The sequence below is a fragment of the Stegodyphus dumicola genome, chromosome X1, assembly GCF_044657685.1.
Source record: "Stegodyphus dumicola isolate Sdum_Otavi_A_Nest chromosome X1, ASM4465768v1".
NCBI lineage: Eukaryota > Metazoa > Arthropoda > Arachnida > Araneae > Eresidae > Stegodyphus > Stegodyphus dumicola.
In genome coordinates this window covers 52,488,972-52,561,060 of record NC_140780.1, presented here as the reverse complement: position 1 = coordinate 52,561,060, position 72,089 = coordinate 52,488,972, and the positions used below count along the sequence as shown (strand labels likewise).

At 32.6% G+C, this 72,089-nt stretch overlaps 1 protein-coding gene and 1 non-coding gene across 2 annotated transcripts; both read left to right on the top strand.

Annotated features, from left to right (window-relative positions):
- The first annotated feature begins 25,062 nt into the window (after positions 1-25,062).
- On the top strand, positions 25,063-25,136 carry TRNAA-GGC (transfer RNA alanine (anticodon GGC)). Its single transcript has one exon. It is a non-coding gene; the product is annotated as a tRNA-Ala (tRNA).
- Positions 25,137-25,629: 493 nt separating this feature from the next.
- Positions 25,630-71,874, top strand: LOC118193756 (paired box protein Pax-7-like). Its single transcript, XM_035364887.2, has 9 exons — positions 25,630-25,803; positions 28,777-28,917; positions 33,243-33,396; positions 48,774-48,973; positions 55,254-55,413; positions 64,392-64,546; positions 66,878-67,077; positions 70,869-70,984; positions 71,570-71,874. The coding sequence occupies exons 1-9, from the start codon at positions 25,714-25,716 to the stop codon at positions 71,671-71,673; spliced, it is 1,320 nt and encodes a 439-aa protein (XP_035220778.2). The 5' UTR covers positions 25,630-25,713; the 3' UTR covers positions 71,674-71,874.
- The last annotated feature ends 215 nt before the right edge of the window (positions 71,875-72,089 follow it).

Below are 72,089 nucleotides of genomic sequence, written 5' to 3'. Positions count from 1 at the left end.
TCGATTTTTACTTCGGTTAACGAAGAACTATGAAAAAAAAAAAAAAAAAATGACAGTATTACGTCCGAATGGGCAATTGTTTGCGTAATTGTTTCAAAAATCAGAGACACATGTTAGTCGATAAAAACACACAAAGTTGGATCTAAACATTATAAAATTACAACTGTAAATTGCCGCATAGAATAGAGTTTAAAAGAGTTAAATTTCTTTCCCTATGAGAAAAAGATGAAAACAAAATTCAAAATACGACAGTTTTAAGAATACATTTATATATTACTGGTAATATCATTATTGTTTCTGAAGATGAATTCTGTATGAGAAAAAGTTTTACTTCGACTCAATTGAGTAAGTTCTTCGTACAAGTAATGTAATGCAATGTAACATAGGAGTGCGCTGCAACTCTCCTGGCCGATAATATTCGACCTCATGGGTTAACGCAGCGTACCCAACGTAGACAAACAAAAATACAGTTAAAATATTAAAACAAAAGATTCTTCTTACAAGTTCAAGGGAAATAATTACAAGCCCTTATTTTAGAGAAGCCTTTTAATAAATCACAATATTTTGATGCATTAGAAAGTATAAAACGTGACTGCGCTCACCAGCCAGCCGAGCGGATAACGCGATACTAGTAGTTCGGCTTGTATTCGAATGCCGGCAAAGTAGTTTGGCTGCATGGATATTTCCTTAGTTTTCTCCACGTGTAAAATAATTATGAACCAGTCTGGTTGGAAAGTTAGTCAGGAAGGCAGACATTTACTGTGTAATTTGCTGTATTAAGAAGACCAGAGCTAATTTTTGTTCGATTGTAAAATTATTATTATAAAAGCGGTTGATTTTTATAACGGTTGTCTATCATCACCGAAACAAGGTGGTACAATTTCTCTTCCCATCTAATATCTACCTCATTTGAAGAAAGTATCACTTAGGAATCCATAATCGTCAGACCTCACAGGGGATCATCTATGGAAATAAGAAGAGAAGGAAAACCATTCACCTGCTGCAAACCAGTATACAACCAAAGTATCAAAGTAACGGTTGTCTTTTTCGAAAATACTTTCGTACTGAATAGTTTCAGTCACGTTTTTTAGGCTCTCGTATGCTAATTAATTTATTCCACCAGCTCTAATCCTAAATTAATTCCTAAGCTAATTAAAAATAAATTAAAGATCAAGTCAAAGTATTAAATTTTAGTAAATTGAATTTAATTTTATTACGACTTTTCTTTAAAAACTTGTTCATTCAATCTTCAGGAACACAGTTTATCACGTCCTGAAACACTAAATTTCTGAAATATCTAACAATATATATTGGGAATCTAAGTGCATGCATGATTTTAAATCGCTTCATGCAGATTTCTAAATTTGAATTTCAAATATTATATTTAATGCATCAGTTTTCCTAGTACAGAAAAGTCATCCAAACACTGGTATTTTAATGCAAAATATTGCATCTGCACTCATTCAAAGACCTATTTGTGCATAAAACAACCAATTTTTCTCTACATGAAAACAGGAAGTGAGTACAAATCTTAAATCGGTAGTGCCTTCCTAGAAAGCTAAAAGTTATTTAACTGATTAGACAAAATTCAGTTTTTAAAAGGAAAAAAATAATAAATTACTTATCTCAAGCATCTCATAAACTGCTTTTATCTTCCCCAAAATGATAAATTTTAATACTTTAAAAAAGCACTTTTCTGATGATTCTAGAGTAGAATTAAGCAAGTGATTTTATACCGAAATACGTATCACATGGCATTAGGAACATTTCTAATTAATCATCATAATTATGTAATTGTTCATAAAATTATCATTTGGTTATTGTTTACTAAATGTGTTTTAAATCATATTAATTAAATATATTATTCTAAAAATAAAATAAAGATTTAAATTGTTAAGGAATGCATTTATTGCTTTTAAATCTCCATGTTTGTTAAATAATACTATTAAAATTTGAAAGGTAAATTGAATGTCTTATATCACTTCTAATGGGCGGATTCTGATAATAGGCTATGCATGAGACCATTTGGAATATAAAGAAATTTTGTTCGGCCCTACAGTAATTTTCGTCCAAATCATGTGGATGATAAATATATAGTAGCATAAAGAAACATAATGCTGAAAAGTTCATTAAAGAAATTCTTCCCTTCATAATATATATTCAATGTGGAAATAAGGAAACAAAGGCGGTTGAAAGTACACATAAATCCGGTTGTTCCAATTTTTTAAATGCAAGCGTTTGTGCGAAGCATTGAGGCATCTTAGATCAGTCTAAATTAGAATCTGTAAGTTAAAGAAATCAAGCTGATTATACGCAATTTAAGGATTCAATAAAAATATAATGTTGACATGGGCGTTGTTAACAATGCTTTGCTTGTCTACAAGATATGCAAAGAACTAATTTATAATAGTTTTGACTTGGAGCCATCTTGCTGTATTCCTAATATGGGTATATTGTGAGAAGCTCACATATTTTCAGAGTTAATCCAATCGATAAATAATTCTTAAACTAGTTGGATTCTGCAGGTAATCAATGATAGGAAGCGCATATTTTCTGGGGCAGTTTGTCGCGTCAGATACTGATATAATTGTTTTCGAGTTGTTTATGTTGCCAGGAACTCTCTCAAAGATATATGTTCAATTACTTATAAGCGCTTGCAAATTAAGCAGTTACGAATGTTACAAATTAATTCAGGTAGTTGTGTATTTATATCTTTATTTGATTACTTTTAAGCTCACGTTAAAAGTCATTCAAATTATTTGAAAGTAAAATTTTTCTGTTGTTATATTTTAAATATAATATTTTGAAGCGACGTTGATAAGGATAAATAAAACCGTTTATTTCTTTGATGTTACTTCATTTCTGCCCGACTTCCGCAAAATTTAATGCATAAAACATCCTTTAAAAAAAAAAAACATGTTTTGACTCATTTTGTAATTTCGTTGTTAGCTGCGAATTGTTTCAAAGTATCTACTAAAATATTTTGGGTTTCTTCCTAATGAACTTGAATAATATTATACTTCCTAACGCAGCTGTCATAAAATATGCATTGATGAAAAGCATATTTTTTTTCTTCGTGAAATATAGAACCCAAATCAGTTAACTTTCCTTTATTCCATACTTTTAGCAGGAAATTTAGTTAATTCTTAAATGAGAATTTCATACATTTTTTAATCATTCCAAAATAAAATAAAAGACACTAAATATGAAAATCTGTAGTACATTTGTATTGTAAAAACTTTATTTAATTTTTTTAACTACCAAAATATATTACACCTATGCACTGAGTCATTCTTTCTGCACTTTTGTACCTTTTACCGTATCATATTCATTATATGCAACTAATTCTAAAATTAGTGCAAGTTAATGAATAAAAGCAGAGCATATTTTATTATTTAAAAAAATTCTGCGCTAACGGTATTAGAAATGTTTAGAATAATAACTATACCGTCCATCAGAAATTTGTAAAAAGCCTAAAAATTACTTCTTGTTTAAATAAAGTTTTGAATTCTTTCGGTTGTTTAAGCCCTTTTATTATTGCTTCACTAACGCTTCAATTTTGTTTAAATTATTGTTTTATTTCTCCATTCTTTTTATGCTTTACATGATAACATGCTTCATTAACTTAATGTACTTTGTATTTAAACTAAGAGTAACAACACCGTATACTACTATAAATATTTTAATTTAAATTTAATGAATTTACATAATGACAAATTATATACATGTCTTCTAATGATTATGAATATTTAAAAAAAGCTGCGTATTGTTTCACAGTTTATTTGATTTAGAACGGCTAGTATAATGTATAATTACAGCTTCGAATTCCATTTAAACTAGATATTGAAACTAGATATTGATATTACTAAACTAGATATTGAAGTCTAAGAGGGCAGAGTCGGGAAAGGAGGATTTTGCATTATAGCGATTCCTAGATGTTCGTCGTCTCAATCAGAAACGTGCGTAGGAAAACCAGAGCCTTCACTAATATTGAAATTTTGTGCTATGTCAATGCTTCAGTTTGTATAACCTCCCTGTTTGGCTGCAGGCCTTACACTTGGTGATGCAAAGACTTTTCACATTTCGCTACTTTTTTGTGATTATGTTTATTGTACATAAGTATTTTTTGTGATGTAAAATTGGCATAGGGTAGAATATCGTTGTACATTAAGACACATTTTTGAAAAAAAGTGAACGAGAGAGAAAGAGAGAGAGTGAGAGGGAAAAAGGGAAAAGTTTACTTCTTTTCTCAACTACAGTCATTTCGAAATTTTTGCATAGGCATCGAATACTGAATCTTCTTCAGACCTTAGCATATCAATCCCTTTAAATTCCTCACATTTTTAGCTTAATTAATGCATAAGCATCCGATTAATATTTCAATAATCAAAGAATTCCGATTGGTTTCCCGAGCTTTAAATTAGATTTGCATAATTACTGTCACTCAAGTCCTTCAAGTCAATTATTATTAAGTTCGGAAAAGGTACACTTATTTTGTTGCAACCGAACATGCAGAATGAGGCCTTTCTCTCGCTTCTCAATATTACGTCAGGCATACTCGGAACCCCCACGTAGTTACGATCTTAAGATGAAGTGATAAGCATCTTTAAGATCACAGTCTAGCTTGCTCACAGGAAGTAACAAATAGATGGAATTTCTGCAATTTTTACTCCCTTCGCAGCCCTAACGAAAACCAAAGTAGTTGGTTTCGAATTCATCTGCAGATAAGATCGCAGAAATGATATCTGTTCCTACATCCCTACTTGGCAATGCATTTTATAAGAAAGCGGGGAATATTATTTTTATACTTTGTCAATAAATGGAAATGTGATCTTCGTTATTACTAGTGGTAAATATTTCCATCATATCCTGCAATGTATATACTGAAGGAAAGGTAGTAAGGAGTTTAGAAAAATGTTCTAATGAAATTAATTGGCTTTAAATATAGCTAAACAAATTAAGGATAAATTTGCTTTGTTCGTTAGAAATTTCATAAAGGAATTTTATAGAATTATTGACAATGAATATTCCCTGTATTCATTTGAATATTACTCGGAAAATTCCCTAATCGTCCATGTTTTTAAAGCAAACTTGAGGTAAATATATTTTACCAGTAAATTGTGAGGTAGATTTATTTTACATTTTTTATCTAGGCGTAGTTTTTGCGTTAAAATGCATATTAGTAATATATATATACATATATATGTACCCATAAGTTAATAAGAATGTTCTTTCCCTGATGAGCTGATAAAAGATTTCAATAAGCATTCTCGCCCTCCAAGGATTTGGTGATTAGCAGAAGCTGTCTCCGTAACCCCTGCTTTCGTGTTCGAATCCCGGAAGAATTATAGTGTTTTTAAGGGCAGTGCTTTTGCTAATTATGAGTGCACTTAAAATCCATCGATCTGAAAGTCCTCTCAAGAAGATAGTGACAGGGGAAGAGGGATACGAGATTCTTTGTTTTCATATCAACAGAAGCTCCCGATCAAAATCAGGACGGAGCTTAGATAGGTAGCCCACGTATGCTATACTTTAGTGACAGAAGGGGAAAGATTTCTTCGTGGATGACTTTCAGAAAGAGACTAGTTCGTTGTTCTGGTTAAATAGAGAGAAGAAAACTACGAAACTCCTATACATCTAGGCCGTTCCCCGAGATTTAAACTCAGTTCGAATTGTATATGTTCAGCTTATTTAGCCGATCTGCAACTGAAGAGCTCTTTGAATAACCAAATATTGTCCTAAAGGATATTATGGACCTAACCAAATATGGTCCCTATTTAAAGAAATTTCCTTAAATTTTTGTGTAAAAGTTTTGAAAATATATTTCAGAATCTCTTCAGAAATTATGAGTACACACCTCTTAGCACACATGTCCTCTCCCACTTAACATGCCTTAGAAATAAAATTACCGTCAAAACTGAAAATCAACGAAATGCGAAGATAATAATTTTTTAATATGCAAATCAAAAGAAATTGTAAATAACACTATGTATCGCTTGCAAGGGAATCAGAGAGCTAAATATAAAAAATGCGCTAAAATTAATAAAAGATTATCTTCACTGAAAAGAACGTTTTTTTATAGCTATCAACTACAGAAGTGAACAAAAATTACATTTAACCGCATAAAATTAGGTTTGCGTTTATTCATCTTACTATGCAGTTATTTCTGTAAAGAATGGTAATAACTTATTTAATCAAAAGATAATTTAAAAGTGTATTTCTTCTTTTCTACTCGTTTAGCAATCGTACAAAATTTTTCAATTACTTTTGGGCTACTTAAAGATATTTCATTAATTTCCTGAATGAGTAATATTCGTATTATTATCAGTTACCAAGTTTTCCGAGGACATGACAAATAAAATGTCAGTTAATTTAGAAAACTTTTGGGGAAGTAATGGATAAAATCTATAATTTCTATCCATTTTCGACATTAAAAACTAAAACTCTCCATTCGTTTTCCAAATCTGCAAGAAACTGCTCAGCTGCGTATGATTTCCGTCATATTTTATCTATTGTAATAGATAAAACTTGTTATCTTAGAAAGCCGTTTAAGAAAGATAAATTTTCTCGAGGCTAATGTATAGTCATGCTTGCTGTAGTTTGGATAAAATTAGATTTTTCAAAATTATTTTTAAATTTTTGATTTATTATAATTAATCTTTGCTTCGTATCATGTATATATATATTTTCAAGTATTAAAGGTGTATTTAAATTTAAAGTTTGAAAATTTAGCATAGTTATATATATATATATATATATGTTCAAGTATTAAAGGTGTATTTAAATTTAAAGTTTGAAAATTTAGCATAGTTATTAATTTTTTGTTTTCCGCCACAAGTTACATCTTAATTTATATACTTATGTAAGCATATTAAGTAATATTCAATTTATATTAATTCGCTTCAGATTTTGTGAAACCTATTTTAGCAGCACATTAAGCGCTAGTAATTTATTAGCTTAAAGAACAGCATAATCTATGAACACATGAGCAATTCACAGTTAGTTTCGTTGTCCAATGCCCCATTCCAAAATATACTTTTCGCATTCTAAATTAATCACACATGTTAATTAAGAAACATTATCGCAGCAAGCTTTTGAAAGGCAGGAAGCGAAAAAGACTGTTTTATTAATTTTATCAATTTTTTTAATTTGGGGATGTTAAATTTAACAAAAGGAAAAATCATTTCTTAAAAACAAGTGCAAAAATATATTTATTGCTCTTATTTTTCAGTTTTTAACTATGGACATTAAATGTAAAAAAGTTACATTTAAGAAAGGCCGAAATTGCTTCTTTACACGAATGCAAAAGCACTTGGAAAATTGGAACGAGGAGGAAGGTGATTTATGAAATAAGTTTTATGTCCCTAAAATGTTCCCTCCTCATTTGTGCGGGGCTTGAAAATTTTTCAACAAAGATGGGAAATTTATTTTCAAATAATGTTTAATTTCAGTTCTCTGTTAAAATTGGTCAAACTAAGTATCACAGAAACATCTTCAAATAAATTGTAAGACCACAGAGTAGGATAAAATTAAACTTTTATTTTTAGGGAAGGCGTTTCCCCTTTTGAATCATTAACTAAATTGAAAGTGGAAATTTATCCGTTATTTCCTTCTTCCTGAGTAGAGTTGAATAAAAAAGATTCACCTTCAAGAAAGGAACAGAATAAAAATAAAGTCTTTGGTTATGGTTACTGGAATATACCAAAGCTCACGAAGACTATCTGCCTGAGGGAATGAATGCCTTCTTGGAGGACTTTCTAAGGGAACTGGTTCGTATTCATGTTAATATTAACATGGGAAAAACCACGAAAGCCAACCAAGCAGCCACCCCGCTTGTCTGGGACCTAAACACTGCACGAACTCTGAGTATTTTATCGGTCTTAACCAGTCGATCTTTAGTGGGTTTTTATGAAGAAGTCTTTGAATTCAACTGAAAAATCTCCGCCACAAGAAAGACAGGCTCAGTATTTGAAGCCTTTAAAACTTCTTTTATTTTCATGATATAAATATTTCTTTTGTGCAGGATTTGAATGCTTTAGCTACATGCTAGTTTCATTTTTGTAATTTCATGCCTGTAAAGCTAAATCATTTTCATTTGCTTTTCTGTTATTCCCTTCTAACGCATTTTTTTCCCTTCGGAGATATAATATCATAAAGAAATGTTATTTATGAAGAAATTAAACACAATTTTGTGTATTTAAATTGATAAATGCATATTGCTTCCTAAAATTAATGCGACATTAAATGATAAAACTGTAAAATTAAAGTTGAAATTGTAAAACAGTAAGCATACTGAATAACAATCTTACTCATTTATCTAATGGCTTCAGAGTGAGACTCTTAAAAAAAGATGAGTTTTAGGTTTACAGGTTTACGGAGCATATAGATTGGCAGTTGCACTGAGGTTTACAGAGCATATATATTGGTAACTGCTATGGAAAAAAATTAGTTTAACAGATATGCATGACACTGATCAAGTTTCACTCTTTAGAGATTTAGCCATCTAATTTTTCTTAATTCTTCCATTTTCCCCATATACCTTTACTCTCACATTACGCATTCTATCATCTGGTACTAGCTCTTGCCATATGAATCAAACTATTCCATCGCAGATGTAAACAAATAAATCAATAAAATAAATAAAGGGAAAAAAACGAATATTTTAGTTATAAGGTATTTCCCCACTTTCCTAGCGTGGCTTCGTGGTGTAGTGGTTCTGCACGCTGGGCCGGTATCCAGAGGTCCGTGGTTCGATTCCCGGCGAAGGCGATTGCTATTTTTCATCTTTCCTGCTTCCAAAAATATACCTAGTGTTTCTACAGTGGCGCCCGAACTAAAAAGGTGTTGGATGAGGTTTCTCCACACCCAGGATTTGGTGATTGGGTCCCCTGAAAACCCCAGTCGCCCTTTAAAAAGGGGAGTATATAAGGTATTTCTCCCATTTTCCTAGCATGCCTTCGTGGTGTAGTGGTTCTGCACGCTGGGCCGGTATTCAGAGGTCCGTGGTTCGATTCCCGGCGAAGGCAGTTGCTATTTTTCATCTTTCTTGCTTCCAAAAATATACCTAATGTCTCTAAATAGTAATCTTAATTCGCAAGATAAGAGACAATTATCATTGCCTCTTATCTTACGAAGATTCAGATTTTTGATATTAAAGTCGCATCGATTTTCCCATCGCGTCTCAAGTCAGACTATAGCTAAATATGAAATACGTCTGAGGAACTGAAATATCTCAGTTGTCTTATAGAGCAATTTAGAATTCCTTTGAAGCTGGAAAACATGAGAAACCAACGATGCCCTCACCGAGATTCGAACACCGGATACTTCAATTGGCTAGCCAGTAACACCACGAGGGTACGCGGTAATATAAGAAGAAAACTGCTTACAAACTGTCTTACGCAATGATGTGTACGCAAGTAAGTGCTTAAAAGTTCGACTAATACATTCCCTCTCTTTTATTAATAATATTGCTGCCTTTGACTTAAATTTCGTCAATAAAATTTCTTAGCTTCACATTTTTAACTTAGTAATCCCACATCTTCTTAGCTTCGCATTTTTAGCTTAGTAAGGAAACCTCATGCCGTTCATGACTGTTTTTGTTATTATTATTATTATTATTATTATTATTATTATTATTATTATTATTATTATTATTATTATGGACTATGTTTCTAGAAATGTCCTTTTCCATGGCAATTTAAAAAAATTGGGGAGGGGAAGCAATTTTGAAATAACTTAATTTTTATCTCGGTTAAATAACAAATTTTGTTCTTCTGCCTTTTAAATTGCTGCAAATGATGTTTCTTACAATACTTATTCCATGGAAATTATAAATAAATTCAATAATTGTTTAAACAATGATTTATAATACGAGGTAAATAGATAACGATCAATAAAAGTTTTTCCTCAAACCGATTTTCAGAAAATGAATGATATAAATGAAATTTCTCAGTGTGTAAATCTCTAAATATCAAACTAGATAATTAAATATATTTACATTTTTCAGCTTTTCCTTCCTCTCTTTTAATTTATGGAAGTTTATTTCAATATCTGTAGCGTTCTTACAAAATAATCATTTCAGAAATTTAAATATTAAAATAATTATGTTTTAAAGTAAGTATTTCTTTGGCGTAACAAAGTATTACTAACTGTAAATAAACTTCAGAAAAATGAGAAATAAATAACCCATTCTAATTCAGTTGTGTTTAGATGCAGTGCAAGCGAAAGTGAATATGTGCATTATTCACGTAAATGTGAAAGCATATTATCTATGATACACACAATATTTGAAAAGTCATGTAGTAGATACGTTTATTAAAAAAAATATCACATTATTAAATCTTTTATTTTCCATCACTGGAAAAAAATTCTGCAAGGCTGCTAAAGAAATTTAGTGCAACTGGAATATCCCGAACTGTTTAAATAATAATAATATACACATTTTTAGATGCTACATTGAAACAAATAAATAAAAACTTAGATTAGTTAACGGAATAAACATGTTACATGCTTGCACATGCGCTTGATATGTGGTATTTAGAAAATGTAATCAAACTAATCATAACTATTATTTTTAATAGGTACGGAAAAACTCTTTTTATTGAGAATACAGTTATTTGTTAGTAATATAACTAAGAAAATTTACGAATAAGGAATAGCTTAATCATATGTAAAACAAAGTATATTCCTGTAGATGTTCTGGTGGTAATGCTACTGAAAATTATGTAAGTAGAAAATACGCGTTGTATTTTATATCAGCCTTCCAGACGAGATAGTAGTTAGGGGAGGCTATACGGTACCGAAGGCCCGAGTTCGAACAACGGAGAAGGCACATTTGTAACTGTCCGTCCCTTTATAGCAGGCACCGGTAGCCGCCGATTAGGTGCTTCCACAGTAGAATGGCCACCACTTGTGGCTTTAGTAGTGGCCATTTCAAAAGACAAAACTCATGACTTAAAGTTCAGAAAATATTATATGTTATAAAGTCTTTTTATTACATAATTGTAAAAAGCCTAATGCATGAAAATGAATCATATAGGTTAAAATTTACTGAGATTTATATAATCATTCATCGACAGTGGCATTGCTTCAAATACCTAAAAAGGCTTGGTTGTTAACATTTTTAATTAATATTTCATGCACTTACGTATGATATTGTATTTTCTAAGAAAACTGTAATTTTTCAGTGAAACTGTATGGTACACTGGTTACACCTCTATGATTATAAGAGAAGTTTTGATAACATTAGGGGGGGAGTGTAAAAAATCTTTTTAAATCATCATTAATTAAAAAGAAGGTTGGCAATCCTTTCTTTAGAATTATATTGTTATATATTAACTTTAAGTGTTTCCCTTTAAAAGCTAATATTATTAAACGATTCTGTCGTTTAAAAAAAAATGCTGTTCTTACTGAAATATTATTTGATATAAAAGTATTTTCACTATTTTATAAGAAATTGCAGGATTTCAAAAGGTATGCTGATTATTTTCTGTTGAAAAGCACTTCTCTAAAAACAGATCGCGATTACGTGTTGCTTGAATAATTGTGCTTCTAAAGTAACTTATTTTTCATTTAAAGGTAGCGAGCAACACAGAAAATTCTTTTTATTGCAAAAGTTAAGTCATTGTTTACGAAATGTGAGATTTTAATTCAATCAATTGCTTGTAAAGGCGTGTCTCCAGGAAGGGTGCCTGGGCATCCCCTTCATCGCCGAATTATATAAATATATAGCAATTTTCGAAATTTCTAAATTCAAAAAGTTTACCATTTCTTTAAAATCAGAGACAGTTTTTTAATTTTGGTCCAAATCAGAGAAAAGATTTCAGTTTTTTAATTCGACTGATTAGCAAGGATTTTCTGCAAAGTTGAACGGTTTTCTTCTTAACTGTAAAATCTTAAATGGGAACTAAGAACAAGTAAAGGCAAACAAAGCGTAAATTCTACGCGGTCAGAAAATCTGGCCTTGGAGGGGGGAATGGAAGAATATACTTTTCTTAATCAACGACGTTTAGGATCATAGAAAATGTAATTAACTTCACAATTCTTAGGGGTCCCAGAACTCTATTTTCTCCGCTCACTATTTTGAAAATTTCGCGTTAGGAAATTTATTTCGATCTTTCGCGTTTAAAAGAAAATTTTAGACGTTAGAGGGTAAATCATATTTGGCCTAAATTCCGGATGGTTGCTTTTGGTTTCATTAAACCAACTTTCGATTTCAGTTGTATCAATAAACCTAACAAACGTATAAAATGTTGCTTTTCGATTAAGCAATATAAGTTTTAATTGTTTGAGTACCCTAAATTTTATTTTGCAAATCATATTCTTAAAATATTTATCTTTATTTTCTTTACCTTCTTTTAAACTTTTTAAAATTTAATTTAAGTCTAATTTTTTGAAACTTTAGAAATTCATTCAAACATCTGTCTTTACAGATATTTAAAAGATGAGATACATTTTTGCTTATATTGGTTAAGAGGTCTCTCACGAGAAGGGTTATAAAGTTAAAACTTCATCTGAACTCAAGCGTGTTTCATTTTTAGCATTTTATACTAAACATTAATTAACAGTAGCAACAGATTTCAATTCATAGTTCAACGGTGCGAAAAGAAAGGAAATATTTATTTATATATTCTGATGCGTAACATTTAAGTCTCAAGTAGTTATGATAAATTATCTCTGTTGTGCATGGTTTCTTGTCTTAGAAGTCAAAAAGATTAATTTCTATTCAAAAATTGTCTTGATATTGAGGATAACTATGAGCGCCTTATTTTTCGTAAATATCACCGTCATTCATGCATATAACTGAAATTTAATATTAAGTATTATTATACATTTCCTGCTCTTTTTGGCAGAACTAATGAAACCTTCATAATCCAAACAAGAGCTAAAATATCATTCGCTCATCTGTATAAGAAAGAATTTTTAATATCACGGAAAACTAGCAAAAAATATTCATATAAAATCTGTATGTGAATTTGTACCAAATATCGGCATCATAACATTTTAGCAAAGTGATCATGGGCAGCCTCTAAACTTCATTAGGAAATAATTAATGCAGTAAAAAACACATCAGCTTTGAAATTATCCAAATTTTTACTTTAAACGGGTAGTCATTTTAAAGAAATTTTCTTTGCGTTTCGAACGAATCTGACAAAAAGTGCCCCCCCCCTAATCATAAGCTACACTTTTTTTTTTTTTTTTTTTTTGGTAAACTGCATATTAAACCTGAGTACATCTATAAAATTAAAATTTAGTAAATTACAGCCACAGAATAACAAAAATCTTGAGTAAATTATGTGTAAAGCCGGGTCTCGAATCTCCTTTTTTTAGGCAGTCCAGTAGCTGAATGGCTAAAGCCGAGAAGCAATGGTAGTTCGACTTTAATTCCATTCTTGGTGAATGATATGTGTTACTATGTGAGTCTTTCAGGACGTTCTTCATGTGCAACCTGCATGAATATGGTTTTTTTTTTTTTTTTTTTTTTTTGTCTAATTTTAAATTAATGCAATTACGATGGAAACAAAGTCTTTGTATTTTTTTACTTGGTAATAACTCTTCCTCCCTTCAGTGCTATAAAACTCGTATCATTATACGCAAGAATCGTTAAATAAAGCTCGTAAAAAATTATGCATAAATCTCTAAGCTGTATGTGTAAACTTCTAAAATTAGGATTTCACTTTTCCTGTAGTAATTTTCGCAAGGCAGCAACGACTCTTATAATTGTTCAGTTTATGATTTTTGAAGCAAAAGAAAGAAAATGCTAACAAAAAGATCACGCTTGTTTTATGAGTTACATAATGCTCAAGTGTAATCAATACTTATGAAATAATAAATCTGAAGTTATTCGGTAGTGATAGTTCTGTGGAGCTGTGCTGGCTTGCATTAATGATATACAAATCAACAGTTTCTTTGCGTATTTTCCTTCTATTTCAAATAAATCTACCTAACTCTTTACCGAAATAGTATTTCATTTTTTCAAGTAACATTAAATTTTTATAATTTTTAAAATGCGAGGGAGAAAATGCTAACATTGGTTTTGCTTGCTTTCGGAATTCAACACTCTCATTATTTATTCCCTTAATATTTTCTGTAATAAGAAATTCGTCTCCTAGAGATATAAATCTTTCATAATTATATGAATCATTTCCACTTCACGCCTTTCCCAAAAATTATCCTACTGCACTGATGATTATCTAACACAGCTAAATGACTAAGTCAAACAATCGAATCTTACTTCATATTTACCTTTTTAATGAACATGATTAATTTAGAAATGACAGGGACTATAATAGCAGCAGATCAATTTCTGATAATATTTGCATCAAGTTGCATTAAGTGTTGCTTAGTATAGTGAATGTGAAGTTTTTTTCTAATTTTTTCGCCAGATTTATGAAATAGAAAACATATAATTAAAAATTTCTAATAGCATATTTAAAATTTTGTTTCGATTTTCAGCGCTTCTAACTAGGAAAATTTAACAACATGTAATAAAAGTTGAATACTATAACTTCATATCAGGAAGAAAAGAATCCTAATTTTAAATTATTAAAACATTAGTAGAAGTCAATTACTACGTACTACCACTTCACTTTACTACATATTTCTGTTTCACACTGTAAAACTTTTCAAGGAATGACATAAAAACCAAAACTACAAATAATACTCCTAATTCGTATTTTCGCAGACAAAAAGCTCTCAGCAAACCGGTATATTAATAAAATCTCAGATTTAGGTACTGAAAAATAGAAGATAAAATAAAAGTATTGCTTGATAAAATTTTAATTCATCATCACTTCTTTAAAAAAGCAATAATCAAAACTCAGCTTTGTGATCCTAATAGCAAATCCATGGATGTATGTAAAATGGAAAGACATATAAAAATAGATTACTTTTATGTGTTACAATGCATTAAAACATGGATTAAAATATTTTAATTAATTAGATTAGATTAATTTTATTTAATTAACATTAGTTTGAAAATTTTTTTAAATGCTAATTTTACTGCAAAGGTTTGAATTTATATCAAGTATTCACCTATTTAAGAAATAGATGGTTTGGAAAAATTTCGTTTCAACGAATGAGAACCCCGCCCTCATATTTAGTGCTGGCTACGCCTCTGCTGTAATATCATTACAACAGTTTAAAACTTAATTATCGTTGTTTTCGAAAGCAGAATTGCAAGAATGCAACTAACATAGGACATAGGACTGCAATTTTAACTAACATAGGACATATCACTTGTTGAATTATCTTTATATAGTCATATTCATGTTTTACTAATTCCTTTGCAGAATTACTAATTAAGAGTGTAAAGAAATGTGAAATACAAAAAATGTGGTATTCATTTTCCTATGTCATCACTTAATTCATGGTACCTAAGAACAAAAATATGTATTCAAATATGACACGTAAAGCAGTTCATTGTTCTGGTTCTTCTTCATCCACATTTTTAGTGTGGAGACGGAAAAGGAGAACTGAAGGTTGAAATTTTAAATAACTAGTTAATGCAAAATAATAGTATTGGTACTCATTGATCAACTTTCTATTCTAACTTTATCTGATAAATAAATAAGAGCTTTTTATCAACCTTTTTTTTAAATTTAAAATCAAAATATTAAGAGTAAGATGTATTTCATTTTTATTCAATGATTTCATTGTTATTCATTTATCAGATTATTTTTGTATTATTAATATTTAATTTCTATTTAATTTTCTAGAATCATAATAGTAGGGTAGGAATTTTTTGGTCGCTTTTTTTTTAGCTCGAAAAAGATTTTTTTTTTTTTTTTTTTTGTCATTTATATTTCAGCGTAGATAATAGTTTTTTAAATGAAAGATCACTTTCTTATGGAATTGCATACACACAAAATAATCTTCGCTAAGTTTTGTATGGAAAAAGCTTATTTAAAGATGAATGTCTTTTCAAAACCTTAGCTGTGAATGTGTTTTCTAATTAGACTAGAAGATATAACTTTTATATGCAAAAATCCTGATTTTATTATTTATTTCAGTCAGTTTTTTTATTTCTTTTAAACATTACTTTAATTCTTACAAACGGCGTGAAGAAACTAAAGGTGAGGTTTGAATCAATATCCATGACGACAACAATTTTTAATGTTAAAATTAAAAAATGAAGACTGTTAAATGCAGTTATGCAGATCTAATTTAAATAATGTAAATAACTTTACGTTAGGTACTTAAGACAGAATTTCTTCTTTCCATGTTCTATATTCATTTCTACAATAAAGTTTGCTTGATGTTTGCATAACAACTCGTGAATGTACTTAAGAATACCACGTCTGTGACATAACAAAAAAAAGGAGAAAAGGCATTTCTACTTAAAAAAGTATTTCATAGCATTATAATTCATGACAAATCAATCCGTAGTTTAATAATCAGACAATAATTCATAATATTAATAAGCAGATTGATAAAGTCAAATATTGTTACTTAAAATGCAATTCATAGCCATCTAATGATTTCGAAATATTGCTTAATTAGTAAAACAAAGAGCTATAAAGTCAGTAACACGACCAACTACCAGATATTTATGAACATAGAGAAAGAAAATTTATTAAACAAATGTTGGAAACGTTTAATATATTTCACAATAGCAAAAAGGATTGGATAGGCTCTTTATAAATAATACTAGTTTGTCTGCGTGAAATGCCGTAACCGTACTGAATACTATCTCCCGTCTTTCAAATTCCTCACGAAAATACTGAAAAAAGTCTATCTTCGTGGAGTAATACTATTTTTCTGATTTTTGCGAAGAGATAGCAAACATTCTTGATGCTGTTTGGTTCTAGATGATTTCTCACGAACAGGCAAGATAGCTAGTTCTTTATCTTCATTCTCGATATTAATTGAACAATGGAAAAAAATTAATTTAATTCTTCAGCTAATCTATAATGCTTTACTGTCTTAGGCGAAAAACGTATGTCGCATTAGAGACACAATGGTAATTTCTTATTTATGGGTACTGTTATAAAAGGTTTAGTGGCACTTCCGCAATCACATATCCACACGATGGAAATAAGAAACATTTCCGCTCAAAAATGTTCATTGATGGACGGGTAATCGTAAATTGTATAATTCAGTGGCACTTCTGCACAAAACCACACTCCTTGATTGATTACCTTTCAATAAATTTTGGAATAGTGACGCATTCTTTAGCAAAATTTTAGGCTAACTGGAATGTATAAATATAGATTTTAAGAATATATTCATATTACGTATTGTTAAAGTCTGTTTGCGTAAATAATGATAAATACCAATTATCTGTTTTAAAAGCATTTGTAATTCTCTTCATGCTTAATCTAGGATTCGGACTGGCAGCAAAATGCTAACGTATTTAAAAATTATCAATGGATTTATGTTTCCATTATTGAAATAAATATTTAAGCTCTTTTTTTATTCAATTATGAGATGATAAGTCTCTTGTTAGATGATGAGATGATACGTTCAAATTATCGTTTATCATCTTCAATTTTTGATTGCATGTTTCTAGCTATATTCCATTTTTAAGACAAATGCTAGAAACTTGTGCCTAAATTAATTAAGGTACTTCCTATATTCTTGTCCACCTAAATGCATTCTTTTGCTGTAAATTCAAATCGTCACATTTTATTTGGTAGTAATTGTACTTTAAACTTCCTCTGAGTGTTTTAATGATCTGTCTGAACTTCAGGCATTGCATAAACTTCCTTTGCTCCGTTTATGATTCCCCTTTTCCACCTTTATAATATTGTTCGTTCTAAGATTCTCTTATTACAGTTTTACATTTCCACAGGAACACTTTCGTTATCTAGTTGCTTCATGAAAAATATATCAATGAATTTTTTTCGCTCATGTTCCTCTGGGCAGTCTTCTATTATTAACCAGCCTTCATCTGCTGAGACTGTTCAGAACTTTTTTCGAGGAGAGGGAGGTAATGTAAAAGCACACGAAAGTTATCTGCCTAAGGGAAAGGATGCCTTCGAGCAGAAATTTTTAAGGACAATGGATTCGCATTTATGTTACTCATGGGAAAAGTACGAAAACTCCCATGAAACTTTCTCGTTCCTCAGGATTTGGCCCCGGGTTGAACTATCAAAGTTCAGCAATTTTATCATTTATCTTTTATGGGCCAAGTAGCCGTTCCAACCATTCTAAGACTTAGTCGAATTTCTTCGTTTTCTCAAGGCGAATTTACTATACTAATGTCTTGTTCACATCACAAATGTTCTAGTGTAAATTGGGTGTTACGTTCTTTGACGGTTCTATTGGGAAATAAGTCTGTGGACACTAATGACTTATAATAGCTTCATGTACACCCCATGAAGCTATTATGATGTGTTTCGAATTCCAATTAGCTTTTTCATTTAAATATTGAAAAATTTTGTTATAAAGCTCCATCTTTCTCTCAAACTTCAGAACATATGCTACGGCCATCGTTTATTGTTCATCCACTGAGCTACCCAAATTTGCGCGCAAGATATAACTCAGGAAATCACTTGCAGCTATTTTGAATGTTCCGTGCAGGAAATAATTTGTCTTCTTTTTCTAACAACCTGTCTTCCCCTTTTCTGAACTAAAAATGGCATTTATACCTATATCTTTGTTATCGTATAATGTAAAACTATTAAAATCGTTAGGAACAATTAAATCATCGATGCTATCTGAATCCAGTGTGGGATCTTAGAGCTTTTCACCGTATCTATGAAGAGATAACTTGAAATTTCCAGTCAATGGCACACTGACTTCAAAATCGTAATCCCTGTGAAAGAACCCATTCAAATCTCCATTAAAAATGTTTATCATCAAGGCATCTTTCCTTATTCGTTTATATGCATTCGACAGCTGAAATTTCGTTATCAATTTCAGCTACGTTAGACTTATGATGTACTATAACTTTCAATTTTTTTTCATTTTGCGTAGTCATCTACTCTTTGCATGTTTTAATTTTGATTTTATTACATATCCACGCAGTACTATAAAATTTGCGTTAACATGAAATTGCCGATGTCGATAGTAATTGTAGACTATATAGTTTCCTTTCAGATGTTGCTGTAAGGGTGAAATTCATTTTGCACTAAGTCCGCGAACTCCGAAAAATAAAAACCACTAACACTTGACTTCAGCCATCACAGCAGGAATAGACATAATAAATAATCATATGATTGATCATGGGCTGATTGATTATAAGCTGTGGGGAAAAAAATTACTCGTTGTTCCTAATTACTTACTTCTTTTAAAGGATTTCATGTACTCTCACTTTGGATGTATGGAAATATCATACGCGATAGTATCACTTCATTGAAATTTCATTTAAAATTTTCTGTGAGATAGTATAAACACTTATTTAATAGTGTACTTATTTCAGGAAAAATAAATAAATATATATCTAAATTAAAATTCCTTATGTCATTATAAATGCCCGTTTAAAAAAAAGGGGTCAATTTTTGAAATTTTTTACTTCTGCATACTCTTACCCATTGTGCCACCAAAGGGTAGGTACTACAAAATATTAGGTAACAACGCCGCATATCAACTTTCAAGCTTCTCTGGAAAGTATTAATAGTCTAATTACACTCGGCAATGTATCTGTGCATTCCACAACATACAGTTCTAGATTATTATAAAATAATGGTATGTCAATATGCAAAGATTTCCTAAGATAGTGCATATATAATCAAATTGAATTTAAGTTAGTCATTGCCTAAAAACATTTTTAAATAAAGGCCTTTGTTTTTCTAACGACATGAACTGTGGGTTTCTTCATTTTCTTCTTACGTATGAAGCCTCCGCCACTTCAGATGTTTCTCTCAAAACGTTGTACAGTTTGTTATCAAATGAATTACTTAAGTTTTTATCAAAGCAACTAAAACTTGCAAAAGTTCCTATTTTAATATTCCATTTTCATATTGGTTATTACATTTTAAAGATGCATTTGTTTGGGAGCTCTGTCTGTTCACCAGTCTAAAGGAAACTCTTTTCTTTTCTCTAAAAGCAGTTGTAGTGAATGCTCTAGTGACTGATTTTTTAACCAATTAATTTTACCTTTTTATTTATTTGAAAAAAAAATTACACACTATGAGAAAAGCATATAAGGTATTTCTGCCGCCTTCCTAGCGTGCCTTCGTGGTGTAGTGGTTCGGCACACTGGGCCGGTATTCCAGAGGTCCGTGGTTCGATTCCCGGCAAAGGCGATTGCTCATTTTTCATCTTGCCTGCTGCCAAAAAAGTACTTAATGTCTCTGCAGTGGCCCCCGAACTAAAAGGGTGGTGAATGATGATTTCTCCCCACCCAGGATTTCGCGATTGGGTCTCCTAAAACCCCAGTCGCCCTTTAATAGGGGAAGTATATAAGGTATTTCTCCCACCTTCTTGGCGTGCCTTCGTGGTGTGGTGGTCTGCACACTGGGTCGGTATTCCAGAGGTCCACGGTTCGATTTCCGGCGAAGGCGTTGTTAATTTTTCATCTTTCCTCTTCCAAAAATGCCTAATGTCTCTACAAGCATATTGGCAACATCATGTATCAGTGCAGTAAATGAAAGATCGACCAGCTCGTGTAATAATCGTGAAAATGTAAATAGACAATTTGACAGAAGTAGAGATAACTGCATAAATATGTCGCTGAATATCCCCTGTCATGTATCAGATTAGGTTCACGGAATTCATTGAGGCCAAGAGTGAGAAAGTACTACCTATCGTTACCCTAGGGCTTAGGCACTTGTAGCTGACAGCACGGCTTTTGACACAACTCCATTTCAAATTTCAGCGAGAAGAGGGTGGGCTTCCAAAGGTCTCTCATTGTTCTTCCCCTACCATCAGCCTTTCAAGGAGTCTTGGACTTGATTTCAAATGCCCTCATGTAGTAAAAACATTAATCACAAGCATCCATGCCTTCTCCGGGATCCGAATATGGAACTAAAGCTATGGGGACTACCTTTATTAGTCACTATGCTGACCACACCGAATTCAGAATATATGGGTAAATGTAATGGGAATGCGGTACAGAACCGACACTTCATAAAACTGGCTGCCTGTCTACCGGCATAGGCTAGACAAAGGCAGCTCAAAATTCGGCTTCGGATCTATGCCGGTGTCGGTACTACGACGGTATTGGTCCTATGCCTGTATCGATCTAATCAAAGAAACAACAGCTTAATCAAATTCTTTCCTGCTTGATTATGAGCTGTTTGAATTAGAAACCTTTGCTATATTACGCAATGCCCATTGCATGCTAATATAAGTTCCTACATCGTCGACCCTACGCAGAGTCGATAGTATGCCTGTAACTACTCTGTGAAGGGGGCAAAAGTGCATTAATTCCTTTGCTCATTATTACAGCATTATCGAAGTTTCTCTTTTTTCGTTTCGATCGCATGCTCGTAACTACTAGTGTCATATACCAGTGTGGTTCTACGCAGTGTCGATTCTTTGAGTATAACCAGATCGAATCTAACATTTCCACTTGCAGAACTATCTGCTTTTCTTTGAATGAGCTATGCCTTATTTACTGTTTTATTAAAATAGTTCATAAATCTGAAAGCATAATCGTTGCTAATAAGAGCCGAATCTTTTAACATAATTGTTTTACACACTAGTAGGAAAGGAAAAGCAAATAAATTGAAGCTTAGTAATTCATACCAATATAAAGCACAAGGTATACTTGCCAAGGGAAAAATTTTTAAAACTTAGGAAGAATATGATCGTATTCATGCAAATTATTAATTATACTATTAAATATTAATAAAATTAATTAAATATTAATTTTAATTAATAATTAATAATTTTGATTAATAATTAATAATTTTATTTAATAATTACTATTAATATTTATATAAATAGCTTAACACAGTTTTCTCTTTCATGATAGAAATGAAAAATAACTCCAGAGTACAATGATTTTTAAAAATTTCCCTCAGAGCCTCATATCATTCGTTGAAGGGATGTAAGCCAATGAGAAAGTAAATGAAATTTGAACCAATAAAGATAAATTAAATCCGTTCTTGAGAAAATGAAGCGTAAAAGCCGAAACAATGGTGAATGAAGAACTGATTTATTTTAAACATTTGTTGTTGTTATTTGAGAGCTCCTGCAATAAAATGTTCAGCATTCCACTAAAGTTTTTTAATAATAAAAGCACTAGATGGTACCAGGAAATCAAGCCAAAGCCTTCTGAAACTCATAACAAATACATTCAGTATTTCTTCATTCATTTAAATCCCGATCCAAGTTTTTCCTTACAGCGCTTTACCTATTGGTTGGCAAAAGACTGCAACTTAGATGAATTTGTATTATCAGAATAAATTTCCGCGTGTTTTATTTGTTAATTTAATTACCTGTTTCTAAGCAAACTTGCGTGTGGAAGTAAAGAAGAAACACTACATTAGTTGTCGACAGATGGCAGCACTAGAAATAAAGCAAAAGCGGTTAAGCTTAAGCAATTAAAATATCGTTTTATTTGATTATCTTTATTTTTCAACACGGGGAACGCCTAAATATAAGTACTATTTAGCGAAATCAAAGTATCTTTCTCATTTCAAATTTTTCTGATATTCACAATGGTGAAGACTCACAAAGAAACTTGAAATAATTCATTCCAGTTGGTCTCTGCTCTAGAATCTTAGGATGATAGATGGGATCTGAATGGAAGTTAAGAAGAGAAAACTTCTGTGGAGATAATTTAAAAACTAAGAATCTTTCTGATACTTTTCGTAACTACGTATAATCATGAAATATTGAATTAATATGGTACTTTTCTAATGTTTTTTATTCTTATACAGAATTTAAGCCTTAAGAATAAAAGAATAACGGAATGTTATAGAATGTTCTCTATTAACATTCCTGCTGAATGTTTGGAAGAATTTACCAATTAAATAATAAATAAATAAGAATGTTTTTAAGATAATCGAAAAAGGGAGAAAATGATGAAAATGCGTTGAGAAAATCGAAGGGGTTAAATGTAACTATTGGAATGTATTTTCAATTTTATTAGAAAGAAGCTCACAGTTTATCTGCCCTTATTATTATTATAATTACTATTATTATTATTTTATTTTTATAAGCAGTTGGTTAAAAGTATGTAGCCATATTACACACGACGTCGTGTAATAAAAGACTTGGAAGTTTATGCAGCTAGCTCGGGTCAGCTAACTGATTTAAAACAAAATACGCCTAAGAATTGCTTCAACTCAGGGATGCCATATAAAGAACATTTTAAAAAGAAAGCAGCTCGTACTCACATAAGGACAAACCATGTCATTTGTTCATGGAAAAAAGCCATGTAGTTAACCCATTCGTTGAGATTTGAGTCGGAGGAGCCATACTAGCAATGGACAGCGTCCTTATCCACTGGGCCGATAATGGTCAGCAGCAAGCTCACAACAAGCTTGTTATATGTTATTTTGATATGAGGCTAAATTATTTGTCTTTAAATGCATTAGTTTAATATTCCCATTTTTAAAATTATATAAAAATTTGAATTTTTTCCTCTAATAAAAATTAATTTTTCTGTGATTTCTAAAGTCTTGATTTTAGGTAGATAGAAAAGAAGAAGAAATTTTGGAAGATAGAAATACTTTTAAATTGTTGCATATAGTGCTGATAAAAGTTAGTTGCTTTAAATATGTTCTAAAACAAGTATTTCTGATGTGTTTCACAGATGGAAGTTAACAATCATAGTTTCTTTTTTAAAATGCATTTCTAATTTTTCATAGCTAATTTGGCCCGACCTATAATTTTTCACCTGAGGCAAGCGCTTCTTGTCCCTTCTCTGATGGGTCAAAGCAGAGAATGCAGATTAATGGTTAAGTCATGCAAAAACTGCCATCCGTCTAAAAGTGCTAAATTAGTCACACTTTTCTGCAATTATTCCGTAAAAACTAAGGGTGAACTACACTTCCGTTTTTCACTGTACTTCACAGATGCAAAATACCCCTCTGAATACTAACAAATAAAGTTTACTTTTAAATCAAAAGAGGTATCAATGTGGGTTTTTCATGTGAGTGAAATTTTATGCTCGGAAATATCTGCATGCATCATCATTATGAGTACAAATAGCTTATCGTATTGGCATTTTATTGTATTTCAGCATTGCTTTACTTTATTGAGCAACTGTACCATTGTACTATGTGTTTCAAATATTACAAAACTATAGTTCGCATGTTGTACGTGAGACATATTACTTGTGCCCTAAAATTAACAAATGTCTCTTATTACTGTAATATGGAATATTATTTTCTAAAAAAAAAAAGGTTGTAATGTATATGCACCGTACAACTGTAAAGGGTTACACAAATTTATATATTTAATAAAGAGACATCAACACTGAATAAATATCTTAATCGTAACTATTATTACTGATCATCTACTTTTCCGTTTCATCAAACAAATGAATATACTATAACTAGATAACTGCGCAAGTACGTATTAAAAGTTTTATAAATATTTTTTTTAAATTCCAATGACAATGTTCAAACTTCTACAGTTTACCACGGTAAAGACTGTTTACTACGGTTGCAGTTAACTATGTTTTCATAAAAAAAGATAATCGATTAATCAGTGCTAAAGAATTTTAAAAAAGGGGAGAAGAAAACTCGTATTGGAAAGAGCAAATTGGCGTGCACTTAAGCAACAGCATACTGCCATATTAACTGAAAGCAGCAATACAGTCTAAACTCCTAATCTACTGAGACAATGGAGTTCATTTGTGGCTGTCGGTTGAAATTGCGTTCTAAACCAAGGAGGCAAATGTTTATGCTTATAGCAATGAAAGGAGAGTTTTCTTTCTCTTCGAGTGGCAAGAAATGTGACTCTCCTTGGTAGAGGTGAAATTCTCACTCAAAGGATTTAAGCGGGTACTAATTGAAATTCCCTTTGTAGATGGCTTGAATGAAAATTTAAATTCCTTATACTTTCGCTAAATATCACATAAATCAAACTATTATAATAGTGCACAATACCACTTTATTTGAATTATTAGAATTAAATTTGAATTTTTTCTTAAATTAGAACTACGGATCTACGACTTACTGTTTGAGAGGTTATAAGGTATTTCTCCCGCCTTTCTAGCGTGCCTTCGTGGTGTAGTGGTTCTGCATGCTGGACCGGCATTCTAGAGATCCGTGGTTCGATTCCCGGCGAAGGCGATTGCTCATTTTTCATCTCTCTTGCTTTTCCAATTAACCTAATGTCTCTACAAGGTTTTAATGCTCATGGTATTTTCAGAACTCAGTACCGGTGCATAGCTTCTTTTCCAAATTTTGGTTGCTTTTTAAATAAGACATATGACATAAACAGATTAGTAAAAATACATTGTATAAAATTAATATAAATTAAATGAATATAGCAAAAGAAGAGTTAGTGATCAAGGCACGAATTCTTCTACATGCTACAAGAGCTGCAGTTTAAAACGATAAACCGAAGATTCGACATAACTAGCTGTTTATGTAACGCTGTGTAACTTTAATATTCTTAAATAAATGCTTGTTTCTGATGTGTTAGTGTTGTGAATAAGATATGGTAAAGAGTTTTAATAAACTGATTCATAAAATTCTGAAAAGTATTACCTCTATTTCAGTTAATTAATGTTTCATTTTCTAATATCATAATACAATAATGAAATTTTTCCATTTCTCTCCAGGTCAGGGCCGAGTAAATCAATTAGGAGGAGTTTTCATCAACGGTAGGCCGTTGCCTAATCATATTCGTTTGAAAATTGTAGAAATGGCAGCAGCTGGCGTTCGTCCGTGCGTCATCAGCCGTCAGCTCAGAGTGTCACATGGATGTGTGTCGAAAATTCTAAACAGATATCAAGTGAGTCTTTTCCCAAATAGGATATTAAAGGTGCTATGTAAATTCTCGCGAAATTCACTGAAAGTACGTAAAGTCACATCCAAATACTTTCGAAATTTATTAAAAATATATTAACTTGCCTCTCACCTTATTCTCCAGAAGCACTCTCAAAATACTCCCTATCAGAATGTACGGACACACCACAGGGCCCTTCTCACAATGAGTAGGTTTCATGGAAGTCACTTGTTATTAGAAAGTAGCAACACCACCTGCAATGCTTCTGTCTTGTATTAATAGAGTTAAATCTTCTTCCTTTCTAATAAATTTGTTGTTGCTGAGTGGATAAGCTCACTGAACACTTGTTCAATCCGGGTTCGAGTCCTGACGTATGGGCTAGCTGAACAGTTTTCGTGGTTCCTCTCATGAATACGACCCTTCGGCTTAGAAAACTCTTCAAAATACATTCCTGTCCTTAGACAGACATCCCATACTATAATCGTTTATCCTGCTCATTCAGTTTATTCATTAAATATCGGCTCTTGGAAGAAAGCATTCATTAAGCGGTTTCCTAGTTAATATATCCTCGGGCGGACAGTATGATGAACGATTAGATTTTGGCCATTCTACCTCCTGTCCTTCGGAACCTGAGAATCCTGGGAGCAGTTAAGGCTGGCAAGATTCAAGGTAGAGTTTCACAAAGTCCCTAAGATGGGGCTCACGTTTATCGAACTCCTAAATCCGCCTATAATGCAGAGTTGAGAAAAGAAGAGTGCGACCACTTAATTGCTTTCACAGAAGCGTGTCTACAACTTATTATTATAATTTAAGGAAGATAGCCCTAGTATGCTTTGCCGTATATAAACAAAAGCCAGACAAATTTTTCACTTTTGAGAAAAGAAAAATCTCAGAAAGGTAAATGTGCTAACTAAAAAAGGTAAACGACAACTGCCATTTTAGTGCACACAAAGAGTGCTGCACAACTGATGGTCTTTCAGCGCACGTAACATACTGATGAAAGACTCATTTTCTATTATGATATTTTCTAGGATTAGCTTTTAGCCGCCTCAGAATGCCCCAACTTGGCATTTCTATATTGAACATAAGAAAAAAAAAAGTTTCTTGTATGCTATTTTCTCATTATCGGAGGAACTGGCTGGTACAATAAAATAAGCATCAAGTCTGTCATGGACTTTCTGTTCCCTTTATAGTAGCACCAAATCGATGATAGACTTGATGCTTCGTTTATAGTAACATCGATTCGACGATAACACCTACAGAAATGAGGGTTTAACTGTGGAATATCAGCGCGTGACACACTAAGTGAAGCTGCATGCAGCGCTATCTAGAATAATACTAGCAAAGTGTAATCTTCTAGGTGTATTCGTACAGTTTCGTTATATTTTGAGTATCACCTCGTATTTTCAGCATATATTATTATATAAATTAAAAATTTGTGTACGTACACATTGCCTAAATTAATCAGCTCTACGTCTTCATTTGAATAAATAAAAGAAATAAGGTATTTCTCCCGCCTTCTTAGCGAGCGTTCGTGGTGTAGTGGTCTGCACGCTCAGCGCGTAATTGAGAGGTCCGCGGTTCGATTCCCGGCGAAGGCGTTGCTAATTTTTCAATCATCTTGCCTGCTTCCAAAATTACCTAATGTCCATACAGTGACGCCTGAATTAAAATGTTGAATGATGATTCTCCTCCCCCAGTATTTGGCAACTGGGTCCCCTTAAAACCCCAGTCGACCTTTAAAAGGGGGAGTATATAAGGTATTTCTCCCACCTTCTTAGCGAGCCTTCGTGGTGTTGAATTTTTCTGCACGCTCAGCGCGTAATTGAGAGGTCCACGGTTCGATTCCCGGCAAAGGCGTTGCTAATTTTTCATCTCTCCGGCCTCCAGGAAAATCCTAATGCCTCTACAGTATAACTCGCTCCCTTCACTTTTTTTTTTCTCTGCCTGATTCTATAACACAAGATAGACTCGTGGCCTGAATATAACTCTACATGATTTGGGCAGAGAATTTGCATTTAAATTAAATCAGTACTGTCGTAAGCCCATGCTTAATTTTTATTCTTTTACTTTGAACTGGCCATCTAAATTGCCACTAATTCTTCTCTCTAATAGAATGCGAATCCTCCGCTTCGGCTACTTTTCTTGAAAGGCAAAAACACTTCCATCAATATATAATTCATATTCCAGTATCAATTTAGAGCTATTACTTTTTATTCTCATTTTTCATGACTTTTAATGCCAGTTTTATACTATCTGATACATCTTGATAAGTATTAATTTGTAAAGCAATGTCTACAAACAATTATTTTCTCAAATCCACAAACATGTCTATCACAGTGTTATAGCCTTTATATGCTGCTATCATATTTTCTCTTATAACACACTGTGACTGATATTTTTACAAAAATAATTGTATCTAAGTCATAAATGTCCGCAGATATGTTTAACTTAAAAAAACGCGTCAGTAAATCAATAAAGTTGCATTAACAGAGATCCCATAATCCTCCAGAAAATGCTTATCGAATCTAAGGTAACATAAGTAGTATGCATTGTTTAAATTAACTAAAATTGTTTCTATCCATTGCGTTTCTTTTAAACAGTAAAATCTAAATGATTTAACTGTCATTGCAGTCAGTTAATGTATTTTAAATTAAAAACTAAGATTTTCTATGGATGGATGAGACGCTAAGGCTTTATAAAAGACAAGAGCTAGGACTTAAGAGCTAAGAAGTCGTTTAAAAATTCAAATTACTCTGTAAGATTGTCTGCAATTATCTAATATAAACGTTGGTCAATTAATCACATGAAAATAGGGTTTTTATGTAAATAAAAGTAGCTTTGAATAAATAGCAACTGAGTAAAACCAATTCTTATGAACAAATGGTTGAATTTGATATTTTCCAATTCACTTCTAAAGATTTCCTTATATATACATATATATTTGATTTCTAAAGAAGTTTCCATCATGTTTTATAGGAAACAGGAAGCATTCGACCTGGTGTAATAGGTGGAAGTAAACCCAGAGTGGCTACTCCGGAAGTCGAGAAGAAAATTGAGGAATACAAAAGTGATAATCCAGGAATTTTCTCTTGGGAAATCAGAGACAGACTTATAAAAGTAAATTTCATTTATAAATTGTTCTTCTTTAATTTAAGATTCATTATGCACTTTCTTTATTATGTAAGTAATATTTTATTTAATTCTAAGAAGAATAATTGTATTATTACTTTAGTAATAAATATTTGTTTCATCATATATCATTGCGTGTATACTTGTATTGGGGTTACTGTACTACAGTAGACTTTGAAGCAGATCGAAAATTTATCAAAGAATAAAGTAGGAAATCCTATGCTTTCGTTCTTTCGTTCGCTAAAAATAAAAAAACTGGAGTACATACTTCAACTAACTTGATTTTACTGCTATTATTAATGAAAATAATTAAGTGTTCTATTACTTTAGGCTATATAGTTTTATGATTTAACTTATGAGAATAAGCATTATGCGCATTGAAAGTAAAATTACCATTTGCTGCTATCTTTACAAATAAAATCCAAGAACTCCCCTCTCTATAATATGTAAACGCGAACTTTTCCTGGTAAATATTCCGTTTCCTTTCAAATTGTGAATTGCTTCTGCTGTTTATTGTAAACAAAATATTATTGAACTTGTATTATTTGAATAGCGAAAAGATAATGAAAAAATATAAATTCTATTAGCTTTAATAAAAGATTTTTTATTTTTATTTGAATAAATATGACTTTTGACTGCCTGTGCTTTTTCTAGTAAGTGTATCTGGAAGAATGTTTTTCTTTTATTCCTTGCTGCTATGCCTCAGCCGCTTTAAAATATGCCTACGTCCCCCCTCTTTTATTATGCGTCTTTCCGCTGCTTGAAGATGCAAGTTTTATTCTTATCGTCATTTTAAAAAAATTCTGTCATTACCCTAATTTTATAGGCAATTTTTTCAAGTACACTTTTTCCCCAATGATTATAATTGCAGTTCCATTTGAATACTATATTTTGCTGGATTATATTTTATTCTTGACATATATTAAAAATTTCCATAGTTTTTTATTTCCATGTTTTGTTAACTTCACGTTACGTTAAGGTACCGTTTCATTTATCCTCCACGTGATCTGGCAAGTTTTGCCATTCTGTGAAACATAATAGGTTTCATTCATTAACCATGAGGCCGGGAAAATTTTCAATTTCTAGAGGTATTGCTATTGCATAATCCATAAGATTTATCTTTTCGACATTTATCTGTCAGATTAAAACAAGTCATTACTTATTGATCGATTTAAAAGCAGTAAGAGAAAATCTTGATAATTTATACCCCCCTTTTTTTTTTTTTTTTTTTTTTTTTTTTTTTTTTTTTCATTTTCTAATAGTAACCTTAATTGACATAATTTATAGCATGTTTAATTTATGTGACTTATAATATATCTAACTAATAATTTTTATAAATTTTTGTACCGTTATCGTAAATAATAAAAAAAGTTTCTAACTACATTACAACGTAACTTGCCTTAAAATAATCGTTTATGCGCCATATACAGAGGGTGTTTGCACATTTTTTAGAACGATTTTGATAAAGAATTAAAAAAATAGCAAATGTTTTACAATAACGATTTCTGGTAACAGCTTATTATTTAATATAAGAAATATTTTAAAATATAATCTTCTATTTCTGTTATTTTAAAATTTATTCTCCTTTCTTTCAAAATCTCGCATGGAAACAAGCTGAGGATTAAAGGACATGTTTTTACATTTTCCAAAGAGAAATATTCCTATTCCATAATTCAAAACATTGTAAAATGCTAGATATTAAAATTTCAAGAGCAAAGTAGGTAACATTTTTTAATCGGAAAGGAAAAGGCAGTCAATCATTACTTCTACATGGAATGAAGACTCCAAATGAATACCTGAAAAAGGTACGTATTGTTTCTAATGTTTCTAAAGCTAGTCATTGATAACAGAAATCAATTTCAAATCCTTTAAATACATCTATAGCAACAGTAAATAAAATAATAAACCAAGATTTACATCTTAAAAAAGCTAAAAATTATAATGATTACAAGCTTTTGCTGCGGCATATAAACCAACACAGAAAAAAGGTTTATTTATTATTTAAACAGAAGAGAAAAAATTTGCAATCCTCGTTCCTTCAATGTCAGTCAGGAATTTATGACTGCCACAGGATTCTCTTACAATGGAAAATTAAAAATAAGAAGAGTGGGAAAATATATTAAAATCAACTCAACGTACTATCAACAGAAAGTTTTACGTTCGATACTTGCAGATGAAATTCCATTTCTTTATCCTAATGTCTTTCAAAGAGTGAAACTTAATCAAGACAAAACAATAAGACATACTTCAGAAAGTACCGCTATATTCCTTGAAAAAAATGAATTCTGACACAGGCATTGCATACATATCTTTTCAAAGTATTCCTGCGAAGGCCCTGACGTTTCACCTATGGACTATTGTGCTTTCGGTCTGTTGAAAAGAGCTCTTTCTAAGCACAAACCCTGCACGATTAATGGATTTTCGAAAGTAGTGAAAGAGGAATGGGAATCAATATCCCTGGAAATTTTGCGAAAGCGAAACACACGATGCTGACTTTTGCCAAGAAAAAAAGTCTATCAGATCGAACATTTAAAAAAGTACTCTTTACATTTTAAATATTAATTAAACAGCCCGAAATCGTTCTAAAAGTGTGTAAACACCGTCTGTAACAATCACTTGTTTTTTTAGATCTTTTAGGTTGCTATGTGACTCTCCTTCTCCTTCGATACACATGCAAATTTGTATTCCGAAAGCAATGGGATTGACAGTAACTTGCCTTGCATAAACACAATTATTAAACTATTAAAAATTTCATAAATTGATGCCTATAGTCATAATACTTCAACTCTGTAACTTTAAAACAAATTACTTCATAACTAATCATTTCTATTGCCACAAATAACTATTCATATCCTAAAACTCTAAAATCGTATTACTTGAATAATTACGAAAAAAAGGAATTGATTACTTTCAAATCAATGCACTTTCGAAAATGAGGGTTTTTTTCCTGCTGTATGAAAAAGAACGTATGTAAATAAATTAATGTAAAAGTAGAAAATTTTTACCTGTTCGAGTAAAGTTATAAGGTATTTCTCCCACTTCCCTAGCGTCCTTCGTGGTATAACGGTAGCACGCTGGGCCGGTATTCCAGAGGTCCGTGGTTCGATTCCCGGCGAAGGCGATTGCTAATTTTTCATCTTGTCTGCTTTAAAAAAAAATACCTAATGTCTCTACAGTGGCGCCCGAACTAAAAAAGGGTTGTGGATGATGATTCTGCGCACCCAGGATTTGGCGACTAGGTCCCCTAAAACCCTAGTCGCCCTTTAAAAAGGGGAGTATATAAGGTATTTCTCCCACTTCCCCTGCGTCCTTCGTGGTGTAACGGTAGCACGCTGGGCCGGTATTCCAGAGGTCCGTGGTTCGATTCCAGGTGAAGGCGATTGCTGATTTTTCATCTTCTCTGCTTTCAAAAAAATACCTAATGTCTCTACAAAGTAAGATATGTAAATAATATGTTATGGAAAAGGTGTTATTTAAGCGAAGCCACTTAATTTTTGGTTAACTTTAGCCGCATGACATTCACTTTGACAATATTGTGTAATAATGTTCTAACAGTTTTTTTCCTGGCACATCATTTTATGTATTTAGTTGCATAGAAATAATGAAAGTTAAATTATGTATCTTTTCTATTTTTAAGTACTACCCTTGTAAAGTTAACCCCAAGCTATATCTTAATTGCTCTTAATTTAACTTCCTGTGCTAAAAACTACTTATTGTCCTCCGAATTAAACTTTGAGTCTAAAATCATAAGAAATACAGTCAAGAGGTAAAACTAAGCTAATTTTTTTTTTTTTTTTTTTTTTTTTTTTTTTTACACTACAACATGTATGCACATTAAAAATGTAGGTATGAAAATTACTGAGCATTCTTTGCGGTACCTCGGAATACAGAAAGCTTGTATGTACGTAATAATTAATAGATTTTTAATATCTGCTAACCCGGCTCCAAATGATTTGCGATTGCTTTAGCTAACAGTTAGCTATTATCAGAAACGATCACCGAAACTAGTACAGTTAGCAAGTGGGCAGTTCACGGAAGAGGCAGCTTCGCTAATATGTTACCAAACTCTCTGGCAAACTCTAAATTTATCCCTTAAATGTTAGTTAAATCACACCTAATTTATATTCCTATGAGGCTGACTGAGAAAATAGAAGTAACAGGAAAGAGTTAACATAAAAATGAGGTGAAAATTAAAAAAAAAAAAAAAAAAAAAAGGAAAGAAAAGAAAAGAAAGTAAAGAAAGAAAGAAACTTAATAACCTAAACGCGATACTTAGAAATTGCCAAGTTATTTAATTTGGTGTTTTTCTGTAGGATGGCATATGTGACAAGAGTTCGGCGCCCAGTGTGAGCTCCATCAGTCGAGTTCTTCGGGGTTCTCGTCACGGTTCTCGTTCTACCGATTCTGGCAGTGACTCCTGCGACGGCAGTAAAAAAGCGGATCATAGCATCGATGGTATTCTAGGAGGTAAGTACTCATTAATATTGTGGTTGAAAGAAGGGGAGACTGCAACTCATTTACGGGTGTGTGGTTATTATGTAAAAGAGTCTAATTGCTTTAAATAATTGATTTCTCTTTTTTATAACCACTTATCTTTTTAATACAGTTTAGCATTTGAGCAGTTAATAAAATTTGCGTTCACAGCTTGGTTTATACAAACGGTTTAGCATTTGTTAAGTAACCTCTGTAAGTCGCACGTTGTTAGATATGTTAGATCCAGTCCTTACAGAATAGCTGGAGGAATCGCGCAATCAAGTTTCGCCTGGGAAATTATGGATTGAGTAAGAAACCTATTTGCAAATAACTGTAGAAAATTTCTGTAAGTGGCGAAAAATTGTATAAATTGCTATAATTTACAAAATGACTTTCGTTTTTCCAAACTGTTAAACTCGAAGATCGAGAAAGTAATTACTTACTGTCACTTTAAATAAAATTACCTTCAGTGCCAGACATAGACGGCTTTATTAGGAATACTTTCTGCTAATAAGATGACTATGCTTCAAAATATTAATTGAACTGCAAGTAAGGAAATTAATATACAATAATCATGTTTACTTTCGCAGTGTTTCAAAGAACTTTCTGTAAAAAATTAATTTTCCGTTAAACAGATTTAAAATACTGGTATAAATATGTATTAATGCTTTTTATTCAATTAATTAATCGCATAAGAAATTTAATATTTTATTTTCTTAACATTAATCTTGGAAAAGTTACGCGATTACGAGCAGCTTACATTAAAGGCTAAAAAAAGAATTAAAATGTTCTTCAGGTGATTTTATAAATACTTGAAACACGCATCGATTTTCATCATGGTTCATACGATATCCTTTCATGAAGATAATGAAAAGGAATAATACAAATTTTTGCGTTTCGGAAAAAAAAAAGCAAAGTTCATTACATTTTGGTACATTGTGAGTATTGAGTGTCTTTACTTCCTAGTAAATTCTGGTCCTCTTCCTCTTCCCCCCTCCCAGATTTAAGCATAAAGGATTCAAAGTAATTAGTGGCTCTGGCCTTGAGTTTAATAGCAATTTTTCAACAGTAAAGATTTTAAATTATGTGAATAATTATTTATTGGATTGTTACCTAAAAATGACTTCTAAATGCCAAAGAATGAAACGTATTGTAAATCGATACAAATTCGAGCTAGTATGAAGTACTACGATCTAACGACAGACTAAAATACGCTCCTCTTCATCTTTAATTCATTTAGGAAGTTTAAATACATTTTCATCGAATTTGAATAAGTCTGAAATACCGGAAGCATTTTCCTTGCGTTAGAACAGCGTAGCAGACTTTTCGTAGCAGACTTTTTTTGCGTAGCAGACTTTTCCTTGTGTTAGAACAGTGTTGTTCAAACTGTGTTCCGCGGAATCCTGGGTTCCATGATTCAAATCCCAGGGTTCCGCCAGTCAAAATAAAAATTCGAAATGAAAATGTTAAACCACTCACCCTAATTGACTAGTGTTTATTAACTTAAAAAAATGTTAACATACGTTTAGTTTTCTTTGAAATGCAAGTACGCTGAAGTCACTAAATGTAATGCAATGGTAGGTGACACGAGGAGCATGAATTAATGTTATTAATGAACAAGTTGCATTGCTTCGTCTGTAATATAAAACTATTTGATTCTTTTGAGAAATAAAATACTTATGAATTTGAGTGTCAGTTAACATAAAACATTGCTATGGTTTTGTTTACCAAAACATTGTTTACGGTTTTGATTACCAGCTTTAAAACCAGAGATAATCTGAGATACAATAACACGCCGAACACATATTAATTTAGAAGTCAAACAACAAAAATCAGAGAGAGTCAGAGATAATCTGGTTTTAAAGCTGATTTCATTTCTCATTTTCCGCGTTTTACTGCCTTCTCGTTAAACACCTTCAGAATGAAAAGAAAATTCAGAATCACACGTTATCGCTTTTCACTCCGAGCTCATTATTATGTGAAAAGAGACGGAAAAAAACAGGGAACGCTGACTATCATTTAACACATATAACGCGTGTTTTCTGCCTGACGATTGGTAGTTTTAACACATCGTTCGATTAACCATAGAAACCAGGTGTAAACGCCTGCAAACAGCGTCATAGATCATGGCCCTGTCGGAAAGGGGAGGCTCTGAGCAAACATGTTTCGAGTGGGAAATCATCGGCCCCAGAGGGTGGGCCGTGTTTGCAAATCGCTCCTGCTACCAAATTGGATCTTTTCTACGCCCTAAATAGGATTACATACCTACGCATTTTACTGCATCTTTTCCATTCATTGTATTTCGAAGGAATTATTTATTCTGCAAACACCAAAGCTTTGTATAGGTTACGTGGCGTTGAGCGTTTTTCAAGTGTTAGTGTACGGATGTCCAAGTTTTGCAATTTCTGGCTGCATACCATTTCCCCCCCCCTAATAAATAGAAATAATATTTTATACTTTTTCTATCTTATTTGCTATTTAAATATATTTACACTCTTTTTTAATATGATGATAATTGTGAAAGGTGTAAAATGCAGTATTTAAAACTAAGCTGAAAGCTCTTGTAAAAATGCCTAAAATTGTAAGAAAATCGAGCTACGTTATTTATTACGGAACAGCATTAGGGGTCTATCTAATTGCAGATCACTGTATGGGGTGTTTTAAGTAAAACTACCTGATATTCATAATCATTCGTGAACAGCTGTCATGCAGTCACCCCATATAGTAAATCTGGAAACAAATTATTATTATTCAGGAACCTTATCTTTTTTCTGCTAAAATCCACCCTCACGTCGCGAAAAATTAACATGCAAGGAAAATAATTCCTTCCAATACTAATTTGTTTTCCAGTGCTAAGATAGGTCTGAACGGGGGAAATGTTGAAAGAAATTATTTCATAACTTGCAGCGACAGGCAAATTTTGATTAAGACTGCAATGTGGAAGAGTACATTAATTTTCAAAAGTAAAGCATTTTCTTGGATTAACAAAATAATAATCATAATAAATAAAAATAAAATAATCAGTAAAATCGGCATTGTAATGTACGTTTAAGTAAATTCTTCTAGAAATACTTTATATCTTCTTGAATATATTGCAAATACTATATATACATATATGTAGCAATTATGGAAGCTAAATTTCGTAAATCAATATACTGGAGTATTACAGGCAACATGGGTTTTTCATATATTAAAGTAATTAAACATCGCAAGAAAAGCAAAGCAGCAGAGAATGCATAAATTGCGATATGAATGCTAGATTCAAAATAGTGAATTAACAGTTCAGCTTTATTTCAGTTGATTGGTTAAGGTTTTGATTTGGGAACTTTAAATTGATTATTCGCTAAAAGAATTTAGCTGCCCTTTTGTAATTATGTAAAGAAAAGTGTCATGAGCATCATATAAGAATTACGTGGCAAAGATTAGTTTTGCAATGCAGTTCAGGAAGACTTTTTTATTAAGCCCACTACTATTTTTAAGATAGAAAGGAGAAATAACTAAATTAAAAAAAAAAAAAAAAAAGACAGAGAGAGAGAGAGGCTGCAACGAATTAAAGTCACAATTTTATTTTGCATGTTCTTTCAGCTTTGGATATATAAGTAGGAACTATTAGCATACTAATATTTACACATAGGTCAATACATAAATGTTAACCATGAACAAGTTTTGAGTCATAATTGCATTTATGTTCTCATTTTACAAATTTTCACTTATTTGCAACATTTTTCTAATCTTTAAAGGACGAAAAAAGTAAAAGCCCCTTGAAGAATTTGTTTTGTATATATTATTACTATATGCTGTGACTGTTTTACAACATTTGATAACCTTTAAATCCTTATAAAATATCTTTTCTTGCTACTCTATAACTCTTTCATACTTTTTCTCTCTATTTTTAATTACATTAGCTAACACTTAACTATCTATCCACCCAATAAAGGAAAGATAAAATGAATGAAATAATGTCAGTAACCTTTGATTTTATATATTCATCTATTAGAAGGACCAAATCATTGGAATGACCGGTGTCCGCCGATAACATCGCGGCAAAAACATCGCGGACGAAAACGTCGCAGAGAAAAAAACGCAAGGCGAAAACATCGTGCTACAAAACATAGTAAGAGAAAACATCGCAGTTCTAAAACATCGTGGTACAAAACATCGCTGTCGAAAATAAAGCGGTTCAAAAACTTCGCAGTTTAAAAACATCGTCGTCGAAAATATCGTGGTAAAAAATAAAGTATCTACAAATCATCGCATGACGATAACATCGCAAATATACTTTTTCAGGTTTTAATAATTATAAATGGATATTCCCATTATGATTTGTGAGCGCAAGGTGTAAAGAAGGATAATTTTTAATTTCACATTTTTTTATTAACTAATAAATTTTTGCTGAAAAAATAAGAAGGAAACTTAAGCATAGAAAATTAAATGCAACTTATAGATTATACTTTTCATGAAAAATTACCAGTAAAACTTTATAAAAAATGATTTATTAATGGCCTTTGTTAGTTAACAATGTCGGTTTAAAATTCTATTAAGTGCTATAAGTTGCATTAATTTTCTATGCTTAAGTTTCCTTTTTATTTTCTCAGTAAAAATTTATTAATTAATAAAAAATAAGGAAGTAAAAATTATCCTTCTTTCCATCTTGCGCTCACAAATCATTATGGGAATATCCATTTACAGTTATTAAAGCATGTCTGCGATGTTATCGTCATGCGATGATATGTAGATACTTTATTTTTTACCACGATATTTTCGACGACGATGTTTTTAAACTGCGAAGTTTTTGAACCGCTTTATTTTGGACGACGATGTTTTGTACCACGATGTTTTAGAACTGCGATGTTTTCTCTTTGCGATGTTTTCTCCAGCGATGTTTTGTAGCACGACGTTTTCGCCTTGCGTTGTTCTCTCCGCGACGTTTTCGTCTGCGATGTTTTCGGGTGTAACCGAATGACCTATCACTACTTTTAGATTTGTTTGTGTAACTTAAAACAAGAACTTCTTCATAACTTGAATAGACTTTTAGCCAGGGCAGGTTTAAATGAAAAGGAATTGTTTACCCATTCTGAATAATGAAAGCAACGTAGCGGGAGAGAATATCATATTTTGAAGAGAGAGGGAGGAAAATGTTGGCATTTTCTGAAAGGCAATAATCCGGTGACTTTGCGTTTCCAAAATTGCTATTCTTTCGTCTGGAGTCATGCTATTGAACATGAGGTGACGCAGCTTAGAGAATGAAGAACTTGACATCGCTGTTGATGAAAGCAAACTTGCGAAAGTTCAAAGCCACGTAAGCCGACAGCAGCCCTTTAAGTTCTTTTCTTCCCGTCTTCAGAGGCAGTCTAATCCCTGGAGTTTTATACTCAAAAGGAAAGCCCGCCATAAAAACCTTAAGAAATGTTTCGCTCTATTCATGAATTGAAAACTTCCAATGCTACCAGATTAGCATACGTTTGGTAATCCACGAAAACAGTTGTTTTGAGAAACCGCAAAGTAACCGTATCATAAGTCTCAAAAATCTTTATTTCGTAGACATTTATTGCTGGTACTTTTCCATTTATTTCTTTACAGGTATTTGCAATAAATGTGTTCCACATTTGTAAGTCTCTTCTTTTCTTGCTTCATACAGGCTTCTGTTCGAAGAAGTTTTTTGCTATTTTACTAAAGATGTTGTTAAAAAGCAAAGTTTTATTCCTCACATAAATCTTTAATAATGTATATTCCTTATTTGTAACAATGTATTTGTAAAAGCAGTCTCAAAGTTCTTATGTATGTAATAGTTACTACGAAAACACATTAAGCAGGATAATTGCAATAAATTTAACACTAAAAAAATTTGCAGTATGACATTAGCATTTGGTTTTTATAGTATTTAATGCTATATTCGAAACTGCAAATCCTTAAGCCTATCAGGTTCAATGTTCCGCCTTACTTTCTTTGGGAACATGCAAGGACCTGACACGGAACAGGGAGCTTACTAAAGCTGTGTCCAATAAATGTGGGAAGTAGACAAGATACACAGAAAGGGTATACGAAACCCTTTATTTTTCACTCTTTACAATAATTTCCGTACTTCGGAATACAGAGACCAACCACTTGTGGTCTGAACGTAAGAATATAAAAATATTAACTAAACTTTAACTTAACTTTGGAATAACAAACAAGGGCCTACGTGGAAGATTGGCCGTATATTAACAGGAAGCCGTATGTAGTACAGAGAACTGTTAACACTACAATACGTTTAAAATTATCAAGAGGATTAAACCTCTGGCCTGGAAGGCAACCAGCAACCGAGTAAAAACTGCTAAGGCAAGCGGCCTGCTTCGACTAACTCCTTCCTCTCTCTCGCTTGGCAAAAAGCCACAACTTAAGTACTTGGCGTTCGCCAGACAAATTTGCATAAATAAGTTAAAGCTTTTAATTCTGGCCGGAAGTAGAAAATAAGTAAAGATTTAAAATAAAAATAAACGTTAGTAAAACTTAAGATCCTTACAAGCCATGTGCTATTTTTGGAATTGTATTCTAATTAAAGGTTCGAAATCAAATACTGTTTACAGCTTGGAAGCTACAATGTATGACACGAATCGAACTACGGTGTTTTGCAAAGTTGTAAGGTATATTTTAATTTTATAACAGTTATTTTAATTTAATACCTCTTTCCTATCTCATCCAGCTTCCAGAGTAGCGCGCGTTTGCCTTTGGACTACGTCTTTCTAAGATGTTATTACGCTCGGCCGTATTACGTGCCTTTTTATAGTTCGCTGGCTAATTTAATATTACGGGCCAACTAGTTTAGAATTGTGTTAACTTCGGCTAAATCTCTTTAGTTAGTTATTAGTTGGTTCTTATTTCTTACATTTTGAGTTTAATCCCAAGTGGAGGCTTTGCTGTACGCGTTAAGAAAGGAGCCGACTGTTAAATCTTACTTTGAGTGAATGAGTTTGAGTGAATTAGTTTGAGTAATTAACCCTTCTTGAGTTTACGTTTCTGTTTCAGGACTTAAGCGATTATTCGCTTAGCAGTTCACTTGCTTCCTCGACACTTAATATAAAAGAATAAAAGCGAGGAATCCTATAAAGTTAATATGGAATTCTCGGTATTTTGGGTAAGCTAATTCTGAGAATACAAAAACATACTCCTCCTTAGTTATTTTAATGAGAGCCAAGTTTCTTTATTAAATTGGTAATGAGTATTCCAGTATCGGAAGCCCTTTTAAACATTACTCCTTCCGCGCGTACTACTTTCAAGCGAATTAAATTGCCCGTTAACTTAATAATTCATTAACTTTTTAGTGAAATGAACTTATGATTCATCTTTCTTTTATATGTCACTGCGCCAAAGTCACAATGTCTCTTTTTTGGGGAAGGAGGGGTACTTTCTACTCTAAAATCATTATTATTTAGTGTCTGCACTCATCTTTGGTAGGACACAATGAAAATACAGCCCTCTAAAGTATGAAATTAAGGTTAAATTTTAATCATTTCTAAATTTATAGATATTAATATCATCTTCTCGAAATATATGCCCTAGCATACAGGCATAAGCAAGCTGCATTCCTTTCTTTTATTTATTAAGTATTACAACATTCTCATCTTTTAAACTCTCAGATCTTCATTTTATTTTTAAAACAACAAAATCCAGAAATAATGAAATAAGTTGCAGTTAAATATTTTTGCAAAGTTTCGAATTCCAGCTGTTCTTAGGTAACACTCAGGGAGGGTGGATTAAGGAATCTGAATGATTTGTTGTATACAAGCGAAAATATCATTGTAAAGTATGCATGCATTTCAAAAAAACCATAGCTAAAGTAATCTGATAGGATAAAATTGCGTTAAAAAGCAATGAGCATTTCATTCAAATTATAACGGTGATTTTCACAAAATCTTGAATATAGTATTTTCCTCGTGATTACGAAACATTTTTAAATTAACGAAGAAAACAATAGGTTTAAAGGCCATGTTGAATTAACATCAAACATTGAAATTAATCTCATTTATTATCATAAAAATAGCAGACTCTCTCCGTTTCTGAATCTTTCATATTTAGATGATTTTCTTAACATCTTGCAATTACCTTTCGTCCAGGGGGGGGAGGACATTTCTAGCAGTTTTAATAGTTACGCAGAATAAATTATAAATTCTCCTGAATATTTTTTTAGTCTTCCCTGCATGGGGAAAAAAGTTAAAGATATTGAATAATTTATTCTCCATCCACGAAACTGTCTTGTTCAGAAAGCACTATACTTGCAAATTAGTATATTAATTTAATTTAGTTTTCCTGTTAATTTTCATTCATCTCGCTTTTTACATTCACATGTTATCCACATTGCATTGCAAAATTTTCCTTAAAAGTTTAAATTTCAGCTTGAATTTTTATTTCTTAGTATATGTTTGTTGCGAAATAAGAGAAACAATATGAGAGAAAAGCCACCTATGCAAATTACTGGCCATTAACTTGGCAGCGCAATACAGGATTACGGTAAACAGAAAAAGCTAACCAGTTATGTAGTTCCACTGTCGCATCCTTAATCTTCGATGTTGCACTTTGTGTTGTAGAGACATTAGGTTAATTGGAAGCAGGAGAGATGAAAAATATGCAACGCCTTCGCCGGAAATCGAACTACAGACCTCTGGAATACGCGCCCAGTGTGCAGACCACCGCACAGCGAAGGCATGCGAAGAGGGCGGGAGAAATACCTTATACTGTGATCTCCCATTTGAAGAATATACTTTACCAAATATGTTGCCCAAGACCTATGGCCATTCATATCCTGAAGCAAGCAGTTACTTTTCAGTAATTAAAATTTAATAGTTACTAGTTTGACGGAATCGATAGAAGTTCATAGGACTGTCTTTTGGTCAATTTTCGCATTAATTTCTTTGTGTAAATGCTTGAAAAAAAATTTTATACATGAAAATTAGACCACGAGGTGAATCAGTCTTTGTTTTCTAGATTTTAGAACTTGCTTCTTAAATAATGTTGAATGTATAATTTGCTCGTATGATTACTGATAAATTAATAAAGGTAGTAATTGCCACACACTTTATAGTTTAAGAAAAGAACTTAAAAAAATGTCAAATTTTTTATGAGAGATGTTTTAAAACGTGTATATTATTAAATTCTCAATGGAGGTATTTCACACACGATTCACTGTATTCGTTTATACTAAAGTATATAAGTAAATTCTGTAACTTGTTACTATCGTTATGATGAGCAGTTCCCCCAAAAAAGATTCATTTTCAAATTAGAAAATTTAATTCTGAAATTTTTAATTAAGAGCAAATATAGAATTTTTTAATTTACCGTAAATATGCTTAAGATAAAAATTAACTTGAAATATGCAACTTTTATTTTTAAAAAGCTTATTATTATTTTTAATTATTCTTAACTCCTTATTTCAGTTTTGAGTTCTTAAACGTAAACATTTAGATTTAAGAAAATTACATACCAAAATACTTGATATATTAATTTTCCCATACATTCCATTTCACAGAATGTAAATTCTTAATCTATTGCCATAGAAAGCTTAATTCGTTTCAGTAAGTTTTCCGGATTTATATTCAGTCGAAAAAATCCTCTTAACGTAGTTCTACTTCAGTTTATTACTCCCAATACATTGTCCAGACCAACCCCACTGGTGATGCAATAAGAAGAGGGGATATCAAGTGGTCAGAAGGGCTAGAGTCGAAGTGTCCATCTGCTGGTCATATGATTTCGACAGCGAAGCAAAAGTTTGAGTGGAAGTTCCAGCAGCCCTTCATTGACCGATGAACCGAAACACAGCTTTGCTTACATTATAATTTTTTTTTTTTTTTTTTTTTTTTTTTTTTTTTTTTTTTTTTTTTTTTACTTTCCCTTCACTTAAGTTCACTTAAGTTTCATAACTCATCAACGAATTTGCTTTGATAACTCATCAACGAATTCAATGCTTGGCACGTATGCATATTTTTCAACTGAATGCAGATAATAAGAGAATTGAAAAAAAAAATATTAATGTATCATATTGAAATTAGTTTGCTAAATCAGGTAATTAAGTAAGAATAAATTTTGTGAACGTGTTTATCTCTATTGAAATTTGGGGGAGAAATTTTGCATTTATAATGCATATATATGAAATGTCTCTGTATTTTTATGCCAAAACTTTGCTTTAAGTATTATCAAATCACAAATAAAGTGACTTAAATGATTGATGGGGCATTTTCAGCAACAGCAAAGAGATGGAACGAAGAAGAAACTGGTTCTTAAGAAATCAAGCCTTTTCCAACGAAGTCAGTCAATTGCAAACTAGAACCTAGGGCAGAATATGTAACTTTTACTAGCCCCCCCCTCCCCCCCAAAAAAGGTATTTGCTTCAATAGGTAGCATGGAAAGTCAAGTAAAGTACCAAAAATAGCTGCCCTCTAAGAATGCGTTAACATTTAAAATTACTGTTACTCTAATTATCAAAGCTAAAGTGAAATACACAAATCTCATGTAACTGCTCAAATCATACGCCAAGAACATTAAAAGGTTATCTAGGGAATGGGTATGGAACTCGAGATAAGAATTAATCCATTTACATTAGAGATATAAAAACGCTAATAAAATGAATACGAATTTAATTGATAAGGGTTTCTTCGGATGTTATATTAAAAATTTTGCTTTATATCAAATTTGCAGTTTTCGAAGAATCACATTTTGCTCTAAGTTACGTATTATAGCTTCCGTCCATCAATGCTACTATGTTAATTTAATTATGATAAAATATTTAAGAACAGTGGAAGTCTTAGAGAGACTTAGAGATTTTATGTCTCTAAAAAAGAAGTTTGTGATTTACATTACGCAATGGGGAAACCGCGAAAATACCCATGAAACCAATCCGTTCTGCTAACAGAGAATTGAGTCTAAAGTAAAATTACTAGTGTTTCGACGCTTTAACTAGCTGTGGGCGTTAGGTCATTTACGAAGTAAATACAAAAAGGGAATATAAGCTATCAGACACAATTTGTATTTAAAGTTAAGCAGTATTGGTTGAAGTGTAGCAGACATTAAATTTTTAGATGTAAAAATGTGGTAAATGCATGGGGTCATCAAATTTTTCTAGAAAATATCCCATAAACAGGCTGTTAAAGAACATTCATTAGAAATATGTTTATCCTGCGCTAACAAATCCTGTACACCCGTGTCGTAAGCGTTTGCTTAATGTGTTTTCTAAAGCAGCGTCGGCTGTCGCAAATACAGGTGCCGAAAATGAGCGTGACGGCATCACACTATCCTCCCCCCGACTGATTTCCCAAACGTTCTCGAAGATCCCAAGCTCCCAACGGACGGCAGAGATGATCTATAACACATATATCCGCCCGTCCGATCCCGGGTCCGGCATCCCAAATCCGGCGATATCAGAAATCGGAGAATGGCCTGCAAATGAGCGGAACAGCCCATTCAGTGCCGTTGCCGATTCCCCCCCACGCCCTATTCGATCCGATTCGACATAGCCGATTGCGAACCTCCTCCCTAGCCAAAAGAAGCCCAGAAAAGCTTGACAAAGAACTATAAAGGGGGATCTCTGAAAGTCGAGCGTGTGGGTTAAAGCGACTGCAATTCACGATCATACTCTATGCAAAATTAGCCTAAATGCGGGGTTCGATTCTTCACACGGCACCTCTGTCTATGCTTAGAAGCCATCTGTTATCGCCTTACTGTCGTAGTTATTTCTAGGCTGAGAAAAGCAGCTGCTGAGAACACCTTAGTGTCTCATAAGGCCTTGTGGAAAACCATCGTCTCGTGCTGGTTAAAACGCGTTTAGACCACGCCGAATTCCGTATTCCCTATTAGTCCCTTGACAGCCCCTAGGTTCTGGTTTTTGACAAAACAGCCGTGAGAAAGGAATTTGTGATGCCTCTTTCGCTTCGAGGATTTTTCTTCATTCCCCCCTTCTCTTTAGTAAAGGGAAACACAAAGACTGATTTTTTACCTGATTTTCCACCTCTTCAGATCTTGATCGCCTATCTTCCGTGTAACATACTCAGTCTCACTCGTTGTTCCAAATCAAGAGGAACCTTTTCAGAACTCTGTTACCCTTACATTACTGTAAATATGGAACTCAGACGATGATGCGTTGCTTGGAAAAGCTTTTATATCCTCCGCTTTATTTTCCAACATTTCAAACTGCTGCATAGAAGATGCATGAAAAGAAAGCTACAAGTGGATACCTGCTTTAAAAAACTAGCTTCATTTTCTTTGCATCAACTTATTTTATCAGAAGTGCGAAGTAATTTTCAATGTTAATTGTAGAAAATTATAATTCCACAAAAACTAAGCATCTTCAGCTTTTACCGACTCACATATCGATTCATTTAGATAATATTATTTCGTTTAGTGTAAAAAATGAAAGTTTATACGCCTTACATTCTGATAAAGATTCTGAAAATGAGAATTCTACAGATGTGTAGTTATATAATGCAGTAAAAAAAACCACACAGGAAAATATTCAGAAAAAGCGAATTTCAACAACATTCTTTAGATTATTTTCTCCTTCATGATAAGCACTTCGATGAGAAATGTAATATTATTTCTCCTTTCGATAAAAAGTTTTCCTAAAGCGATGTTTATTTAATACACCGTACTTCTTTAGGTCTTCGTAATTTTCTCTTTCTACTTGCTACAGCAATGCGCACAAGCATGTCTTCCTTTCTCCTACTAACAGGAGAATATTGTAACAAAATAAAAAATTCAGATAAAGAATTAAAAAATATAGTTTCTCCCTTTCATAGAATCACTATCATCAGATTTTGGGAATTACAGCACATTTTGTGAGAATTTCTTTATTTCAGCTATATGGACTTCCATTGAAGATAATCTTTATTTTTTCAATTTTGTAATGACTTTCTAGCTGATTTCTATCATAACATAAGAGGGAAAAAAAAGCGAAAATACATGTTATGTAGTTTAAAATAGCATACAACTTCAAAATACAGAACAGAATTGCTTTTATAAAGATACTTATATATTTGTATTTGTAAGCTATTTCTTCAGATGTATAAAAGTTATAAATTTATCAAAGTTGGGGGCAGGGATGTGTGTAAAAATGAAAAAAAATGTAAAAAACTTTATTTTGAGTTTATGAATTAACCTAATTTATTTTAGGCAGAAACATGTTTCATGGGAACTTAGTAACAAAAACTTGCTCCTAAAATATTAGGCTTATATATAGGATTGCATTACCAATCTCTGATTTACCCTCTAACATTCACACAAGCAGTTAAATACATATTTTTTTCAACGATAATAACAGATCTGTTTGACAAAAGTGAACAAATCTTTTAAACCTTGAACATCTGTTTAAATGCCAAAACGACTGAACTATTTACTAATCATGCTTTAAAATTTAAAAGAATTAAATATTAACAAATCCTCATCAGTAATTACGACTTCATTAAAACTTTCATAAGGACTGGAAGTTAAAAAAAAAATTCTTTTTTCCTCATTGAACGATTTTCTGTATCATAACAGATTACATTTTCAGACAGATTGTCCCACTTTAAATCAGCAGAATTTTATCATAACTAACTAGTTGTTGAGGTATAGCAACGATACTGTTGCATTTAACCGTGAAATGTTTTGATGCAAGTTCAGTCTAAATCGGGCTGACGTATTACCATAATAATGACAACTATACAGACCATCAGCAAAATTTGTAGTACAAGAATACGGGGACTTCACTGAGTGAATATACTCTTTCGCCCACAAGAGGGGTTTCTTGGGGGTGAGAAAAGGGGTGTTAATGACTTTCTAATCCAGAGTAGGTAAACGTCTTGAAAAGACACCGAGTCAAGCTCTCTCAGCGGGAGATCTCACAAATTCATTGTGCCTTTCCTCGGGGGTTCTTGTCGTCGGAACCTTCAAAGAAACCGTCTTTCCTCCGGCTGGCTGGTCTTACATTCGAATGAATAGTTAAATATGAGGTGTGAGCAGTATCGCGTCACCCTGAGACTATTGTGTCCGGAACATAGGTGGCGTCCCGCCTACCAGTGTCCAGGTCCCATTCTGGTCATTCGTCAGCGCCTCACCTGGTTTCCTTCGATGGTGGCCCGGCTTGATTTCAATGATGTTTTGTTGCTTCAACTACAGCGTTTGTCAAATTTGATGACCGCCGGGGGAGAAACACGATACGTTTTCACGAAATGAAGTTTTCAAGCATTGTAATAGTATCAAAATACTAATAAAGTAAAAATACTAATATGCGGGTACTTTTAGTAATTTGTCGTTATAAAAAAATAAGATGCTTTCGACCACGTGCTACTGTTTTCGGTTCCTTTCTAAGTTATGAAAATTAGGCTGTTATGAATATCATTGCTTATTTAAATGCTTTATTTTATATAATCTATTTTTTGATTGTTTAAGCATCTATTAACAATGGATTATTAAAATTTAACATTTAATTATTTGAACATAGTACTTCATTAATTGCATAAGGTGCATTCCGAAGTAAATTGATATTCTCGTGATTTCTGCAATATAAACAATTTTGGCAAAATAAGGAATGGACTCATTAAGCACACATATTTATTTTTCTCACTCTTTTTTCATGTTTTCATGTAATAATTAAATGAATGATACAGTCTTTTGTAATCTTAAGTGACTTATTTCTGATAAAAAAACGGTGTTTGAAATCAGTTTTATGGCATACTTAAATCATCTTGTGGATAATAAATATTTATGATGCAGAATATAAAATAAATTTATCTTTGTTGGAAAGAAATAAAGAATGGAGAAAACTCACCATAAATAATTGGGGATTTGACAAAAGTATTACTTTGAAGTGTCAGTTTTAATAAAGTGGTTTTACCAGTTTAAGTAATCGCAAAATGAACTGGAAAACGGATAACATTGATTTTTTTCCTAGCTTTACTCATAAAATCTCGAATTTAGAAAAATATTTATTTGACGGTCTTTAAACATAGATTCATAAAATACTGCTCTTTGGAAATTTCAAACTCAAAATGTTTGGGCCATTAATAAACGAAAGAAAGTATTTTGTTGCATGTCGTATAAAAATTTTACAATTTTTCTTGCTGAGTTAATGTAAATTTGAGTACAATTAGAAAAAACGTGAGTATTTTCCCCCGGCCGAATTTTACAAATTATCATTGTAAATTTACTCCATCTGAGAAAAATTTTGCATTTTTCTTATTATTTTTATATGTGATTTTTATGTTTAATGTAAATGTATTATCATTTGCATCAAAAGAATTAACAAGCCATGAAAAATAATTTTTATAACTGACAACACAAAAGCTTCTAATTCGAAGTACCTGCTGTTATTTCTAATTTTAAGAAACTTCCATAGATAAGTATATGCTTTTGTACTCCATTAATTTTAGGACGTATAGCCAATGATGATTCCGACTGCGATTCTGAACCAGGAATTCCTTTAAAAAGAAAACAGCGTCGTTCCCGCACTACGTTTAGTGCGGAGCAACTGGATGAATTGGAAAGAGCTTTTGAAAGAACACAATATCCCGATGTCTATACTCGGGAAGAGCTAGCCCAAAGGACAAGATTAACTGAAGCTCGAGTTCAGGTATGTTCCACCTATTTAATTCACTAATAGACAGTTGGTGGCCTATCGTGGCTCCGTATGTATACACTGGTGTGCAAAAATTAAGGACGAGACGGTTTTTTCAATATAACTTTGTACAAAAGCTTTCTAAATCAACACATTTAATACCGTAAGATCCCCAATACGTAAGGACATGAGTAATGTAAGCAACACTTACTAAAAGAGAAATCAGAGGGATAAAAAGAAGCTTTATTGAAAAAGTAGCATGGAGCGTAATGCGACTGAAGGCCGAAACATCCCTGTGATGGGTGTCCAGCAAGAAACATCCGGTCTTTAACAGGGGATATGATCTCCCCTGACTGCTAGGCAGGTTTCACAGCGTCTGCCCATGCTGAGAATGAGGGTGTCAATGAGTTGTTGAGGCATTGCTGCCCATTCGTCTTGCAGCGCCAATCGAAGCTCCGGAATCGTTACTGGTGGGAAGGTACGAGCTGCCAAGCGTCTTCCTAGAAAATCCCTTACATGCTCGATGGGATTGAGAACCGGAGATCGTGCCGGCCAATCCATACGTTCAATATCCTCACTCTCTATAAGCTGTTCGGCAGCTACTGTGCGATGACATGTTGCATTGTCGTCCATGAAAAGAAACTGCGGACCCATAGCGCCTCTAAAAAGACGCACGTATGGAAGAAGAATCTCGTTACAATAACGGGTCCCGTTGACTGAACCTGCGTCGAAGATGTGAAGGTCTGTACGACTACCAAGCATGATGCCTCCCCAAACGAGAACACCGCCACCTCCATACCTGTCCCTTTCAATGATGTTCGAGGGAAGATTGCAGCTTCCCCGCTCTCTCTAGATGAGTATGCGATGAGAATCGCTACTCAGACTGAATCTGCTCTCATCTGTAAAGAGTACTCGTCCCCATTCATTGTCTCTCCAATTCCGGTGTTCCCGGCACCACAAAGAACGCCTTCTCCGATGGGCAGGCGTTAGAGGTATACACTGTACAGGGCATCGTGCAAACAGACCACCACCGTGCAGTCTTCTGGCCACGGTAAAACGCGATATCGGTCGTCCAGTCGCCTGTGTCGTGTGTCTAGCAATTTCTCCCGCTGTCTGCCGCCTGTTTCTTCTGGCCTGTAAGGCAATATACCGGTCATCTGCGGGTGTGGTTCCTCGGGGACGACCACTACTAAACCCCCGGATAGCTGTTCCTGTAGTTTGAAATTCTCTCCAAAGTCGTGAAACGATGCTGTGAGCAATTCCGAACTCTGCAGCCACACTTGTCACACTGCGGCCTTCCTCCAACTTCCCAATGATTCGACCTCGGGTAAAAGCATCCAGATGTCGTCTAACAGACTGATTATTCGCCATTTCTCGCTGAGGCAGCAACTCGGTGTGATTTTAACTGCTATACGGCGTGCAATCTCTTTGCCAGAAATACTGATCTTACACCGACAACATGCTTTATACTACTCAGACACTCCCCCATTACGTCTACCTGCATATCTGCGCATGTGCTACCGTACATCACCTTACTTAATCTCCTGATTGGTCTTTCTGTCCGCTCTGCCTCTTCGTTCAGCTGATATGCTAATTTTTCGACTTCGTCCTTAATTTTTGCACACCAGTGTATTTTTATACTTATAACTATCTCAAGTTTATCTTCATACAAATATTATTTAAAATTAGAACGACAAAAAGGTTCGAAATTACCAGTAATTATTATTCCAGGTCACATTCCTAAATATTTGCTAAACATAAAATACTGGGTGACCCATAGTCTAAAGATGCAATTTAAATTGCATCTTTAGACTATGGGCCTAATAAGGAATGTGAACTCTCAATTTTTTGGGTGGGGGGGGGAGAGAATCATTCTAGAGATACATTATAGTATAAGAATTAGCTGCTAATATTCTACAGACCGGAATTTTACCAATTTTACCTTGTAATCCTCTGATTATTGTTCAGACACTCTTCCGCCATCCAGATTTATTATTTGACGAAACATCTGTGAATTTTAGATGTATTATTTAATTTATTTTCAGAATTGATGAGGGAAAGATTTTTACCTCCCATCAACCTACATACATAAGTAATGGATGTAAATATTTTCGGTCTAAAAATTCGAGATCAAGTTTTAAGTGAAAGCACGAATTAGAGTTCCCATAACACATTATTAAAGATGTATGTCTATTTGTGAATCTGTGTCAAATTTTTTGATCCACGATAACCCTTATATGAAATTTCCAAAAATTTCTGTTTAGGTATTTACTGTCTCTACATTCATATAAAACGTTGATTAGGTTTGGGGGTAATTTGGGCAGCCCAAAGTGGTACTTTACAGGAAGGCCATAATAGTCTTTAATGGACAACTGGGAGTGGCGCTTTACCTGAATCCGATTATTTTTTTCAATGAAACGCTGTATTAAACTATAATCCAAAACTTTTTAATTTTAGTATTTAAGACTTTTATATCAATGGGAACAACGTAATAGAATTTTAGTGGAAACTGATAAACCGAAAGCTCTGAACAGACTTTCGTAAAAAAATGTATTATGAGATAATCCAAAACTTCTCAAATTTGGTATTTAAAGTAGGTATGTGTTTGAGAATAGCATATTACACTTATAAGCATTAAATGAATTCTTGGAATTGTGCTTAATACAACAAGAAAGGGCTCATTGTGAAGACGAGGTCTCGTTATAAAGCAATTAAATATCAATTAAAATCAATCTTCAGTTCTGTGTTCGCTTTGATTTTGCGTCGAATCACTTTTCAAATAAACGGATGCTGCCACCAAATTATATCTCTATGCATTATTTTTAAAGAAATAATGTAACTAATGTAAATAATATAGCGAATATAAAAAATATATGACAGCAATTAACACTCTATTCGGAATTTTAAGCATATACTGTTTTTAAAGATTTTGAGATTTTGTTGATGAATTTTTATGTGATGTAAGTGCAAAGGAAATGATGCTAAATAAAAAAAGCTAAAATTATAAATAAGAAAGTGTTCATCTTATTAAAAGAAGAAACTGAACCTGGTATCATAAATTGAGAAAAGACTCAAAAAGAATTGTATGGCAGTTTTTAACACTTAATTGGGGATTCTAAATATATACTGCTTTAAAAAAAATTTTTGATTGTTAAGTGATTGATTTTTTAATCAGAATCACTGTATGACCAGTAGATATACTACGATTGATACGATAATTTCAAATCAAAGCATGAGAGCGGATGTGTACATGAGCACGAATTGTCCATTCGTTATATGGGAGAATAGAATAAACAAAAACTGTCACCAAACAGTGCAGTTTAGCGCCAGCATTGGATAAGCCTGATAAGCAGTGGTAAAATGGGAGTTCTGCAGCAGAGGGTTAGGAGCCTGACCAGTGAAGTCACTCAGATTGCGTGGGCCAGGGGCAGCGTCATCAGTGACGTCACAATAGACGGCATAACCATGAGAGGCAAATAGTCACGAACAATCTGAGTTGTTTTTGGCACAGAGGGCGTAGTCACGAGTAGAGGTGCATTGTTTTATGCTGCTGGTTAAGATGAGTTATAGGCTTACTGCTACTTTTAGTTTCGATTTTATATTTGAATTTACTTTCTCAAAATTGGCAAACTGTCAAAAGGATTTTTACTGTTTGGGCATATTAGTTTGGGGAAAATGATTGGGGTTGAGAAAACTGTTGAGGAAAATTGATGAATTGACGACTCTATTGACGAAAAAAGAAAATTATACATTTTGGACATTTTTTAAAATCTATTATTTAAATCATTCAGTGCACGTTTCTAGACACAGTGCATGTTACAAGGGAAAAAAGAAATAAAAGTAATTTACCCCTAAATTCTTCATCTCATGAAATTAAACTTTCTGGATTTTTTTTTAATTTATCATTTTATTTAATTTTATTTTCAAATTTTTCTCCTTTACAGTTTCCTACAAACTTTTGATTTTAACTTATTTCTCAGATTTTCTGTTCATAATAATATACTGATTTGCTTCATTTTAAGTTATTTCTTACATTTTCTGATCATAACATATTGATTTGCTATAATTTTTAATACTTAACGTTTCTAATTTGTAATATTTTATTTCATTTTACCCAGAAATGTTTTTCATGCATTTTGTAATTTTTAACATGTTCTGAATTTTAACTGACTTGTTATAATTTACGAAAGTAATTGTTTATATACACGCAGTTTATTTGTTATATTATTTAATTTTAGATGCAATTTTTAAACTTCTTTCCACTTAAAAAAAGGAAGAAAGAAAACTATTTCTTACATTTTCGCATCATATACGTATATAATCATTATTTATTATGCCATTTAATTCTAAGCATAATTATTAACTTTTTTGATATTTTTTTCCTTTCTAGTTTTCTATGCACTCTTTAATTTTTAACTTATTTGTTATGTATTCTGCTTATAGAGTACAACAAATAATTCATTTTTCGAAATCTTAGTTGTTTTACTCAATTTTATTTCTGATTTCTTTCAGATGTTTAAAAGTGTCTTCCTTACATTGTCCAATGATTTTTAAATTAAGCAATTTAAATTTATAACTCTTAATTAATTTTCTTACCGTTAATAAATTTTTATTAGTTAAATTTCATAGTTCTGATTTAATATACTTTTTGTGCTGTTTTCATTTCTTATAGTCTCATCATTCATAATTCTAATATTTTATTCCATTTTAAACACTAATACAATATTTTTAACATTTTGATTTGTTATGATTTCCTGCGTATTCAGCCATTTCTAAATAATTTTTAACATACCTGTTATATTCCCGATCTTAATTGATCATCTATATTATTTCAACTGATTTGACTTAATTTTACGCAGCAAATTTCCTTCCACAACATTAACGATACAGTTTGATATAATTTATATCTGAATGTGATTACTCATTTCTCATATATATGTATATATATTATATATATATATATATATATATATATATATGTATATTTAAAGTCTGAAATTTTCTGACATCATGTTTAGCTTCGAGTCTCCTTTCTTGCGCCTTCCCTCCTTCCTTAAGGTTGGAAGCCCTTTCTTGCAAACTGTATTCTAGTTCTGAACAAAATATCCTGAGATTGAAAAAAATGGTGGTTTTTTTTTTTTTTTTTTTTTTTTTTTTTTTTTTTTTTTTTACTTCTCTTTTCATCATCCTTTTGAGATGACTTTCGGATTGACGGATTTGTAAATTTTCCCGTTCCCTGAAGGTGCTATTCACAAGCTTCCATCACCTATTCGAAATTCGCCCTCATTGGGTGCGGTAAGACTGACCAAGATGGCTTTTAGATTTTACGTGCATAAAATAATAAAAATTTCCTGCGCAATTTGTTAAGAATAAAGAATGGCTGTTTAATCTGAAGTTTCTTGGCTAATGTCAAAGAAATAAGCATGAAATTGCAATTTCTGATTTGTCTGTTCTCGAACAGGTATGATTTAGTCAGATTCTTAAAAGGTGCCTAAACATAAAATCCTTTCCTTTGTAGTCCGAAAATGAAATATAAGTCTTCATGATCAATATTAGTAGTTCAAAAGCCAGTAAATTTGTCTTTAACATTTTCAGAACTAAAGAAAGCTTGATTTCTACTTAAAACAATCTATCGCGATTTTTAGATGTCTATAAGCATCTAAAAACGATAAAGGTTAAAGTTTTCTACTCCTTTTACCAGGTAATTTCTGTGATGAAAGGAAAGATTAGTCATCGAGCTCAGCTAAATTCTCTTAATTCAGGTCAAAACATCTGATAAATATACAGTACGAAAAGGTATTAAGTTTTGGATACTATAAAAACTTCGAATAAATGTTTAATTTGACATATTTTGATTTTGCAGAAGTTAATCCACACGACCAACATGTTGTTCATAAAATCAGAAAGTGCTTTTAGAGCAGTAGAACAATTTCAGTTAACAGAACTGAATGTTTGAATCCCTGCCTATTATATATTACCACAGTTGATAAATTTTTTTTTTTCTTTCATGTACAGTCTGGGGTAGATTTTAATGCCTTTAAATATCTGCAATCTTTTTTTAATCCCAGTATTTTCAAAATTCAAAAACATTCATACATACAGTTATACTAGACTTTGTTCAAAACTCGAAGTCCGTGATTTTTCAGAATTTCTTTATAATGAATATTATATGCATTTTTGCCTTGGGAATTCATAGAGATAATATCTTAATTATTTTATTCTATAATTAAATATTTCAAATTTTATAATATGCACATAGTTTAAGACTCAATAATAAACTGAAGTATTTATGCAGGTATGGTTTAGCAATAGGAGAGCACGCTGGAGAAAGCAAGTTGGAGGCCAGCAAATGTCAGCAGCATTTTCAGCAGCTCCAACGATACCCTTAGGAGTGGCATATCCCCCACCTAATCCTCACTGCTACGAAACAACAACAAATCCCCTCCAGCATCACGGTAAGATTACTTTCCTCTGAAACAAACTCAAGTGGGGGGTCAATATTAAACTCACATTTAATTTTTCAAATTCAGGTACAGTTGAAGTAAGCTATATCCGTGAATTATCTTGAAAGATCTAAACTTGTACCTGTTTTGGTGTCCAAAATTATTGGAAAAGCCTAGTTTTTAGATTACAGTAGGAGCCGCTTATTGTGATCGCGGTTAATCTTATCATTCGAATATTGTTATCAAACTAGCTGAACTAGCAATCGCACCCAGGTCTAACTAGCAGTGTCTAGCGACTTTACCTTTTGGTACAATGTGGTGGGCCTTTTGAAATGGGATAATTAAATAAAGAATGATTTCCTTCTTATTAACAACTGCATAAGGTACATATCTTTCTTAAGCAAAGCTTAATTTACCCCGGAACCCAGCTCCTGTACTTCTCAGTTTTTGAGATAAATCTTAATTTTTGGGGCAACGCACCGGAGCCCAAAATGAGAGGGCTCCGATATGCAATTGAACCATATTTCTGTCGTGTAGTTAACCTTCTTTTAGGCAACTGAACCACAATCAGAAAATTCATTTTATCTCGAAAATTTTATGCTAATAATAAGTAAGCCTTAAGAATTAATTCTGACTTCTGAATGCATGCCTGTCTTTTCTCAGGAAACAAACGACTTGATGGAAGTTGAAATTTTTAGTGAAAGAAAAGCCCCACCCACATTATCAAAGCCTTACTTAGTCAGTGCAATGAATTTATGAAACCGAGTAATATTTTCGTGAACTTATTTGAAGTACTTATCCTAGCATTGCATGTCCAGCGCTAGTGACTTGCCACGGAAAAGAGCACCTGCAAACTTTTTAGGTCAATGAAACCGAATGCGGGGTCCTTGTCACATTCACTCAGCTAAAATCCCTATCACATTCACTCAGCTAAAATCCCTATCACATTCACTCAGCTAAAATCCCTATCACATTCACTCAGCTAAAATCCCTGTCACATTCACTCAGCTAAAAATCTCTGTCACATTCACTCAGCTAAGATCCCTGTCACATTCACTCAGCTAAAATTCCTGTCACACTCACTCAGCTAAAATCCCTGTCACATTCACTCAGCTAAAAATCTCTGTCACATTCACTCAGCTAAAATCCCTGTCACATTCACTCAGCTAAAATCATATCGGCAGTAGATTGGGCTCAGAAAGTATTAGACTCTACTCTCTTTGTTTTCATACCTACATACTTTCGTTAAAATTCCCTTCCATGCTCTCATACTCTGTCTAGCATTCTTTTGTTCCTCATTAGGCGACGTTTTAACTGTTTTATCTATATTTCATTGGTGTGCTGAAAAAGGAATGGTCTTCTTTTTTTTTTTTTTTTTTTTTTTTTTTCTATCAACTCTTGAAATAGTTCAGTATACTATATATTCAAGGTTTAAATTCAGCTACAGCCCGGCTAAGCTATTTCTTAGTTTTTGAGCGAGATTATAATTTCATTTGGAACCCCGAATAATACATATGGTATTTTATTACTTAACTATTAGTCCAAAGAAGCGTTAGCTCAGAAGGGCTAATAATTTCGTCTTGGCATTTTGCCTCGATTCACTGTAAATGTCCGTATCACTTTTCAAACTGTTGCCAACAAATATTATCGCCCCGTGTTATATTTAAAGAAATTACATAAAGCATAAGCTGCATAAATGTATGTATGTTTCTCGCACTGTGATAAAACAACGGTACCTAGAGCCATTCAATTTTGAATAACGTAATCCTCCTCCGAATATGGGCCCAAATTTGGAATAAAGTGTTACAAAATGTGAAATCGATATTAAATTTCATATTTTGTAACACTTTAAAGAGTTTTTGATTAACAAACTCAACGACTTCAAAGCGAGTAATGGCAAACGGTACGGGGGGGGGGGAATTATCTCGAGCGCGCGAGACTGTGTATCGGAAATTCTAAAGATATTCTCATTTTAAAATTATTTTGCGATATTGCTGTTGAACTGAATTTTATGGTTTAACTGCAAAGAACAGGATATTTAATAAATAAAGGTAATACACAAAATGTTAAAAAAATCCCCTTTGGGCGTAATCATGTAATGTAAAATCTTCAGGCTTTTTTTTTTTTTTTTTTTTTTTTTAATTTTATATTAGTTATTTTATTTATTTATTTTTCCCCTTTATTGACGGCTTTTCTTAGGGCTCCGGCACATCTAATTTTAGAAATTAAGCTATGCACTTAAACGTATTGAAGTTGTATATTTACCTGCAAATATCATAATCATAATTTAACCAGGTGATCAAAGAATTATTATAGCTATGAAAAAATATTATAGTCGTGAGATTAGTGTTAAAACTACTTTAAAACAAAAAATTGGATACAAATGAAAATGAATTAGCAAGAAAAATTATCTTTCTTGATGCACTGCATCTGTTGAACATGTTTTGGGAGCCCATTTCAGAAAAAGCAACCGAGATCTATTTTCAACATGTTTACCTTTTAATATATGATGAAATAGAGGATACTGAAGGAGAAACTGAAATGTCTCCAACTAACCTCAGTTGTTAGGAATTTAACGCTTGGGTGAATATTGATGAAGACGTGTTACAAACTCTCTTCGAGTGTTAAGATCTGTGGTATAGCATCGATAAAATAATTTTCAGGCACATTATGAATACGAATAATTCATAAACGAGCCTTTTTCGAAAAAACTACAAACACTCCATTATCAATGTCATTTTTTCCTCCTTTAATTAAAATGCTGTGAATATAACTTAGGTTTCTAGTATAGTTATATCAAAATACACTCATGTCCATAAATTAAGGATAATTCGGAGTCACTCGGAAATCGAACTCTAAAATAAATATATCACCTGTAAAATCACTACACACATCTTCAAGAATCATATGCAAATTTCAGGAAGTAGCCAGATGACACCGATGGTACGTCACAATGACGAGAGTGTAAGAGAGTGATATATAAGGAATACAGGCAAAGAAGTAAAATTGTTTGCAGGCGCTTTATAAGCATTTCAGTGCAATAATTGAATAGTTATGACACAAAGGACACATTTGGATGATTTTTTACGTGGTAGAATTATCGGCCGTCTGGAATGTGGGCATTCCCAACTGGAAGTATCAGACGAACTTGGAATTGCCCAGAGTGTCATCTCCAGGCTTTGGCAACGATTCCAAGATGATGGTAATGTGAGTAGACGTTACAACACAGGTCACCCCAGAGTTACAACGCCGAATGAGGACCGATATTTGGCAGTTACTGCCAAAAGAAACAGGCGGAGCACAGCCTCAGTCCTGCCTCGTCAGCTCTGTTCAGCCACTGGTACGACAATTTCAAGGCAGACCGTGTAGAGACGCTTAGGGCAGATTGGTCTATATGCTCGTAGACCTGTCAGATGCGTTCCACTTACTGAAACTCACTGTCGCCTGCGGTTAGCCTGGAGTAGAGAGAATGCATTGTGGACACCGCAACAGTAGGCTTGTGTTATGTTTTCCAACGAGTCCAGATTTAGCTTGCAGTCTGATTCTCGCCGGACTTTCATATGGAGAGCTCCAGGTACTCGTTACCACCAAGAAAACATCATTGAATGACACCGTTACGGTGGTGCAGGAGTGCTCGTTTAGGGTGGAATTATTCTGGGTTCCAGAACTGACCTGCATGTTCAAATTGGAACCATGACAAGCCAAATCTATCGGGACGTCATTCTGGAATAACATGTACGTTTGTTTCGGGGCACCATGGGTGCACAATTTGTGTTTATGGATGACAACGCCCGTCCTCACCGTGCAAACATCGTAAGCGAATGCCTTCAATCGGAGGATATCACCCGTATAGACTGGCCATCATTCTCACCGGATTTGAATCCAGTAGAGCACGTGTAGTACATGCTTGGCCGACGAGTTGCAGCCCGTCAACCTCCTCCTACATGTCTACTGGAACTTCGGAGAGCATTGCTTTTTGAGTGGTGTAATATCCCCCAAGATCAGATCGATAATTTGATACTCAGCATGCCTAGACGTTGTACTGACTGTATTGCATCGTCTGGGAGACATACAATGTATTAACAATCATACCAACCATGTAATATTGGTTTTTCGTAAATAGGTGTTTTTTGTAATTTGCTCCAGGGAGAAAAAATCGCTAATTTTTTTAATAATATCAAACATATAGCATCTGTTTTTGCTCTTTACCTTTTGTTTAATAAATAAGCTTTACAAATAAGTCAATTTTTTTTTTTTTTTTTTTTTTTTTTTTTTTTTTTTTTTTTTTTTTGCTTCTAACTCTTCCTTTGCCTGATTTTGCATTGTCCTTAATTTATGGACATGAGTGTAGTTTTTGTGTCACCATTTTTGTTAATGGTACCAAAATAGCCGTGGATAAACGAGATAGCGTTAAATGACGCCTACTGTAGATATTTCTGAAGAAATTTCTGCAAAATTTATATTAGTTGGCTATTTAAATGCTAAGTTATAAGCTGCATCCTTTAATTTAGCTAAATCCAAAGACATTGATTTTTGACAAATTAGAAACCGTAGGTCGAAATATATCTCATATGTTTTCATATCTCCATTTTAGTTGTCATATCAAAATATCTATCAAGTCTTTCATTTCTGCTCTGAAAAAATATTTTTCTAAAAAATACTTTTTTAATCAATTGATTTTTAGTAATGTAATTTACTAACCTTCTTTCTTATTTTTCTTCCAATTTTATTGAATTCTATTTAATTTGTTCAAGAATACTTTCTGAAATATTTTCTCTCATCTTCTGTGAGGAAAGAGATATTTCTTCTATCATATTGTTGTTGTTTAATTCACTATGACAATGCATACGAGGCTACTTATCTAAAGGAGAAAATGCCACTGTAGAAGACTTTATAAGGAAAACAAGCTCGTATTTTCATTACACATGCATAAACTACGAAAGCATCCATGCAACCACTCCATTCCTCTAGATTCGAACCTAGATCAAAAAGCTATTATTACGCGTGCAGAGTTATATACAGCTCAGTTTTTGACTGGAAGACTTTATTTACGCCATCCTTTCTTACAGTATTAAATTCCACTTGGATTACATACGTTAAAACCTAAAATTGTACTTCTGGATGTTATACTTTCGGTTCACACTGTGATTTATTATTTGATATTTTATATAAACTTGATGCATTTATAAAAATGTTAAGCAATAATAACGATGTGAAAATTATACAAAACGTGATATTGATTTTTCTGTCTCACTTAATTAAACAAGTTCTTGATTTGGTTCGGTTAATTAATTAGAAGTAAAACACGCAAAGGCGATCTGCGTAAGGTATAATACAGAATAAGAAGGAATACCTTTGCAGAAAACTTTGAAAGAGAAGTGATTCATATTTGTGTTATATATAAATTTATTTATTAGATTATGGCAAAGCACACTAGGGTTGTCTGCCTGAAGAGGGATGTCTTTGTGGAGGACTTTGTGAGAGAACGGGTTTCGTTTTCAAATTACAAATGTAAAAACCCTCGAAAACTTCCATACAGCCAGCCTATTCGTGGGATTTGAATCCATTTATAACGTAATAACATTTACGTTATAAATAACATTAAGTATAAATAAGTACTTTGATTACAATCACTTTGCACGAACCTTAGTTACTGCTGAGTATTACTGACATTTTTTAACTTAATTTGCATTTTAACGGAAATTGTTGATAAAGAAAAACATTTATTTTTATCGCAGTTACTATGTCAAAACAATGTTTATTTGAAATTAATGATTTTGTCCGTAGGTATTAGAGATATCTTTTCCCCGGTATTACCAGCATTGGCAAAATCGCTACTTTGGCAGTTTTCAATACAAGTTATTTTGTAATTAGCAAGAAGGGTTCGTCTTAATTTTTCCACAAAAAATTCAGAACTCAAAATTTTCTTTTATTTTTTTTCATTTTTTAGTAATTATCATAATCATTTTGATAATAGGCAGATTTATTTATTATCTCCTTGTAATCAACAGAACAACTTAGAAATAGAGAAATCATGTTTTACCTCATCTCTTTGCTCACTAATCATCACACAAATCGAAACTAAGATTTTGATCTGCTTAATCCGTTCTTAACTTTAGCAACTCCAGGAATAACCGTAACGGAAATCAACTATGCAGTTCTGAAAAAAATTTAGTATAGATACAACAGAATGAAAACTCGAAAGATATGTCTTCTTCAACGTTAAGCTTTATAACGGGAAATAGATTAAGAAACTTACAATGAAATACATTACATTTTCAAACAATCCCATACTCTTTCGATGTAGCTCCATTAGATTTTAACGCATTAGGTATCGCAAAATAAACTCTAGGTAAGAGTTGCGTTATTCAAAGTTCAATTCATGGACTTTGGAAATACCCGCTATGGCAAGGTTGAACAGGTCTTAATAGGACTTCTTAGAGATTAAACTGCATTAAAAACTGAAGTGAAGAAAAACTGATGTGGGAGACATAGCGTTTCTTATGCAAGTGCAGTCTGTGCAGTTCATTAAGCATAAAGCAATGTCAATACATTAGTTCCAATAATAAAATTTAATATTACGAAAAAATTCTATACAGTTCTGTAAAACGCTTGAGAACGAATTAAGGTCATTAATTCTTTCAAAAAGTCTCCTGAGTTATTTATAATATAAAATATTTCTTGGCCTTGAAGTATTTAAAAATCATGCAATAAAACGTATGCATTATGTAAACATTAATTCAAAAAAGTAATAAAGCAAACAAGTTAATTAATAACTAAAGAATTTTGCGGCTTATTGGGTTGACACTATGTTATGTGAAAAAAACTGAAAGGTATTATCTTGGCCAAGCAGATGAGTGCGAAGTATGAGCATAAGAAATCGTGTCTTCAACTACAGCACCAAAAATTAAAGTAATATCGAGAATGTTATGCTTTTCAGTTATCGTAAATAGTGTTAATAAAGTTTTTCATACTTAAAATACGTCACTTTAGAACGGTGCATCTTAATGCGTTTCAAAGTTAAATGTTATCCGTCATTTCTTCTAACTTTTTGTAGTTACTTTGGCGCAATATTGCGGTAGCTAATTTCTAATAATTCACCAGAGACGTGTGTCTAAATTGCTTCACTTTTGTCCCACTTCTGATAACAGGCAAAATTCTGTAATGTTGCGCGCTTCCAACCTGCACGCAACAATAGTGGTGACTGCTAAGAACTGGAAAGTAGACCAAAGTCTTGAAAAGGGTTTAAATCCCTTTTTATTCAACTTTAGAAATTACAAATGCGTGCTCTTGACGCTCACAAACTACGCCGACCCGGCGGTAAAATAAAAATAAGAAACTAAGAAAAGAATAGTAACAAGTGGCTAACTACGAGGTTCTCTAAACGTAACTAACCTCACCGCGTTCTAAGATACCGCTGATAATTCAGCAAACTTCTGAATATTACGTTGAACGATTAACAAACTGCCGAGGCAGCCGAGACGCGTGGTTCTTCAATTTCTAACTAGCCACCTCCACGCTCGTGAAGCAAGAAAGCACACTTTCGAACTCGTTTCTTTTCTATTTAACTCAGATACTTCCGCTGACAATTTGAATCCTTGCGCGTTCTACTAAAATTTACATACTCTGGCATTGGCAATTCCAGGGGAAAGTAAGGCTTGACGGGAAAGATAGTTTAAACTTAAAATAAATGTTAGTTAAAATAAATATAAACCCTACAATTCAAACTCAATAAAAGTTTCATTCAGTCTTTTTCCGACATCAGCTTAAATAAATGTTTCCCCGCATTTCATTTACTTTTAAAATTTCCTACAGCAAAGGTAGCAACTGGTTAGTAATAAATTTATTTATAAGGAAGAATTTGAAAATGAAAATTTATTAAAGCTGTGACGATTACTGCCTGTGATTAGACATCACATAAATAATTCTATATGCTCCTTTTTAGTTAAAAAGTGGTAATTAAAAATAATAATACAGATTTTTCAGTAATGCATGCAAGCGCTCACTCAAATCATTAAATCAAAGTTAAAAGTAGAAGCATCCAACAAGATGAATAGTACCAAAATCGGGAAGGGGCCTTCTTCCACTTATTCTTTAAATTCCTAAATATTGGAATATATTATCAGCTGCGATGATACTAAGCAGATTCGATGTAGTTAAGCCTTTGTGATATTCAGCTGTATTCCTTAAAAATACTTGCAAGAACTGCGAATGGTATCTTAATGGTAAAAAAATTGTCTCTTTTTCATCCGAGGTGAGACATTTTCTACGTATTATTCCTGAAAAGTTTGCATGTTGTGCTTCTGTTCTTTGTTAAATTCTTGAATTTAAATCTACATTCATCTTGGTATATTTTTCTTCTCTTAATAAGTTATGCCGAATGTTATTATGTATTATTGTTAGTTTACTTTACATTTTTATAAATCTACACTGTCCTTTTAATTACTCACTGGTAATCAACTGAATAAGACTGCTGGGAAGTTCGACCTGGGTTAAATGCTGACGAACGGGCTGGCAGCATGGACTTCATAGCTTTTCCGATGCGTAACGTGAATACGAGTTAGTTTTCCTTAAAATTTCTTCCATGAAGGCATTTCTCATCTTACGCAAATAGCCCTCGTATGCTTTGTCATAATCGCAGCGATCAAATCTTGTCTTTCTAACTAATTTCATTTTTATTAAAATTTTTATGAAACTTCGGAATTTTTTTCTTCAACGTGCAGGTTATTTTAGAAGTGTAAAGTAATTTATAGCTTTTCTGATTTTTAATTAATAATTTTCGAAATTATTTAGATGTTTAAAACTAAATTTTCAAGTGTAATATATTGAAAATTGCGCTTAAAATTTAATAGCCTGAGAATTTTACTTCTGAACTAGTAGAATAGGTTTACATTCCCAATATCCTTCTTTGTTGTAAACTATAACTTTTATTCTTTATCAGTGTTAAAACTGGCATGAAGAATTTTAAATATTTAAATTTTCCATTGTAGAAAGTGGCACCTGGCACAGGCCACAAACTTTAACATCCGCTCCATCTGCACCAAGTTTTCAAGCATCTTTCGGACAGAATCACTCATCACATGCCTCATATCCATCTTTATCAGCCCCCGAGTCCTGTGTGAATTCAGGACCTTTAGCTCAACAGGTAATATTTTATATGCATAATCACTTTCATAATTTTTTGTATATATATTAATGTTTACCATAGTCCGTCTCAGGAACTTTTAGAGATTATTCTCCGTTGGTGTCTAAATGTGCCTTGGAGACTGTTATACAAATGAAATTATAGTTGAGCGCAATTACTCACCATGCTGTTCTGTAATAGCGCCAAACTATATTCGTATAATAATGAATGGCTAACTAAATGATGAATATTGAAATAATTTTTCTTATTAACTGGCATATGCCCATATGATTTAATTATTCCAATTATTATAACCTTGTAGAGCTCATTAGGTTATTTGGAAGCGGGAGAAGTGAAAAATGAACAATGCCCTCTCCGGAACTCGAACCACGGACCTCTTGAATGCGCGTTCAGCGTGTTGACCATTACATCACAAAGGCATGCTAAGAAGGCGGGAGAAATATCTTATATACTCCCCCTTTTAAAGGGCGACTGGAGATTAGGGGACCCAAACGCCAAATCCTGGCTGTGGAGAAGTGTCATCCACCACCTTTTTTCCCTGTTCGGGCGCCACTGTAGAGCCATTAGGAGTTTTTGGAGGGAATTAGGAGATGTGAAATATGTGCAATGCCTTCGCCGGGACTCGAACCTCGGACCTCTCGCATACGCGCCGAGTGTGCTGGCCATTACACCACGAAGGCGTGCTAAGAAGGCGCGAGAATTCCTTATAATCTATTGTAATGCATATAATTATTTTTTCCTTAATTTATCACTCAGGAAGAATTTAAAAAATTGCGTTTCTTCTGAGGTGTTTAGTCTACAGAGATATTCAATCTAGGATTGAGTTTCTTGATCTAGGGCATAAATTACTGCATCTATATTATAACAGGTATAAAACTACACTAATAATTTTCTAAGCTTATTTAATCTACCTAAGTTTTATAAGACACCTATAAAATTGGAACGAAAACGTAATTTTCTAAAATAGCATAAATTCTAAAATGTTTTGTTACCTCAGGAACAAAACTATAATTCCATCAGAGTACGAAGACAATTCTGAATTCCTTATTCTTGCTAAAAGTTATAAAGTTATTGATCCCGATCCATTTAAATTCACTCCATTTAAATAATGAAAAAAATGAACTGCATTCCTTTTTTTTTTTTTTTTTTTTTTTTTACATCCGCACTCCTGTCGGGGGAAACCGCTGCTTCACCGAAATGCTCATATAAGAAAAGTGTATTTATCCTCAGCTGAAAGTTCTAAGTTCTTCAACGCGAAGCCTCCATACCTTTTTTTCAGCCATCTGTTCAAATTCTAGCTTGTATAACAAAATTAATGTCTAGTATTTGAAAGTGGGAAAAAAAAAAAAAAAAAAAAAGCTGCTGCATCATTATGTATGATTTAATAATTGGTTAAAAGTACAGGGTACCATTGCTTTAAAATTCCATAGAACAGTAAATGTAGCTGCCAGTGCAACTTTCCGTCACAAACGCTCCGAGTCGAAAACATCTTGGTATTTACGGAAATCTGAATGTGCTGTAATTTGATTGCATATGTTTAATCACGTGTGCCAAATGTTCATCATCCACGACAGATTCCTTGTTTGCTTACAGTTCAAGCGATATCATGAACAGAATTAAAATGCACGTCTTTTCAACAAAGCTTCATGATAAAAGTCGTATAAGTTTTCCGTTTTTTCGTGATGCTTTGTTTTAGACGCAAATTTTTAGACGCAGTCATTCTGGAAAGCGATGAACCCACTATCGGATTAACCCACTATCGGAGTATTAATCTGTTATGTATCTGAAATTTAATTCGCTTAATCTAAACATTCTTGTAATGTGATCCGAAATGTAATCTGTTTATTGCAATCCTGCCCTTGGTATGAAAAGCCTTTGTTGCACAATCACGTTCGCTCTTTTCGATCACCCTTTTTTGCCTTTTTACTTCTTCTCGCTTACAAAACTTAACATCGTCTAGTCACTGCCTTATTTCCTCTATTGTTTCAGAAATTTAATACGTCATAGATAAATCCTGTTATGCTTATTCGCCCCCATAACGCAGTGATGTGGGAAAAAATATCTTTCAAAATGTTAACAGTTAAATTATATGTTAGTTCATGGCACATTTGTCTGCAAATTATTAGTAAATAGTCATGCTATCCCTACCCGGTTATCAGTCAAAGTTGTCAATTGTGTGTTCTCCTAAATTTTATCTCTACTACTACAGCGACCGCCAGAAATATCTCTACGTCAAAAGGTTCATTCAATCACCACTAGTTATGCCTATTTACATGAATTATACATATATAAAACTTGAATGCATTTTAATAATTATATTTTTTCCCGTAGATGTTCTCCATTTTGGGAAATAACACTGTATCTGGAGCTTCAACAAATTCCTCAGCAGCAGAATTTCCGCATCCGCATATCTCAACAAGTGATATGTCTTTTTACAATAGTACACTACCTCCTCGTACAGGTGGAATGTCAGAAGCTACGACTGCACATTGCAATCATGCAAGCTTCCCCACCACGGCAGATAACTTCGGGTAAGTACTGATAATGCAAATTACGTGATGGATTAATGTAATTCATGAAGAAATATCCTAAGTTATCTTTTTTCATAAAGTAACATAATCTATTAGTAAAAATGAATGCCCTTTCAATTTTATATCTTAATGTTTCCAGTACAAAAAAAGAAGGCTGTGACTGGAAATACTTTTTTTCGTTCCTCATCTTTAGTAACATTTATTATTTTTTTTTTTTTTACTTTATCATTATGTCCTCAATTCAGAAACAAATATCCATAAAGCGAAGGCAGCAAGCCATACAGTAAAATTTCCTCGATGAATCTCATTTTTTTTTCCAAGAATAGCATATAGATATCTCAAATGCTGCTGGACTTTTTTGAGAGTTTTGTGATAATTGATATCACAGATAAAATGCTATCATCAGCGTCCTAAGAGGCGGCGCAAAACATTCCAAAACATTTAAGATACAGTTTGCAATTAAATATTCAAGGATAAGTACTTAATTTTCATAATTTTGATTCGTTAGACTTCTCGCTAGCTTAGTGAGAACTATTTAACACAAATGTAAAATATTTTTCCAGATTGAAATTACAAATATAAAAGTATTAAATTTTGATAAAATTATTAAATACGAATTGCATATTCATTTATTACCACTGATAAATAATTATGAATTTTGTAATAAAAATTATGAAAACTTATGAAGTAAAAAAGTATTTTGTATTCTAAGAAACCATACCATATATTGACCTATCTCTAACACATAATTGTATTTTTCTAATCTTTTTTAAAAGTGCAAGGAAAAACCTTCATTACTTACCCTTTGTTCTTACAAATTTACAATAAACAAAATTTACAAAAAAAAAAAAAAAAAAAAAAATTGCAAATTAGAAAAAGACAAAAATTACAGTAAGCACCATCTTAAACGATTAGTTTGTGTACGAACCTTTGGCGGATAACGAAACAAACTGTCGAACTAAATTATATGGCATAGAAATTGGCACTTTACAAGATGAGTAGAAAAAGAATCACAGAAATATCAAAACGCATATTTTTATCGCATCACAGTATTTTTTTAACTAAGCAATTACAGACTACTTCTTTCAAAATACATATTTAAAGAAGCAAAACTCCGTATTCTGGAACAGAATAGATTTTCTCCTCCCTTCTCTTTTTTTAAAAGCTAAATCATGCTTTTCTTATGAACATCATGTAAACTACAGAGGATTTTTTTTCTACTGCTAGATGTCACATTGTTGTCAGTTTCAGGGGTGTTTTCGCTTCCGTATGGCTAATTTAGTATGGTTAATTCCATATGGCTAATTTTGTGTTCAACTCTGGGAGTAGGATATTGATATAACCTGCTTTAGGTGCGTCTGCAGGATCGTGTTTAGCTAAATGATTATTTTCTTTACTTTTTCAATTGCTTATTATGTATTTGTGCAAGACTGGAAAAATATAGATTCAGCTATTTTTCATAGGCCTTAGTTACCATACATTTATAGTCTTTAGAAATGTCTTTAGATAATTCCAGTACCATCAGTCTAAAGTTTGTAGGCGATTTCTGAGATAATTTTGTTCCAGTAACCCATCTTAGAGCTTTCTATACCCCTCTGGTCTGTAAGTTATAACGTTAGGGAGCAGAAGCAAAAGTTTAAGTCTTGCTCTCATTCAAAATAATAGTTAAATAATGGGAGTTCACTAATACTCTGTGCGTTGCGCCGTGGCCAATGACGTCACCGGAAGGTTTTGACATCCCGGAAGAGGCGGATCCTTTAGAGTAGTGGAGTAGATGAGGTCCTGCTGTAACAGAAGTGGAAGGGATGGCGTGCTGCAGCTTCGGTATTAGATATATGTAAGTGGCAAAACCGAAAGTTTATTTTGGCCAAGTGGTAAATGGCTACCGTGTGTTACTATGACGCCGCCGTCTTTTATGCCTTTTTGAACATTTTTGTTGCGTGCATAGAATTAAAAGTAGCATTTTATTGTAAATAAATTTTAATCTTTTCATGTCTATATTCAAACACGCATGCACTCTACCGCATTTTCCTCGCATATCCCTCCCCCTCCTTTTTTTTTTTTTTTTTTTTTTTTCCCACTAATTTTACGTCCGAAAATCGAGAGGAGAAAATTATGCGAGTAATTAATTTCCGAAGAAAGCAGTTGCAAACTACTGATCATAATATTATTTCTTTAAAGAAACCTACTTTCCAATTAGGATACATAGTAATAATTAATATTACATAATATCTGATAAATATTGAGGCGTACCTTGTAAAGCCCCAGGAAAACTTCACATGAATGAGTCTTGCCTGCGGCTTTCAAGAGGGATATCGGAGGAACAAAGGAGAAGGGAGGCAAACAAAAGACCCTGATTTCGAAAGATCGAACACATCAGCAGTAGATAAGACTACAGCGTGCTGGAATAATAGTAGTAAGGCGTAATCGTATGTTTGAAAAGTTCTTAAGGGTGATGCCTACCACTTCCGGGAAGCTTAATGAAGAATCTGCTCAAAATACATTTCAGATAATAAATACAACAGAAAATTGATGAAACGTTAATACAAAAATGCAAGTACAAATTGAACACACTGAATAAAAATAAAAATTATAAAGGAAATACAACTTACCAATAAACAGCTCTCAGAGGGAAAAACTATGTACAGTAGATAAAAGGGGGGGGGAATTCATGGTTTTTTTTTTTTTTTTTTTTTTTTTTATTTCAGAAACTTAAATTACGTTTAGAATTGCAATTAAGTTTGGAAATTCGCAATTGAAATGCCTGAACTTTTCAGCGTAGTGCTGCCATCTACCATCGGGTTTTGCTACTAATATTGGTGCTAGTATTTAAGTTCTCTATCATTATGAAACATTTTAAGAGTTTATTAGAAGCAAAATATACTATCTGGTTTGGCTATTTTATACTTTAAATTTACTAAATAGACCTTATTCAAATACAGTAAGCTAATGCTACAATATTACGCTTGGATTTGTTTTGACGTACTCGAAAATGATTAAATTAAAAGAGACGCAATGGTTATTTTATTTTCCGGTGCTTAACACTTTTCTTTTTTAAAGCGGTATACAAAAGATTGCTTTCTAATTACTATGCATAACAAGAGATTATTATTACAAAGGAAAGAATATTAAAATAATGATTAACAGATATAAGGGGAGAAATGCGTACATTTCGCTTCGATTTAACGTAACCTGCGCATTTTTGCACGGAACTAAACTAACTTATCCAACCGAGCTATTAAACTTGCTATTTCCTAACAATCGAATAAGCGCACGTGTGAAACTCTCTATGGCATGAATTGTACGGGAATGAGAGTGGGAGAACTGAAAAGTAGAAGTTTTAGAGTTATATATAAGTTTTGAAACTTGGTGATAAGATTAAACGAAATTAAATAAAAAATAAATAATATTAAATAAAGTTTAAATGGAAGTGGATCAATTACTTTATTGTTTTATTTTACAACATAACTCAAACTTCGAGCAACAATGAGCAGTAATGTTAACTAAATACTAGCTAGCTAATAATAAATAAATCATGAAATTAATCAAAAAAAATCACTGTGCAGTGTTTCGGTTAAAAATATTCTTAAACATTGCTTAAAATGAATAAACATTGATTAGCTGACTGCGTCTACGCAACATGCATTTTTTTCTCTTCGCCCTTTCTAACATAAAATATTAAAGCAAGAAATTGGGGAGGCATATAGGAATCGAGAATTTGAATTTTAATATTTTATCTTTCTGTAAGAGGTTTACGGTTTTTAATATTTGCCTAACTTTTTCCTTTACAGAATGCTTAGCAACAGTGAATCATTTATGAGCACAACATTCAACAACTTGCAGTCTCATACATTTATGCCTTTAGACATGAAAAGCACCTTCTCGTATGGCAGTCAGTTTCCAACAGGTAAGCTTCGATTTCTAAAACAAATCATTAGTTCGTTAGTTTGATATTTACAGAGATTTAAAACAATGTATGATAATATAATATTTTCACTAACCAATTTATTACTTAAATACCTTATTCGAAAACTTTTTTTTCATCCCTTCATAATCTTTGTACTTATAAGTATACATCCTGCGTGTTTTCTAAAGCAGAAAAGTTTAATAGAAAGAACAGCAATACGAAACCTGTAACCTTTCATGAAATAACTTGACTTTAATCATGAAATAACTTGACTAATTAGAATCACTGTTTTGAATGCAAATACGCATGAAAAAAAGCTTAAGGGGTGAAAATTTTTATAAAGAAAAGAAATTTCTCTCTTTTCATAGTTACATTTTACATTGGTTTTTAAACAATGATAATAAATAAACTTATGACAAATTAAAACAATAACGCATGCAGCTAAACACGATATTGTAAATCAAATGACTAAAGTATTCCAAAAATAGATTATAATAGCATAAAATGTCTAAATATCTAAAAAATTGATTAAAATTATATACAACAAAATTTGCTTATAATTTATACTTTTATTTTTATTTTCAGTGAATTCTAATACCGTCTGCAAAGAATTTGACACATCCTGCAATGTTCTTGCAAATTTAAGACAAAAGTCAAGAGAGCACACGGCTGCGTTAGGACTTTTCTAACATTTATTTCATAGAATGTATTTTTATTTATGCTGTTTTAATATCATTCGTGTATTATTTTTGGCTAAGATAACGAGATATATCATTGTAAATTTCATTGAAAAGAAGATGTACTTGGTGATATATTTTCATGTCGTTAGTGCATTTTTCACTAAAATCATAAAATTTTGCATGTAGATATTTAAAGCAAAATTATTTGTATATCTTTCATGTAAACATTGTTCCAATTATATTTGTGTGTTTTTATAGTGAATGTTTTTGTGTAAATAAAGAAATATTGCATATAATACTTTTTGTGTTAACATGATATTTCTGTACAAAACACTAAATTCCTGTAATGCGATAGATAAATCTTCCAGACAAATTTACTCCTTAGGAAATGCATTGTTTTGATATATATGGTTATGGTAAGCGTT

Bases quoted from the DNA above. Each gene is read 5' to 3' on its own strand.
- LOC118193756 (XM_035364887.2), top strand. From the start codon at position 25,714: ATGGCAGCAGCTGGCGTTCGTCCGTGCGTCATCAGCCGTCAGCTCAGA. The intron at 25,804-28,776 runs GTGAGTCTTTTC...CATGTTTTATAG, and splicing joins AAATTCTAAACAGATATCAA to GAAACAGGAAGCATTCGACC. The intron at 70,985-71,569 runs GTAAGCTTCGAT...TTTTATTTTCAG, and splicing joins TGGCAGTCAGTTTCCAACAG to TGAATTCTAATACCGTCTGC.